The sequence below is a fragment of the Melozone crissalis genome, unplaced genomic scaffold (genome assembly GCF_028551555.1).
Source record: "Melozone crissalis strain CALT ecotype California unplaced genomic scaffold, PUWL_Pcris_2 ptg000139l_1, whole genome shotgun sequence".
Lineage (NCBI taxonomy): Eukaryota > Metazoa > Chordata > Aves > Passeriformes > Passerellidae > Melozone > Melozone crissalis.
The window spans coordinates 6,592,073-6,653,020 of record NW_026535912.1 but is presented as its reverse complement, the minus strand read 5'-3'; the positions used below and the strand labels follow the sequence as shown (position 1 = coordinate 6,653,020).

General features: G+C 50.1%; 1 protein-coding gene across 1 annotated transcript; it reads right to left on the bottom strand.

Moving 5' to 3' along the window:
• Nucleotides 1-21,721: 21,721 nt before the first annotated feature.
• On the bottom strand, nucleotides 21,722-27,617 carry LOC128948624 (cell division cycle protein 20 homolog). Its single transcript, XM_054293394.1, has 10 exons — nucleotides 27,425-27,617; nucleotides 26,733-26,878; nucleotides 26,025-26,121; nucleotides 24,969-25,097; nucleotides 24,417-24,613; nucleotides 23,693-23,787; nucleotides 23,120-23,351; nucleotides 22,885-23,010; nucleotides 22,596-22,713; nucleotides 21,722-21,900 (listed from the first exon to the last, which is right to left on the bottom strand). Exons 1-10 carry the CDS (start codon nucleotides 27,615-27,617, stop codon nucleotides 21,722-21,724), a joined length of 1,512 nt encoding a protein of 503 aa, XP_054149369.1.
• Nucleotides 27,618-60,948: the final 33,331 nt, after the last annotated feature.

Sequence of the window (60,948 nt, the reverse complement as noted above, 5' to 3'; positions counted from 1 at the left end):
TTTACAGAACAAGTTTCATTGTAACAATCCTTATAACAACAACAACAACAATGTACAGAACGTATTTACATGGGATCTGATGGACTAACAATCTTCAAACGTATTTACAGAAAACTTCTAATATACTGAACGTATTTACAAGCAACTTCCAAACTTTGAAACGTATTCACAAAGGCATCCCAACTGTGCCATCGTCTGCATGAGTCCTGGAAGAAAGGAAGCAGCAGAGCTGGACTCAGCTGGCAGCACTGGGCCCAGCAGGGCTGGGAGCTGGGCCCCAGGGGCTGGGCCGGGCCTGGCAGGGCTGGCATGGCCCCAGGCAAGCGCAGGGCAGGCCGGGACTGGTGCTTCTGCCACCACAATCCAGACCCCCTTTAGGCACCATGTCCCTGAGCGGGGCCATCCAGCCCAGCCCCAGCCTGGCATCAGGGGACCCAGTGTGTGTGTGGGCAGGGCGTGGGAAGCATCTGCCTGTCTTACCTGTGGGGCTCCATCTTCATCCAAGGACCATGGGCTCCTCCTCATCCTTCTCGTCCACTTCCATTACCTCGATGTCATCCTCCTCATCAACCTCCATCTCTTCTATGTTGTCCCCCTCCTCTACTTCCCTGTCCTCAACAGGATCTTTCTCGTCCACCTCCATCATCTCCTCCCTCTCCAGCTCCATATCCACTTCCATTTCCTCCACGGTGTCTCTGGCACTCTGCATGGGGCAGCACAATCCCCCATTGGGCTTCCTGTCCCACACCATCCATTCCCACATGGCTGCAGCCTGCCCAAGCCAGGTGCCCCCTGCCTGGCATGGCACTGTACCTCCACTGGCACAGCAGTGCACATCCTGCTGCGATTGGCACTCCAGAGTAGGCGGCAGGAAAAGCCCAGTCAGCAGCAACACCTCAGCAGTGAGGGGCAGAGCACACAGCGAGTGGCAATTGACCCTTGGCAGCCAGTGAAGTGTCTGCTCTGCTCGTTTCCAGGTCCTGGACATTCCACCTGGAACCCTCTGGGAGCTGTGATGTCACTGAAATTCCATGCCCACTGCGTAGTGGGAGATGGGGATGGCAGAATGATCAAATCCTTGAATGGTTTGGCTTGGAAGGGACCCTAAAGCTCATCTGGTTCCAAGCTGAGCAGCCTCCCAGCACACCAGGTTGCTGTGGCCCCTGTCCAACCTGGCCTTGGATGTTCCTGGGGATGGGGCATCCACAGCCTCTCTGCACTGGTCCCTGTGTCCGGGACAAGCACCCTGTGAGTAAAGAACTTCTTCCCATCATCAAATCTCTTCCACCTCTTGCAGTTTGATCCCATTCCCCCTTGTCCTGTCACTACACTTCCTGACAAAGAGTCCTCTCCCTCTTCCCTTTGGGTTAGTGTCATGGTTTGGGCCTGGCACAGAGCCAGTGCCCTCATGAGAATACCCTCTCCCTGGTGTCTGCTGTGAGATGTGACCAGGAATAAGCAAAGCAAGCTCCAGCTTAGAAAAAAAGAAAACTTTATTACCTAAACTACAAGAGAAGAAGGAAGAAAACTATAAGGGAAAAAATTGAAAACCTTACAAAAAGCACTTTCCTCCTCCCCACCACCAATATTTCCCAATCCGATACATTCCCCCAAATCACCAACTGCCCAGTCTGGCACCACCCTTTAGGATATTCAAACTTCAGTCCATGAAGAGGAGAGGAGTCCTTCTTACACCACAGGCTTCCCCTGGAAACACGCTGAAACCTCGTGTGCTTCCATGTCACTCAGCACTGCCCAGAAAGTCCTTTTGCCATTTGTGACATCTTCCTTCCATGCCCAGTGCTCTCACCACTGTGCATGGACCAGAGCTGCTTTTAGGGATGTCTTTTAAGGATGGCTTGTCTCACTCCAAAAAGGCACAGTCTCTGCTTTGGGACATCTGTCCCCCCCATTTTTATCCAACCCCCTGGGGCCGAGGGGTCCCCACAATGAACCCTCCTGGTTCTGAGGCACTGCCTCCCCCTAAATGCAGTCTCTGTGCCACAGGAATAAAACTGGTTCAGTCTATGGCTACACAAGAAGAGTCCAGCCAAAAGGCCACTCCAATCATCTCTCTCTCCACTCAGCAAGCCTTCTCCATGTCCTTCAGGCCAGATCCTTGTCTCATCTCATCTCTTATCTCCCGTCTTATTCAGCTCCGAGGAGGATCAGTATTTTTTTGCAATGCTCCAATCATGAAAGAAAAGGGTTAAAAATTTCAGTCTCTGTCTGTCCCAGAACTCCGGCACTCCCACACTTGCTGCTGCTCCGGCCGGGCACCTCCTCCCTCGCTGCATTCCCCCCCTTTTCCCCTCCTGGGCCGGCTGCTATCACATTCGTCATCGCCAGCTCTCCCTCTCTCTCTCCGGGGGGGAATGGCTGCCCGATGTCTCTTGGGGCTCCTCCACCCTTCCATCCTCCAGGGCCTCCTCACCCCCCATCTCTGTCCAGGCCCAGGCGTACCACATGGCTGCCCCTCCCCTGCCCAGCAGCAGCGGCTGGACGGGGGAAGGGAGATCCGACCTCCGTCCCTCAAAGTCCCAAGAGAGCCTCCCAGGGCCGAAGCTCTGCTTTTAACCCCTGTGTTTTCTCGGAGGTGTGTCCAGATCCCACTGGCCACATCAGGTGCCAATATCAAAATCCGAGCACCCATTGGTTTGACCACAGCATCCCAGAATTCCCGCTTCTTCCTGGTCAAACCACCACACATGCTAAACGGGCTGTGTGTTTGTTTTGATGGTGGAGAGGGTCAGAGATGCAGACACAGACACCAGCTGAAGGAACAGTGTAATTTACTGTAATGCACAAATGCAAAAAAGAGTCAGGAAAGGATAAGCTAAGCAATGCACCTCAGCATTATTACAAAAGGGTGCCTCTGGTGATTAAGGAAGATCCATCACCAGATAGCCCAATGGTTTCCCCTTCATCCAGAGCTGCACATCAGCTGGGGGAAGCTGTCCCAGCCCAGCCCTGCAGAGCCACGGCCGGGAACTGGGAAATCCTGCGGTGCCTCCACCTTTGGCAGCCACGAGGCTCCCGAGTGCGCTGTGAGAGTAGCCCGGCTCTGACAGTGCTGGGCGAGCAATGTGCCAGAGCTTCTGCTGGGGGCACAGCTGGTGTCATTCTCCTCTTGGTTTTCTCCCCAGGGCGTGCCAGGGCTCAAGGAGGAACCAAGGCCAGGTGTGGCCTTGTCCATTTTCCTCATGCAGAAAGGTGAAGACGTGTTTCACCAGTGGATGGATGCAACAATCCTTTTGATAATAACACTTGGTTAAGGAGCAGATACATAGAATATTGGGTTGGAAAGGTCACCTAGAGGGCAGCTTTGGCTCAGGTCCTGTTGTTGAGGCTTCAGTCAGGGTCTGTTGTTCAGTCCTTAGTCCTTCAGTATTTTGTGGTGCAAATCACACCTGTGCAGAGCTGCAAACAAACAAGTCTGTCTTTAGCACATTTGAGACAGGGAACAGCATTAGCCCTGCAAGGCCAGGCTGAGGCCAGGAGCAGAAGGCCAGCACCCTGCTTTTGCCCACAGGCAGCCCTGCAGAGCAAGCAGCCCCTCCTGCCCAGGGGCTGAGGTGCCCGAAGCTGCCTCCCCGCTGTGCAGCTCTGCAGAGCCCGCGGGGTGCAGGGTCCTGGGCAGCCAGGGCAGCCCGGCTGCCTTGGGGCACAAGGAGTGGCCCAGAGAGAAGCTGCTGCCCTTTGCTTTGGAACTGCTCCTCAGAGTCTTGTCATTAATCCACAGTGTCTGTCGTGTTTTCCTTTCCTCTCCCAAATTTAACACAGCTTTTTGAGAAAACTGACAGATGTAGCTGCTGCTGCTGGTGGTGCTTTTGTCTGCAGGTGAGGGCAGGTGATTTGGACCAAGGACAGAGTCCATTGTTAACACCCCAGCTTTGCCAAGTCAAGAAAACCATTCAGAATTGGGCTACCACTACTGAGCAGTATTCCTAGGTTTTGGAAAGCTACCACCTTAAGAAACCCAACAGATTTTCCTCCAGGAGGACACCAGCAGTAGCATGATGCCAATGTTTTCCACCCCTTTTCTGTGTCTTTTAAGAGTTCCGCAGTGCCCAGCAGGAATGAAGCGACATGTGATAATGGGATTTGAGAGCTCTCTGTTGTTCATTGCCACATGAGTGTTCATGACAAGCTGGAAACCCCACTCGTGGCTCTGTTGAGTTAAATTCATCCCAATTCTGTGCAAACAGCAGCCCTGAGGTGCTGAGAGGAGCAAGCACAGTGGGTGGGTGTGCATGCACGCACCCGGGGGCTGACCGCTGTGTGTGCAGATGGTTTTGCACTGTTGTAAATCTTCACTATCCCAAGCTGAAAGACTATTTCAAATATACATCTTAAATGAAAATATATATCAAAAAATAAAATTGTCCAAAAATACATGTGCATTAAATTTCATGCATATTATATATTATATATTTTCATTAATATAATAATAACATAACATGATATAATATAACATAATATAATATATACATGAGATCATTTTTGAAGCCATTGCTTGTGGGGGATATTAGATTATCTCCTAGTGTTTGTACATTTTTGCTTTCTGCTACTGCTGATCCTAGCAGCAACTCCCTGTCAGTTCTTCCAGGTCACTTCACACAAAGGGATTCCATCATTTCAGTGTCGGTGAGAGCTTGGCACTGAAATGCCAAGTTGATTCCCGGCTCTCCAGCCTCCCTCTGGATTTTGGGGCATCTCAGCACTTGTGTCCATGGCCTGCAGCAGTCACAGTCGCTGCTGCCTCCCCCTTGCTGCAGTTCATTTGCCAAAGTGCTGCCAAAGGCAGCAGAGCTGGCTCAGGATCCCTGCTGGCTTCTGGTCTCCGGGATGAGCTTCAGGGGCACACTTGGAGCACTTTCCTAAAGAGCTGCCCGTGGGATGAGGGATTTGTCCTCCCCGGGTGGCTCCTGCTTGGATTCTGTGCTCATGGAGCCCCGGAGTTTTCTCAGCAGCCTCTGCAGCGAGTTCTGAGCCAACGTGGGGCTCTGCTGCCAGCCCAAATCTGCACTTCCCCTGCCCAGCCTGAGTGCAGGTGGGGCATGTGCTGGGCATGGCCGGAGATTTGCATGGCCAAAATCCTTCAGCATTTACATCTGCCCATGGCTTTGGGTAGCACAAATCTACGCTTACTTCAGTTGAAACACTGCATTTATTGCAGATAGTTACACCCGCACTACTAATGTACAAATACACAAACATTAACTTATGTTTAAAAATGAAATTTATTATAAATTACAACACCTTTGTTACCAATATAGAAACACAGAAATATCAATTTATGATTAAAATCTAATTTATTCTGATAATTGTGCTATGTAAATATATACAAATATCAACTTCAGTGAAAAAAAAATTACTTTATTGCAACCCTCTGCAACAACTCACTGTACACAAATATTGAAGTTACTGAATTGAAGTTTAACAATTAAATTTATTACATATTACTACAACAATACAGCCCATATACAAATACAGAAACATCAATATCCCTTTCCAAAGAATCTCAGATCCAGAACTAAATAAATAGAATTTTAGAACTATACAACTCCATACATAATAAATAGAAGTAAATACATATATAGGCATAACAATACAGAGATGTAAACATGCATTACATATTTCATGACATATAACACAACAATATAATACAAATATAACAAACCTGTCTATAAATACACAAATATCAATGGACCAATAAAAAAATCCATACAACCCCAGCAATAGAAATGCACAGCTACAGAGCTGTACAAGTATGTAAACAGATGAATATACACGCATCAATATAACAATATACACACATACTATCCCTATACAAATATCAGCCCGTGTATGTAAATATCCCTATACTTGTAACTATCCGAATCTAACTACACATCCATAAACAGCGCTAGATCAGGAGGGATTGCAGCCGCCGATGTTCCCAGGCTCTCGCTCGGGCTCCTCCTCCCGAGCAGAGCAGCTCTCCTGGGCAGGGACAGCAGATGGGACATCTGGCAAGCAAAGGGAACACTGAGTGAGTGTGGGGACGTTTCCCTTGGCAGCGGCTGCGCTTCCATCAGGGAAGAGGAAATGTCAGAGCCTCCCCAGGGGGGTCAGAAGGAAAAGCAGCCGAGCGGGCCGGGCTGTGGTGAGCTGTTCACTTCTTTCTGGCATCCCAGTTGCTCTGAGGGAACTCCCTCATGTCACGTTATTGAACCACCTCTGCACTTATCAAGACTGTGGCCCCCAAATCAATCAGCATTTATGTCTCCAGCTGCTTGCACCAATGACAGGGAATGACCTCTAACAGTGCTGGGGCACAAAGTTACTTTGCACAGGTCATCTGACAGGGCCTTGTTCTTTCTGTGCTTCCTGTGTTTCTCCTTAACTTCCACCTGGAATTTTTACAGCATTTCTTTTTCTTTCCCCTTGATCAGTGCTGAAATGTGTGTTTCTCTTCCAAGTTTCAGTTTGTTCAGTGATTCTCTCAAGCCTTTTCTCAGAAGCTTTTATCAGGGAATTGAGTGTTAATTTCAGCAATTTTGGTGATTTTCTGTGAGATTTATGCAAGAGTCCTGTTCATTGGGCACCATTTAGGAAGGTACAAAAGAGAAAAAGGATGTTCTGTATGTCAGTTCACTAGTGGAATATTCATGCATAGAGAGAGTGATTAGCTGAATTTTACATCTACTCCTAACCTGAAAGTGCAACAGGTAATTTGGGGAGAAATTAAAGCCCGATTTCTCCTTCTACCAGCCTGTATTTAAATGTAAAGTAAATAGAGCAGGGTGAGAATGTCAGTGTTCAGTTCCTGAAGTGCCTTATTAAGGTGTTCTTAAAGTAATGGAGATAAAATCTGGGTGGGCATTTCTAATGTCCAGACACTCATTGTCAATTTCATTGACTCTGAAAACAGCAGAGATGTGCACATCATACCTGATCAATCCATTTGGGGATGGTTTAGGTTCAGATTCTCTGAGGCTTTAGATTTTTAGATCTCTAGACAATGCTTCCAGGAATCTAAATAGCTTTCAGAAATTAAACTTTTCTCCTTTTTTCCTCAGTCTTTGCACTCATGTGCACCAGAGACCTTCAGTGAATGGATTCCACTCTAATCCATCTCCAAGCTGAATCTCCCAGCTGTGTTCACACTGGTGGTTTGTGTGTCTCTTCTGCACAGTGCAATTTTAAAATCTTCGTTCCTTATTATCTCTGCCCTTCCTTTTCTGTTTTAGCTTGCAAATGCATGCAGATGTATCAGAAATGATACACCTAATTTCTGACGCATCAGTTCCTGTCTAGCAATTTCATTTTATCCTGTTCTGATGTTATGCTAGCCTTCTATGTTTTATTCTAAGTGGACCCCAGTTTTCTTGCATGTGGAAGTTTTACAATGCAATGCTCTCATTCACCTGCTTTCATTAAATCCTTCATTAACATTAGCACAAGTAACTGTGTGATTCCCTTCTGCTTTGTAGAAGATTTGGGAAACTCAAGTCCTGCTCAGCTACAGAAAAACATACATGGTGCTTGGTAATTCCCCTAAGAGCTTAAGTTAATGGTAAACAACTGCAGCTTATTAATTTTGCAGAAATTGGGAGAAAAGACATTTCAAATATTGAGGAATGTAGTGCAATATTGATGGGCATCCCTCAGTTATCCAGACAGACTGATGTCACTGGCAAAATTCCCTCTTTTCCAAAGGTTTTCATTTGCTTTGGCTGTGCTTCGTATGGCTGCAGGTCACATTTCCCTTGGTTTAAGGAAGTATCTTGGCACTTACTCTTGGGGATATATCTTGCTAATTCTGCACTTGGAGGAATTACTCAGTTCTGCAGTCCCTATTACATGCCCTGTTCTAAAAGACTTTTATACTGTTTTCCCTCTCTCTGTGTTTTCACACTTGTTCAACAAGGTTTTCTTTCTAAGAATATTAATCACAATATCCCAAAGGATTAAAAAATGCTTAGGTATTTTTCCCTAAGTATTTACTGAAGAAAAATAATCATAATAAAAAAAACCTGTATGCATGCTGGATGTAAAATACAAACAGAAATAAACTTGAGAGTTCTCCCAAAAAACTTAAGAAAAAACCCCATGTATTCTATAAAACCCAGAGTATTCATCTACAGTATACAAAAATGGCCATGTTCTAGAAGAGAAAATCTGTGCAACAGTTCTGCACAGAATTCTATGCTTTCAAGCTGTTTGCCCTTCAGGTGCAGCGCCATTCTCGGAACTGTAATGCTCTGAGCATGTTCTGCTCACCATGGCAGCTTTCTGCTCTCCCCTGGTACAGATCATCCTCCAGCAAAGGGGGAGTGCAGCCACCACAACTCGCAGCACCTTCCCACATAGCAAGAACCTGAAGGACAGAGACGGCTTTCACCAGCTGCTGCGGGTTCTAACAGTGCCACCTCTCAGCTGCTGAAAGCCTGAATTTCTGTGTTGCACTGTGTTAGTTTATTGAGTCAAATGTTCTGTTATATAGTGGTATGCTCAAGTGCTCCCCGAGTTATTACAGTTAGCTCCTCCCCTATGTTATGCCCTCCTACCCAAGTGTCCCTCGAGGAATCCCCTCCCTCCTCACCAGATTTTTCCCTGTCTGTCAAGACAACTCGGCCCCTTTGCCCCATCCATCAGCCCAAACCCTACCCTTTGTTCCAGAAAATTCCCTGTCCCTCACCCTTAGATCCAATCCCTATGCCAACGCTCTCTCCTCCCCTTGTTCTGATTTGTTGTAGCCCTCAAAACCACACCCCAAGAGTCGCTTATTGGTTACTATATGGTGTCCACCCCCTGTTTTGAAAGATTTTAAAAACCCGTGCACAGGGATGGTGGGGGTTTTTGCAACATCTGTTCCATTGGGAATTCTCAGCTGTGAACCTTCCCCTTATTTCTCCTGATGAAATTGCTGCCCTTTACACCGCCGAAGAGCCTCCTTTGCTTTCTTCACTCGGTCCTCCAGGGGTTTCTACTGCTCGGCATTTGGCCTAGAGGTTCTGGCTCAGGCAAAACCCCAACCTAGCCAGTTCCCCACTCTTGCCATTGTCCCTGGAGCATCACAGAGCAAGCCAGGGCTGCGGAGGGCAGTGACAGTAACCCATGGACTGGCATGTCACAGCCCCCAGAGCCACACCTGCCAGGCCACAAGCCCCAGCCCTGGTGCCCACTGCCGGCCTCAGGGGCTCCTGGGCATCCTCACCCTGAGTGCAAAGGCAGCCTCAGGAGCCCCCAGGGCGCTCTGGATCCAGGCTGCAGATACCCTAAAGCCAGCACTGAAAGGGACATGGATGGGGACTGCAGCTGGATCTTCCAGTGCTCTCCAGTTCTGACTACTCTCTAAGTGAACCCAAACCTCATTGGCAGTACCTTGAGCACATTGACCCTGCTCACCCCTCCTGGAACGTGGTGTTCCCACATCCTGCACCAGCCTTTTGCAGGGAGTGACCAGCTCCCAGCTGCTCTGCTACCCTGGCCTTACTTTCTGTTTGCCAGCAATGAACTTAACGGATACACTCCTGAGAAGCCTAGCACAACATTTGCTTCTCAGGAGTTCTTTGGCAAAAAGACTCCACTAGTCCCTTGTTTTGCACAGAGAAGGAGGTCCTGACAAAGCATGAGGCACAGGCAGGGCTCTGACATACGAATTCCTGAGCCGCAGGATTCCACCCATTGTTGTTCCTAGCTGCTTTGCTGATATTTTAGAGCCAGTTCTGGACAGGGGCTGCTGCTGACAGGGTAGGAAAATTTGGAGGAAAAAAGGTGCAGGAGACAACAAAAAAACCAAGGGGGGAAACCCTTAGAAATACAGAGCACAACAGAAGTCCTTGGAGATGGTTCAATAGAAAATGCCAGCAGCAGTGAGCAGAGCCGAGGTTGCTCACTGCCACCCCAGGGGCTCCTCATGTTGCCCGAGTGATAAATGACACAAAACTCGGATAAGTTTTGTGGGTGCTTTATTACGGGCCCGGGGTGCTGGGGGACTCACGTCCCAAAAACCCAAGCCCCCCATTTCACGTATGGGTGCTTCCCTCTTATACATGCGATTCACAACAAAGTCTCCAAGAAACAGTTCCCTTGTGATACATTCCTTAGTTCACAGGCAAGATCATAAATCTTCTGCTTATCTTATTCTAAGAGCATTGTATGCTGCCTTCAGACAGGTTAGCATTCTTACTCTCCTGCACTAGTTTAATTATTTACTAAATTCCTAAGACTACCTGCTAAGTTACACACAAACCAAACACACACACTATCAACGGCTGCAAAACTGCAAAACTGCTTTTAACAAACCAATTCACACACAACTCATAACTAAACTATAATTACACATTTTGCTAAATTTCATTTCTTTTCCAACATTTCCCCCCTTTTGAGCATCCTTCAGTCCTACTGCAAGGATGCTCAATCAACAGTATTGACAGTAACATCTTCATAACGAGGTGGGGAGTGTTCTTCATTCTGCCGCCCGCGGGTCATTGCCTTCAGCAACCGGAGAGATCGCTTCTTTTCCTTTTCGATCACTCCTAAGAGGCATCTATATACAATCCATATAGTCACTAAAAATACTAAAAACATTAGTGCATACTGTATAGCAGATGTAATCCAGCCAGACAGGTGAAGCCCCAAAGAATCAAATACTGCTCCTATCCAGTTATGCTGTGCTTCCTTTTCAATTTCTTTGGTTTTTGTTTCCACTTCTGCCAGTTGAGAAATATCTTTCTCAACTTCAAGTGTAACATTTGGAATGTGTACACAGCAATGATCTATTCTCCTACTCAGGTAACCACAAACTCCATGTTCTCTTAACAGTAGCAAATCCAATGCCATTCTATTTTGTAGGGTCATTCTTGATGTAGCTTGCAATTGCAAGTTTAGATCTTTAAATCCCTTCTTAGTAGCTGCTGCCAACCTTTCTGTCTGTCCTAACAAGTTGTTGAGCATTTCCCTATTTCGATATGTCGCTACCGGAGGGAATAATGATTCTAATATCCATCCAAAGTGTACTCCTGAGCCAGGTTCATGCCACTGCTCCTCTAGGGATTCTTCCCTCTTTCTGAGTCCTTTCCTTTGGATCAATCTATTCTGTTTCCAGTATGGACACAATGTGGGAACCCCTAGGGTGATTTGTGTTACTGATCCATCTAGAGGTAAATGTGTGGTCCACTGTCCATGTCCCAACACCCAGACTAGATTTCCAGGGCTATGCACAGTAGTATATCTGCAATCTATAGGTCCCTCCATGGACTCTTTGCTAACTGTATGATCATATCCCCTACACTCACATCCCCACTTTAATGCCATTTTCACCGGTACCAATCCAATTCGGTCTTCCGGTGTATCACATGTAAAAACCTCAGTACAATTCCAATCCTCTTTCTGCGGTCTGAACTCTCGGGAAGATGTAGATGTGATGAGGGCCCTATAATGTGACTGATTCTTTACTCCTGACCATTGGATGCACCATTGTACTTCCCCAAGGTAATTATAGTGTTCCAAAACACTAGGTCCCCATAATGTCTTCCAACTATTCCAGGTGTCAAAATTCTGTGTGACATTCTGACAACTCATCTCATTTCGGTGGGATTTCGTTCTTATTCGTACTGTATTGCATGGCTCATCTATTGGGGTTGCAATTAAACACCTCCTGGTATTTTGAATCCAACCATAATGATTGGGTTTCTTTTCACATTCCTCTCTAGTCATAGCCCGAATGGTCATACACAAATCCCTCCATACATCCACTGGTTTGGGAACTGACTGGCAGGACCATGAAACATTCTTAAATGTTTCAGGCATTTTGGTTACCGGTATTATTCCCCAGGGAATTGGTTCACCTGCAGCCTGTGGTAATGGTAGGCAAGCTGTTATTTTAGTCACGTTCTGCATGATCCCAAAATCTCTAATTAATCCTACCACTAAGTTTTCCTGCTCAGTATTCCGTTCTATTGTATCATTAGCCTCCCGTCTACCCCTTCTACCGTGTCTCTGTAAGGATAACATCATTCTGTCATGCCTCCACCATGCATTTCCTATTCTACGATTAGTGACATTCAACCACCCACAACCTTTGCCTTCCTTCTCCCACCAACTGGTCCTGTCCTCTATTCTGTCCCAGGTCAGTTCCCTATTTTGCCTCCACCTTTTGACCCATAGGTTCCTTTGATATCTTGATCTTACTAGGAAGGAACAATTTATTCTAAGGGGTGACCCATCCCACATGTCCGCTGCCATTGATACTGGATCAACCTTTATGTTTTCAGCACGATCCCCTGTCCATGGCAAAACCCTCATACTCACTCTTTTGTAATCAAAACTATCCCGTATCTTGACCAAACATGTATATTCTCCCGTATCGTTTGTGGTTACCTTAGTAAGATTCAGTACCGTGTTTCCTTGTTGTTTATCCTGATCCCAGCCGACTCCGATCTTGCCTCGGCTTCTTTCAGCCCCCCGTTGCCATATTGCAATAACTTCACCGGCCTCAACTCTCTGGCTGTCAAATATAACACAAGTTAATTGAACATCCATCCCTTCCATGACTGTAACCTTTGTTTCTTCAACCTGTACTAGAGTAGACCCTTGAACGGGTAATAGTCTCATGATCACTAGCAGTAATATAATTAAGAAGGCGGCTTTGCGCGGAAGATCATCCGGGTTGGAGACACTATCTGGGTTTCCCATTGGAACGGTGCCTTCTTTACCCTGGTGTAATGGATCCAAGCATCCATCCCCTGGACCTTCACCGCCGTGTAGGTCGTCATCATCACCTGGTGGGGTCCACTCCATGATTCCTGTAGCGGATCCGTGATCCACTTCTTGACGTACACCTGGTCCCCAGGCTGAATGTTGTGGACAGAATTCTCCAGCGTGAGCGGTCTATTCCACTGTAAAGTATTTCTTAAAGAATTCAAGATCTTATTAAGTGACATAACATACTCTGCAATTGCCTGGTCCCCACTCACATGTACCTCCCCTTTTAATACAGTTGCATGATATGGTTTGCCATATAGTATCTCATATGGACTTACGCCTACCTTTTCCCTTGGCTTAATTCGAATCCTGAGTAGGGCCAAAGGCAAAGCTTGAGGCCAGTGCAGTTTAGCTTCCTGGCAAATCTTTTTAATTTGTACTTTCAGGGTTTGATTCATCCTTTCCACCTGCCCACTAGACTGAGGTCTCCAGGGGGTATGCAAATTCCATGTTATATCTAACAGTCGTGCTAATTCCTGTACTACCCCGGCTATAAAATGCGGACCCCTATCTGATGACAATCCTAAAGGTACTCCAAATCTTGGTATTATTTCTTTTAACAAGGTTTTTACCACCTCCTTAGCCTGATTAGTTCTACATGGAAAAGCTTCTGGCCACCCTGAAAACGTACATACATACACTAACAAGTATCTGTATCCCTGTGCCCTAGGCAATTTGGAAAAATCAACTTGCCAGTAATCTCCCGGTTGTGGCCCGACTTGCAGCTTTCCCATTTGTATTTGTCTCCTAACTACTGGATTATTTTTCAAACATACCGGGCACATTGCATTAACTCTTTTTGCCATTGTTAACATCTGATTAGAGATTATCTCATTTTTCAAAAATTTTACCAATACTTCTGCCCCCCAATGACATTTGTTATGTTCTGATTCCAAAATAAATTTCATTATGCGAGTAGGTACCACTATTTGTCCCATTGGTGTAACATACCACCCAAGTTGATTCCTCTGTTCCCCTAGCAAGTTTATTAGTTTTCCATCTTCTATTGAATATTTGGGCTCCTGATTCAGGTAAGGGGTAGCCGGATTCGTTCTTACCGGTACCAGTGCCATTTGAGTCCATATTTCCCGTGCCACTTGCCGTGCTGTAACATCAGCAAATCGGTTTCCTCTGTAAACGTCTCCTTCCGCAGTCTGATGTCCTCTAACATGCATAACTGCAACTGCTTTGGGACTATGTACTGCATCCAGTAGCTGTAGCACTTCTTCCCGGTGCTTGATGTTGGTTCCCTGTGAATTCAATAGCCCCCTTTCCTTCCATAACGCCCCATGTACATGAACCACACCAAAGGCATATTTAGAATCTGTCCAGATATTAACCCTTTTGTCCTTGCTCAAATACAGGGCTCTGGTGAGTCCAATCACCTCTGCCTTCTGGGCCGAAGTTCCAGGTAACAAAGCCTTTGCCTCTATTACCTGATCCAATGTTACCACTGCATACCCGGCATAGCGAGTCCCATTCTCGACAAAACTGGATCCATCAGTGTATAGTTCCCATTCAGGGTCTTGCAATGGTTCATCCTTTAAGTCGGGTCTGCTGGCATATACTTGTTCAATTACCTCTACGCAATCGTGCACCAGTCCCCCAGCCTCCTGGTCACTGCGTAAAAACTCTGCTGGATTAACATGATTAGTAGTCTTTATTTCAATATCATCCTGTTCTCTCAGGGTAGCCTGGTATTGCAACATTCGACTGGATGATAACCAGTGACCCCCCTTTTGCTCCAAAACAGCCATGACCATATGGGGAACAAACACTTTCATTTTTGCCCCCAAAGTCAATTTCCGGGCCTCTTGAATAAGAATTATTGTTGCCGCCACAGCTCGTAAACATGAGGGCCACCCGGAACTTACCGAATCCAGTTGTTTAGAGAAGTATCCCACTGCCTCTTCCAGGATCCCACCTTCTGGATGAGGACCCCCAATGCCAGTTTTGCCTCTCATTCACGTACAACTGGAATTCCTTGGTCAGGTCAGGGAGTCCTAGGGCTGGGGCCTCCTTTAGTGCCTGCTTCAATTCCTGGAAGGCCTTCTTTTGCTATGTTGTCCACTCCAGCCGATGCTGCTTCAAGGCCTCATACAGTGGCTTGGCTAGGAGACCGAAATTCATGATCCACAGTCGACACCATCCCACCATTCCTAGAAAAAATCTCAATTCCTGATGGTTACGAGGCAAAGGAATAGCACATATTGCCTCTATTCGGTTTACTCCCAAACATCTCTGCCCTTGTGTGATCTCACAACCGAGATAAATAACGCTTTTGACCAGTTGAGCTTTTTCCTTAGAAACCCGATACCCTGCTTGGCCCAGCATGTTGAGTAATTTAATTGTTAATTCCACACACATTTCCCTTTCCTTAGTAGCCAGAAAGATGTCGTCCACGTACTGCAGGACTACATACAAGGATGGGGATATTGTTACCTGGGTTATCTTCCATTCCTCCAGCTCCTTGGCCAGTTGATTTCCAAAAATAGTGGGGGACCATTTAAATCCTTGTGGGATTCTGGTCCATGTAAGCTGCTTCTTTCTCCCAGAATCAGGACTCTCCCACTCGAAGGCAAAATATTTCCTACTCTTTACTGCCAGTGGGATGCAGAAGAAGGCATCTTTAAGATCAATCACTGAGAACCATTTAAACTCCTCCGATACAGATGTTAACAAGGTATAAGGATTAGCAACAACTGGATGTATGTCTTTCACTATTTCATTAATAGCCCTTAAGTCCTGTACCAAACGGTACTTACCATTAGGTTTCTTTACTGGAAAAATTGGAGTATTATACTCCGATTCACATTCCTGTAATATTCCTTGAGCCAAAAATTGTTTAATTAATGGGGCTACTCCCCTCCTTGCCTCAAGCTTCAAGGGGTATTGCTTTACCCTCACCGGTTGGGCCCCTTCCTTTAGTTCCACCTTTACTGGCTGTGCAGCTTTAGATTTTCCGGGAACCCCTGACTCCCATACCCAGGGTACTACAGCCTGCTCAATTTCTTCTGGAATAGGAGAGGCATCCACTTCCTTGATCACAAAAATGCCTGCTATTTGTTCCTCAGGTATTTCCAATTTCACCCTTCCCCCTTCAAATATTATTTTCACACTAAGTCGGGACAACAGGTCTCTGCCAATTAGGGGTGTGGGGCAGTTTGGCATATACAAGAATTGGTGATCTAATTCCTTCCCCCCAAACTTAAGATTTAAAGGTTGTAAAAATGGTTGTTCCTCTAGCTTCCCTGTTGCCCCCACCACCTGTACTGTTGTGTCACTCAAAGGTCCCAATCGTCTATTAAGTACAGAATAGGTTGCTCCAGTGTCTACCATAAATTCTTGATCCTTTCCATCTATCTCTAAAACTACCCTAAGATCCTTTTCTAGTCAGCTTTGATTCTGATAGTTTCCCAAAACTAGTGCTTGAGCGACTTCTGCTGGTCCTCCCGTGAATCCTCCCACAGGAGCATTCCCCATTGGACCTGTCCTTAATCCTATGTTTCCCATGCCCATACCTCCTCTAACCGGGCATTCATTTTTCCAGTGTCCTAACTGTCGGCAAAACGCACACTGGTTTGGATCCAACCTCCCCGTGTTAGGTGCAAACCCAAATCCTCCCCGACCTCTTGCCAGCCCCCTTTGTCCGTGATTAGCTCCTCCCCGACCTCGACCCCTAATGGGTCTTCCTCCTACCCCTGTCTGTTGCATTACAGCCAGAATACTAGCTTGTTGTCTTTTTGCAGTTTCTTTTTCCCTGTTGTTGTATACCTTCCACGCTACCTCCAACATTTTATCCAAACTTCGAGTGTCCTCTCCTTCCAACTTTTGTAACTTTTTCCTAATATCCTCTTGTGATTGCCCCATAAACAACAATGCCAATTGAAGTTTTCCTGATTGATCCTCTACATCTAAATTAGTAAACTTCCGAGCCATGTCTTTTAATCGTTCTAAAAAGGCAGACGGTGACTCATTCTTGTCCTGCTTGACCGAATACAGCTTAGACCAGTTCATAGTCTTAGGTATTCCTGTCCTAATTCCTTCCACCAACAATTCCTGATATCGTTTTACAGCCCTTATTCCCCCCGTAGAATTTGGGTCCCACCTTGGTTCCTCACTAGGTACCAATTCATCAACTGTTTCATTTAGTTGTCTCAACCGTATCTCCTCACGAGCCTTTTCTCTAGTGGCTTTGATAACCATTTCCTTTCTGTGGAATCCATTATAGTATCTAATAATACCTGTAAATCATTCCAGTCCGGATTCTGAGTCCTTATTACCATTTTAACCACCCTTGCCACCCTTTCAGGATCCTCCCGATAACTCCCCGCTGATTGCTTCCATATTACCAAATCCCCGGGGGAGAAAGGCACCTTTATAAGTATCCTTTCTCCCTGTGGTCCCACAGCTTCCCTTAACGGCGCAATTAACTGTGGCCCCTTCTGCCCCTTCCTCCCCTTGCGAGTCCGCCCTGCTAACGGAGTTCTTTTAACACTCTCATTCCTTTCACCATCACCACCATATCTATCACTCTCACTAGATCCTGTTTTTATAGCTATATCCGCAGGGGGAGCAGGGGGCACATTAGGAGCAACCGGAGCCCTCGGAAGTGCTATACAGTAAGACAAATCTTCCTCAACTGAAGGATACAAATTACGCTCCTTTCTTTCTTTACATCCCACACACTCCCTTTCATCATTCACTTCTAAAACCAAAATACCACACTCCTTTTGCCATTCATCTTTCCGGTACAAAACGAAAAACAAATCCAAATATGGTATTTCATCCCATTTCTCATTTCTCCTTAAAAATTGCATCAAAGATTCCATTATCTCCAATTCCAGTGTACCATTCACCGGCCATCCCGCTTGCCCAATCTCATATTCAGGCCAACAATGATTACAATAATCTATCATTTTACTTTTATCCAATTCTTGATAATACCCGTCACTTTTCCACTGTTTCAATATACAACCTAACGGCGTATTTCCAGGTATTTTACCATTGGCTTGCACTAAGGTTTTAAAAGTTTTAAAAGACATCATATTACAGCCTTTAATTCCACCTTTAGTTCCAGTAAATCAATACACCTTAAACCAATATACCTTCTCGCCGTCCTTCCCAAACAAAAACAGGAGGCGAGTTCCGGTCCTGCGTCCTTAGACGTCTTATGGCCGGAGCCTAGGCTTTTTACCAACCACCAAATCCAAATCCAATTATCACCTTTTTCCAATATAAAGCACCTTCGGGCTTACCCTGGCAGTTGTCCAACAGGCGCGGGGTCGGGCATGACCGATGTCTCCCCGAGAAGTGCTCGGTGCCGGCTTGGAGTGGATCAGGACGCGGAACCGCCCCAGCTGCCTTTGGAGTCCTGCCGCGGTCGCCAGAAAAACTGTTGCCCGAGTGATAAATGACACAAAACTCGGATAAGTTTTGTGGGTGCTTTATTACGGGCCCGGGGTGCTGAGGGACTCACGTCCCAAAAACCCAAGCCCCCGATTTCACATATGGGTGCTTCCCTCTTATACATGCGATTCACAACAAAGTCTCCAAGAAACAGTTCCCTTGTGATACATTCCTTAGTTCACAGGCAAGATCATAAATCTTCTGCTTATCTTATTCTAAGAGCATTGTATGCTGCCTTCAGACGGGTTAGCATTCTTACTCTCCTGCACTAGTTTAATTATTTACTAAATTCCTAAGACTACCTGCTAAGTTACACACAAACCAAACACACACACTATCAACAGCTGCAAAACTGCTTTTAACAAACCAATTCACACACAACTCATAACTAAACTATAATTACACATTTTGCTAAATTTCATTTCTTTTCCAACACTCAGTCCCCTGCTGGTTTGTGTCTGATGCAGCCCTGCCTGGAAAGGGCTCCAGGCTCTGGTGTTCCCAGCTTGCTCCAGGCTACATTCTTAGCAGCACTGAAAGAAGAGGTGAAACAAAGAGCCATTTTCTGTCCTGCCTGCAAACTCTTCTCCTTCAGTGCCACTGCCAGAGATCATCCCTCTGTCAGCTTGGCACTGTGCCTGCTGCATCCTCATCCCTGTCCCTTGCATCAGCTCCTGCACATCATCAGCACTCGCTGTCCCACATCATGAACAGAGAGAGCTGTGTCAGAAGAGCAAGGAGTGCATTTTCTTGGCTGTGAGATGCAAAGCTGTGTTTCGTGTCAGGCACAAACAGGCGATATGTGTATATGTGAATGCAAAATGTGTGGACCCCAACAATGGGAGAGCTGTGAATTCTAATAATAACTGAGGAAAATAAAGCATGGAAAAAGACTTTTGAACCTATCTTTTGTTTTCAAATTAATCCTAGTTGATTTAGGAGCATTTGAATTAAAGTGTTATAGATGTTGCTTTTTGCTTGCATTTAATCCATAAAGAGTTCTGCAATAATACCCTTTTGAAGTATAATTTTAGAATATTACTTGTATCCTTGAAACTGTAGCTTTGGAATATATATAAAGAAAATATGCCTATCTCACACCTTATTGAAGCAGAGAAAAACAGTTTGAGAAAAAAAGATGAACATCACCTCAAGGATTTATGGTTTCGACCAAAGGGAAGCTGGGCATCACTGTTATGAGATTTGGATTCTCTGCAATTAAAAGGTGGACACACATCTGGGGAGCTGGACCCCACCAGATGAGATTCATCTTTCTTCTTTTGGAAACTGGACCGTCACCATCTGGGGATACTCCTTTGAGATACATCCTGAGAAATTAAAATCACAGTAGTGTATAGAATTGTGATGTAATAATTTGGAACAAAAATTGCTGATGAGTAAAAGATTGAAAATAGAAACTGCTGAAAAAAACTGATGAGTACCCCTATAAATACCTGTAATCCTCAATTATCAGTGTGCAGTTGGAGGGAAAACTTCCCCCACTGTACCCAGCGCTGTATTGCTCATACTTTGCCATATTAAATAATAAATTGATTGCTGCTTGAATATTGGCCTAGTCAAGCTTCTGATTCATAACACTGTTAGCTGTGCTCTTCTATGGGCTGGCCATGGTACTTGGTAATTAATATGCTGTCATGCTGTGAACTGAATTCACACCTTACAGGGCTGTGTTTACTGGGCCTGCTGGATCAGTGCCCACTTCCTTCCTCTGCTCCTCCTCACTCCAGGACTGTAAGAGACCAGCATGGGGTCAAAGACCCTGCAGTATCATTATTCTCTAGTAATGCTCAGAGGTCTTCTAAGGGCTATGTAATGCACAGCATCTGGGTGTGGGGCATGTGCTAAGGAGAAAGAAAGAGTCTGTGAGAAAGCTGAGCTGCTCTTACATGGGACTGCAAAAATGACAGGAACTTTTTGGCATATAAAGCTTTCCTTCCAGGTCAGGGACCAGGGAAGGCCTAATCAGCTGTGGCCCCACAAAGCAAGTCTGTGCTAACTCCCAGCACCAAGTGCAGGGGTGTGGGGCAGGGCTCCTACAACAACAGCACAGCTCTGTGGAAGAGCCCAGCCTTGCATCTGGGTTCCTGCCTGCTTCCCCTTTAGAGACAGCTGTGGCCCTAGGATTTGTGTCTGAGGGAGAGCTCCATCCTTGGACCTCCTGATCTTTCCCAAGTGGCCAAATGGGGATGCACCAGCAGCACTGCTGGGAAGGTGCTGGCTCAGTGGCTGTTTTTGAGACTGTGCCCCCCATATCAGCTTTATGTGTGGGGGGGGGGTGCTCTGGTGGGTGTGGTTACACACTCACTGGCCTTGGCAGAGCACAAGTCGGAACCTTGGAAGGTTCCAGCTGCTGTAAGGCTCAGGAGGCAGAGCTGGTGCTAGGCACAGTGTGGCACTGTGCTGAGGGAAAGGTGAAAACAGTTAATAATCCACCCTCAGCTAATCAGTGAGGGCTGATGGGAGGCACAGGCTTGGTGGAGCTGCTTTGTACAGGCCAAGGTGCTTATCAGCTGTTCAGTGTCCCCAGCAGCCCCTGGCAATGCTGGTGCAGCTGAAGGACAGGCTTGATGGGTCTGGTGCAGCCCCACAACCTCAGACACTGTGGCTCCACCGTGCAAAGCAGCATGGCTGAGCTGGTTGTTGGTCAGGTAAGGGCTCAAATATATTTTCTGCAACTTGCTCCAGCACAGTTCAGCCTGGAAAAAAGGCATTTTTACAAGTGTAGGGGAGTCAAGCGCCAATAAATGTCAGCTGAGCCCTGGTGCTGGCTCCCCTGCATGAAGCCTCAGTGAGGCACCAGGGCCTCCTGTCAGCAGGAGGGGAAGGGAGATCAGAGTTGTTGGAAGAGTACGTGACTGAAGGCTGAGCACAGGGTTGGTGGTGCTTTGCGTGGCTTTTGCATGACATCCAGGCTGGCTGTGGCAGTGTAAGCTAACCTTTTGTTTTGCATCAGGCTTTATGCCAGAGCCAGCCCCTTTCCAGCCTTCGGGGTGATTACAGCTGTTGCTCTATATTTCCCTCCCTCCTTTTTTTTCCAACAGCTATTCTACTCCAGCACCATAGGCAGGCAGTGATGGCTGCCTGTAGCTAACAAGACAAACTGAGATCTGCCTGCAGAGCCATGATAAGGTGTCTCTGGGCTTGTGAGACAGGCCAGGACAACACAAACTGAGGCCACAGCCATGCTGTGCTTTCAGTTGAGCCTGTGGTGGAGCTGCTATGCTTGTAGTCAGCATCCAGATGGGGCAGGTGACATATCTGTCTTAGCTGGGACAGAAACAGAAGTACAGCCCTTGCACAGCATCCTTCTGCTAGGCTGTGCTAAGCTCAGGGGCCTGTAAACTGGCCCTTAAGACTTAGGCCTCCACTCTTTGCTCAGATCCCCAGCCTCAGGGAGGACTTGGGTTTAGGAGCCATGGCTTTTTCTTCCATCAGACTCCATTAAGAAAAAGTCAAGTTAAGCAGTTTATTAACATTTAAAATACTGTACAGTGTGTAAACCAAATATCCCCCTCCCCACAACAATCCCGTGCTCTCAGCGGATGCTCTGGTGAGGAATACCACTTTTGGCACAGTTTGCCTTCTCTTTCTCCTTTTTCTTTATGGGGTCCATCTCAAAACAGCTCCAGACTTGCACTGTTTCATCAGCAGCTGCTGAGGCCACTGTTGTACCATCAGGGCTCATGGTCAGGGTCAAGATTCTATCAGTATGACCTGAGGAGGAGAAGGAATGTGCAGTCAGGGCTGAGCTGATCAGCACATGCACATTTGCTCCTGTATGCTCCCATGAGCCCTGCCAGCTTGCATAGCTGTCTCCCCAGTGGCTGTGGCAGCGTGATTCCAGACCCCAAGCACACACTTGGATCAGTGGTATCTCTTCCACAGCCCCGTGGGCATGCTTTACTCCTAGCAGCATGGCCCCGGATACTGTCCTGTATCAGTGATGCTGCAGGCTCAAACCAAGGAGTGCAGCTGTCTTCAACCTCTAACACCCCCCCCACACCCAGGCCCTGTCCACCTATAGTAGGAGTCTTAGTATCTGTGAGTAAATGAAAAGGGGGAAATATAGTAGGAGTCTTAGTAAAATATTTGTATTGTATATTGAATATCTGTATATAGGCCTTGTCTTGATAAGCCCTGGTTGTTTTTGATGGGCTGCAGCTGCAATGTCCTTAATTGGGCTGCAGCTGTAGCTAGTGAAGATAACTGAGATAAAAGGGGCTGGGCTTGGCCAGTCAAGCTGAGCTGATAAGGAGCCCTGACGAAGAAGGAGCAACAAGCAGGAGAAGTCAGAGCTGTGAAGAACTGCCCCCAAGAAGTATCACTGAGAAGGTATGAGACTTTAGAGATATGATTGCAACAGTATGGGATTTTAGAAATGCAACAACAAGATAACAACATCCACCTACCTTGCAGCTCTGCAACCTTGGTCGTTATTGGATACTTCCATGTAACCAGCTGATTCTGTGCAAAGCCATGGCCTGAAATGATCTCCTTGTAGTTTGTGGACCATAGGATAGAAGTCACCTGCAAAGAGGCAGTAATACAGGTGAGACGAGGTGCTTGTGCTGATGCTCACCACTCGGAGGCGAGCATGGTCCCCCTCCTTCCCTGTGCCTTTGGGCCTGAGGAGCCAGCAGCTCTGTGTAGGTGTGCTGCCAGAAGGTGTTTGTCTCCAAGCTGATGTTCATATCTCACCTGGGAACGGGTATCAACAGCACTGAGGCAGGCGCCAGAACACACGTTCCAGATGCAGATATGTCTGTCTCTAGTGCCACCTCCAGTGGCTAGAACATTCATCTGCCATGGGCACCACGCCACAGCCTGAGCGAGGAGAGTTCATTTTAAAACATACAAGAGGCAACCTGCACCCAGCCAGTGCTGCATGCCTGCCTTGCACACACATATCCGCCTGTGGCAGCTCTGTGCTCACCTTGACAGCACCCTGGTGCTGAGTGAAGGTCTGTAGAGGAGCAAAGTCTCCACCCCCACCTTGGGTGCATGGCCAGACGTTCGCCAGACTGTCACTGCCACCACTGGCCAGGTAGCGGCCATCCAGAGACCATCTGAGTCCACACACCTCCTGTGTGTGGCCAGCAAGGGTGGCCACGTGACGCTCAGCCACTCGGACATCGTGGTGATGGATGTGCCCAGTCCGTGCACCACTGCAGAGAGAAGAGAAGGCTTACAGAGTCAGGCTGCACATTTTCACCCAAATCCATTTTCGTTGTTGCAAGGCTGCTATAGCTGCCACTGGGTTTCAACCAGTGTCACCAGCAACACAGGTCTGTTGGTGTGAGTGAAACACCCACACAAGCTCTTCACAACTTCAGCACAAATTGCAATACAGGAAAGAGGCCTTCTCCTCACAGCCCCAACAGATAAGGCTGAGTAAGAATCCCAAGCCAGGACCAACTTCTCTCTGCCATCCCTAACCCATGCCACACATAGATTGAGGGACAGGAGTTTGCAACAACTGGAAACTGCCCTTGACCCACTGCTTTACCTGGAGAGGATGCAGCTGTTCCAGCTGAGGGTTCCCACACGGCCACAATGGCTGGTCATGGTTCGGAGACGTTTCTGCTGCTCAATGTCCCATAGCTTATAGGGGCCTGAGTAAATATATGTATTGCAGTAAAAGATCTCTGTATTGTATAAGTGACCCTGCCCTGATTCTAGTTATTGTAAATGGGCTGCAGCTGCAATATCCTTGATTGGGCAGAAGCTGTAGCCCGTGGAGGTAGCTGGGATAAAAGGGGGTGGGGCATTCAAGGAGAGCTGGAAAGGAGCCCTGACTGAGAAGCAACAACAACACTGCTGTGAAGAGCTGCTGTGAGAAAACAACCTAGAAGGTATGAGACCTTAGAAATATGATATACAACAATATAAATGCAACAATAGCTGGAGAGGCAAAGCAAAAAGTTCTTCAGAAGAAACCCAATCCTGTTTCTATGCCCTAGGAACCTCACTGCAAAGAGCTCTGGCATTCAGCTTTCTCAGTAAGGGAACAGAGAAAATGTGTATCTCATTACTATAGCACAGAAGGTAACGCTGCTTGTCAGAAAACCCCCAGACCAAACCCTGCCTTGCATGCTGGGCAGTTCCACCCCACACCAGGGAAGACAAGTCAGGTGCATGGCATCCTTCCTCTGTCAGCAAAGGTTTTTTCCCCAGGCCCCACAGTTCTGTCAATCCCTAGAAAACACCTCTAGTTTTACTCCTGCATTCACCTGAACCTCAGCACTACTTGTGCCAACAGCAAGATAGTCTCCATCTTTAATCCATGACACAGAGGAAATGTAAGGATATGGATGCTCTGTCTGCAGTAGGGGGATAATCTCCCTAGTAGCGTAATTCCACAGATAAACAGCGTTGTCCAGAGCCACTGCCAGGAAGTTCTGGGAGCTCCAGTCTACGAGATTCAGATCTACAATTTGAAAGAGCAATGCAGGTCACACCATGCTTGGCTAGAGAGCCCTGCCCTTCACCCGTGCTGATGCAGCAGGTGTGGGTGCACGTGTGCACAGACACACGTACAGGTGAGGGGCAGCCTTCTGAGTGTCACTATGCCCAGCTGCTGGGGCCAGGTACCCTGCTCCAAGGCACCTACACAGTGCCCTAGACCACTGTCCCTGTAAGGCCACACAGGGACACTCCAGAAGTGGTCTGTGCTAGCCTGGGTACACAAAATAATACAGACAGCCCAGTTACACTGTCCTAGGAACAGCAATCCAGTGCAGAAAGTTCTGGATGCCCAGCACTAAACCCTGCAGCCTACTTACAGTAGTTGTTGAACATCTCTGGTGCATCCAAGACCCAGTCTGGCTTTGAGGGAATATATCTGCTCTTCTTCCTGCTGGATCCAGGTGCCATTTTCTGACTGTAGAGCACTTTCAGGTTATTCTGATAGCCTGTGTGCAGGGGAACAGGTTTGTTAACCTGAGTTAGTTTCCTCCCGGCTGAGTGCTGCTCACCCAACTAGGAATCCCTTGGAGTGAAAATAAAGTCCTAAGAGAAACACTCACAAGCCTGCCGTGCACAAAAATCACTGGCAGAATGAACTGCTGAACAGGGGTGAGCTACAATTTCCTCATTCATGGAAAAAAATTTAACAAACACTTGGGGTTTTGAATCCCATTATATTTAGTTGCAGTTTAAGCTAGAAAGTGTACAGCAGAGAGTTTCATGCTCTTACAGACTTCATGAAGGTTTGGAACCTGCAGTACAGGTGACTGTCACCGATATCTTTTCATAAAAATCCTTTCTTTAGGATTTTTCTCCCTTCTGAGAAGCTGTGGCTTCAGCAACAAAATGTAAACAACGGTTATCTGCTGCTGTGGAATGCAACAGGTGGATGCATGATTGGTCTTGGGTGAATGTTTGGATTTACTGACCACTCATGGCAGAGCTGGGTCTCACTCTCTGTTGAGACACAGAAATTTGTTTATTCATTCTTTTTCTATTCTTAGCTTAGCTAGCTTCTGAGAACTTTCCTTCTATTTCTTTTAGTATAGTTTTAATGTAATATATATAATAAAATAATAAATCAAGCCTTCTGAACATGAGGTCAAGATTCTCATCTCTCTCTTCACCCTGAAGACCCTTGCAAGCCCTGTAACAGGTGACCAACTGGCAGTCATAGCAACTCTCCTAAATAAATTCACTGTAACTGTTATGCCCTCCCTCGACCTCAGGAACCGTAAGAAAGGAGACTCCAGCCTGTACAGCTCTCAGAAACCAGTTGATTTCTCCTGTGACCACATACAGAGCCTCTGTGTTGCTGTTCCCCTGACCTGATCTCTGCTGCTGATTCAGCTCACAACGACTCTGTATCATACCTTCTGGAGCATTCTGTGGTTTTCCACTGAGGTGGAGGATCTTTGCCTCTTCTACATCAAAACCATTCAGATTCACTGTCCAGGCTTTCTGTTGCTCCTACAGAGACAAATCACCCTCAGTGCAATGCATTTAAAACAATTCCCACACTGCAATTTAAACAGACACCTAAGTCCCCTTCTCTTAGAATCTGAAGATGTTTGACTGTGCTGCAAGGGTCAGTCACACAGAGGCAGGTCAAAGCAGTTTTCCCTCAGACTTTCATACATCGTCCTGCTCACATTTTCACACAATGGCAAATTCAGTGTTATTGCCAGTGGGAAAAGCCACAGCCACAAAGCGACCAAATGCTTCATAAACAGATTTCAGAACACAGTGTAAAACATTCCAGAAGTGTTCCCTGTGGAGACATTGTCCTAGAATAGCTACCACCAGCAGTTTCACTTTGCATAGGCTCACAGCTCTGTGTTTTTGTTGCCTGCTACATTTTAAAACCTCATTAGTCAAAAGCTAAATTTTGCTACCAGAAGCAGCATAGGCTTAGAGTGCATGGCAGTCTCTACAGCTTCAATCTCATCCTAGGCTCCTGAAGCCCAGAGCTGCAAGTAGTGATGGCTGGGACTTGTCAGTCCCATGTGCCCACTTGATAGAGTAAAGGGGCAGGAAGGAGTAGCGGTTGTGAAGTAATTGTAACTTAGCAACATGCTCACCTTCTTGGTAGGGGAATCCTCATCAGGGTCATTCTCTTTGGTTAGAAGGAAATTTGCCATCTCCATCTGCATAGTGCTGCGGTTGGCAATGTAGCGATCCCCCCCAGCCTTTGTGGGGGTGCTTTGAATTCTGGATCCAGATTTACCTGCATTCACATATGAAAATATTGTCTTACAGCTATTTAACAGCCTATATTAGAGCTTTCATGGGAGCAAACCCAACACTCCTCCACATCACACCCACCAGACAAGTAGGACTCTGAGGTCTCATGCCACCCAGTCACAACTAACTTATATTTTCCTCCCTGCCACCAAGTTGGTTAGGGACAGTGTGGTGCAACTCCTTGGGTCTAGTGCAACAATTCCAGAGTCCAGAGATAAGGGGAAGATACTAAAACGCTCACAAGATGTAAAGCTGTCAGCTAACAGTCCTGCCCACACTCGTCCTAGCATACAACTGTGCCAGGAAGGCTCAGCTGGGCAAACAGCAGCTCGCCAGCCCCAGTGCTAAGAGCTCTGCCCCTAATGCTGGCAAGGAGGTGAGTGGCTGTCAGGAGCACAGCTCACCTCCTCCTGCCTGAGCAGCAGCCGGTAGGGCAGCGTGGCAGGGAGCCCAGAGCCCCATGGCTACAGACAAGCATCCTGGGCGAGGCTCCCGCACTCAACCTCTGTCGCTGGGGGCCGGCGCTCACCGGGTGTCTTGGACGGCGTCTTGCTGGAGCTGTGGGAGCGATTGGCCGGCTTCATGGGCGACACGCCGATGGGACTGGGCCCGGGGCCACTCTCCTTGGCCTTGCGCTGCCATCGCGTAGGCGGCGCATTCGGGATCAGCGTGTCCAGCTTCAGCAGCCCGCGCAGGTCCGCCTCGAACAGGAACTGCGCCATGGTCCTGTGGGCGGGCGGCGTTGGCCGTACCCACCGGCCAGGCTGAGCCTACTCTGACAGGCCCTGCCGGCCTCCCCATCACCGGACCGTGCAAGCGCTCCGGCTGCTCCTCCCCACCAACGGACACCCCTACACTCCCCAACCGCTCCTCGCGACACTCCATCAGCCTATACGCCCTCCCTCCACTCCTTGGGGGTCCTTGATCAGCCGGCACCCCTTCCACCCGCTCTTTGGGGCTTCCTCCGATAAGCGACATTCTCCCGTCCCCTGCCTTTACGGGGCAATCTCGTCCCTGCTCTTTATCCTCCCCACCATGCTTTGCCTCTGCCCTGTGCCCCTGGGGCTGCTCTTGGCCAGGCAGCCTCAGTGGGAGCCAGCACTGGCTGCAGCCCCAGCGGGCCCCCCAGGACAAGGCCCAGCAATTAGGAGGCCAATGAAAGCTCTGGGCAGCACCAGAACCCTCAGCAGAGTTCTTTGGACCGTCATGGACTGGCCACACCTACACTGCAGCCTCACTGGCAATGTTTCCTATGTACAGTAGACTTTCAAAAGAAGCTGTCTGAGGGAAAGGTGAACTAAACACTCACTGTCTTAACTTAAGTCCAAATTCGGACAGAGCATAAGATGAATATCAGCTCCAAAACAAGCAGGCCTGCCAGGAACCTCAGCCAGCAGCCTGTTCCCTGACAGAAACCCCTTCCAAGGCCCTTCTGGGCATCAGGAACATGTGCTGTGGTTTCAGCTGCGCCTGTGGGAGCAATGGGGAGCGTCAGCCCGTGCTGTGCTGCACTGCTGAGCTGGCAGCACGGTGGATGCGGGCAGGACATTCTCGGTTTCCCCCAGAGCTGGAGCCTGTAGGCACCTTGGTGCCCCTTGGCACAGGCTGTGCCACCCAACCAAGCCCAGCAGGCCGGGAGGAGAGTCCGGGGGCAGCAGGAAGCTGAGAGAAGGCCCTGCTCTAGAACTGAGGGAGTTCCACCAGAAGCAAACAAAGATGGTAACTTGAAGACATTCCCACTGTGCTCAGAGTTTGTCTGAGAAGACTAAGATGTTAGCTTGTCCAAAATCCCAGGAAATATCTGGGAAATGGTTTTATGTATGTTGGTTGTGACCAGATAAAAAGATCCTGTGGGAAAAGAGCCTCTGCAGCAGGCTGGCGGGCTGAAGGGGTCTTACTTCTTCCTAAAATAAAGATTACCACTGAAATGCAATTTTATTTTTTTATTGTATAAGGGGAAAATATTTTCCAGACCTCTAAAACCAGTTTCAAAAATACAGATGTCTTGTGGAAAAAGGAATGAAACATATGGGGATTTCTCTATACAAGAGATATTTCTAAATATTTTTAAAAATGAAAAGTGAAGACAAAATGAGGTCATTTTTTTGGATTCTAAAACTACTTAGAAAAATCTTTAACTACTATAGGAATTGGGAAGAAATATTTGGGGGTGTCTGTCTACAGAAAAAATATTTTGAAATATTTCTACAAATTTCTAATATCGAAAAGTGAAAAACTAAGCAAATGGGGTTACTTTTTCTCAGGAGCCCCATGCTGCTGCCTGCCCCCTGGGCTCCCCCAGCCCTCAGGACCCCGCCGCTGGTCACAGCAGCCCCTGCCTGGCTCCTGCCTGCCCACACCGTGGGCATCCACGGCTGCTCCTGGCCATGGAGCTCAGCCAGTGCTGCTGCCCACTGGGCTTTGCTGCTGCTGCCACCCAGACACTGGGGTGACGGCACCTTCCCTGTAGTGCAACTAAAGAAAGGGCCATCACCCAGACTGGCAGAGAGCGGGGATAACTTCAGTGTTGTTTAGAGGGCAGGACCAGGGGGTTGAGGGGCACAGGAAGGGACATGTTGGTCTCAGGAGGGGCTGGAGGGTGCTGGGCTGCTCCTGGGGTCTATAGAAGAAGTCGGGACGGGACAGAGGAGGATCAAAAAAGAGATGGAAGTAGCTTGGGGATATACATGGGACAAGGAGGTGGCAGTGGGATCTCCAGGAGAATAGGAGATTTCCTTGACAATGGCTGTTCTGGAGTCTTCTTCTCAGAACTCTTGACAGGGCTACCCAGGCTCTTCTAACTGCTGGAGGAGCTGCTCTTGCTCTTTGGGTGTGAGGTGAAGCCACCATCTTACAACTCCTGTCCAGAGGTGGAACTGTGGAAAGAGGAGGTGGCTGAGGCCCCAGCTGCCAGTGGCACACAGGGAGCCTCTTGCACAGCAGGGCCCAGAGCTGGCAAGGCTCCCCAGCACGGCTGGAGCTGCTGGCACAGCTTGGCCCAGCTGCATAGCTGTCCCTCAAGGCCCTGGCCAGCTGGGCACGGCTCTGGCCAGGCTCCCTGGCCAGGAGCGGGCCCCAGAGCGCCTCTGCCTTTCAAGGCCAATCTTGTCCCTGTTCTTGCTCCTCCCCACCGTGCTTTGCCTCTGCCCTGTGCCCCTGGGGCTGCTCTTGGCCAGGCAGCCTCAGTGGGAGCCAGCACTGGCTGCAGCCCCAGCGGGCCCCCCAGGACAAGGCCCAGCAATTAGGAGTCCAAGGAAAGCTCTGGGCAGCAGCAGAACCCTCAGCAGAGTTCTTTGGACAATCATGGACTGGCCACACCTACACTGCAGCCTCACTGGGAATGTTTCCTATGTACAGTAGACTTTCAAAAGAAGCTGTTTGAGGGAAAGGTGAACTAAACACTCACCCTTTTCTCTTCCAGCAAGTTCAAATTCGGACACAGCATAAGATGAATATCAGCTCCAAGACAAGCAGGCCTGCCAGTAACCCTAGCCAGAAGCCTGTTCCCTTACAGAAACCCTTTCCAAGGCCCTTCTGGGCATCAGGAACATGTGCTGTGGTTCCAGCTGCTGCACCTGTGGAAGCAATGGGGAGGGTCAGCCCGTGCTGTGCTGCACTGCTGAGCTGGCAGCACGGTGGATGCGGGCAGGACGTTCTCCGTTTCCCTCAGAGCTGGAGCCTGCAGGCACCTTGCTGCCCCTTGGCACAGGCTGTACCGCTCAACAAACCCCAGCAGGCCGGGAGGAGAGCCCGGGGGCTGTGCAGCTTCTTGGGCAGTCGCTGCTAGGAGGGACACGGGCCAAACCCATCGCTGAGCAGCCCCTGCCAGCCCTGGCCCTCCCTGCCCCGTGACAGCTCCCCCAGCCCCAGGGCACAGAGTCAGGCCCAGTCAGGACCCAGCGGAGCCCCTGCCCAGTCGGGAGCCAAGGCTGGCTCTGGCCCTGGGCTGGCGGCAGGGCTCCCGCTCGGGTCTGCTCCTGTGCCTTGGGCCTCTGGGCACTCAGGGCCAGCTCCAGAGCAGCTGCAGCAGGAGGGACGTTGGTGCACGAGTCCCCTTTCCCTGGGGCTGTGAACGAGTTCCAGAGGCCTCAAGGACTCCAGAGACGCCTCCAGCTTTGGCTGCTGCCGGGCCGTGCAAGGGCAGGCCCTGGGGGAAGAGCTGCAGCCACACAGCCCTGCCAACGGCTGAGCCCTGATGAGCCTGGCACAGCAATTACCTTCTGAGCCTCTGCCCGTGCCCATACCTGTGTTTGGCTTGGCCTTCCTTCCTGCAGCAGGGGCTGCCAATCGGCCTCTGCTTCGTTGGGGAAACACCTCCTTCTGTCCTGACTTTTGGCCCATCACTTGAGAAACAAAAAGTACACCTTAACAGATGGAGAAATTCTCCATTTCTTTAATGGCATGTTAAGGGCGTCATGCTTATGCAAAATCGGGTAAAATCAACAAATCATCTGGTCTTTTTCAGCTGGGCTAGGGCCCACCCTCCTCCAAACAGCTGCCAGTGCTGAGCAGAAGTTGTGAGTGGATCGTGCAGGGCGAGGGCACATACGGCCATGGCTCTGTCCTGGCACCTGCAGAGATGCCCCCCTGGCCGAGCTTTGGGCTCTGAGCTGGCAGCTCTCCCAGGGGAAAGGCCTTGACCTACCCTCACCATCTCCCAGAGGCTCAATCCTGAATGTGGGCTGGGAAGCCAGATCACCTTTAGCAACCGGCTCAGCTGCAAAGAAAGGCAGGACACAACAGCTCCAATGGCACTGCTGAAGATTCTCCTTCAGGCCCGAGTGGCAGTGAGGGCACCTGGGTGATTGGTGCCCTCCAAGGCACTCCCTTGGCTCTGCCTTCCACTCAGGAGCAGGGCCAGGGGCACCTCGTGCCTGCAGTGGCCCCACACTGGGATTGAAGGAGCCCCTTGCGGGGCAGTCGGGGGCAGAAAGGACTCCCTGGAGCTGCCAGCACCTCCAAACCCAGCCCCAGGCAGGGCCAGGGCTTGGCAGAGGCAGCAGAAGCAGCTCAGGCTCCCTGGGGGCAGCAAATGAGCTGAGAAAGGCTCAGCCCCGGGGCACAGCCCTGGGCCCAGCCCCTTCCCTCTCTGCTCTTCTCTGTGGCTGCACAGAGCACACAGAAGGACACAGTGGCATTGCACATGGGAGGAGGATGGACAGCTAAATGCCCCTTCTTCCCACTGACATCGATCCTGTGGGATCCCTCAGGGCTCCAGAAGGGAGCAGGGTAAGGTTTCCAGAACTGATCATCCTTCAGAGGAACTTAAGGGAACTGGCTCATGAGTGAGCTCTTGCCACACTGACACAGATTATTCTGTCAGGAAAGGTACATTCAGAACATGCTTCCAACATCTAGCAAGGTCTTCAAAGCACCATTCACCAGCATTTCCAAGTAATCCAAGTCATGATCCCAGTCGAGAAGGGAGCACAGATCCTACAGAAGCATTTCCATGGTGTGCTGGGATCCCCTTCTGCCCTGGGGAATTGGACACTGCAAGGGGGTGGGGTAAGGCTGTGGGAGCCTGTGCCTCCTGGTCACTCTTCACGCTCTTTGCAGGTCCTGTGCAACATGCCTGGAGGGGCAGCTGGAGCAGCCCAGGGCCCTGGGGCTCTCTCCCTCCCACACAGGAAACCCTCACTAAATGCTTGGGGAAATTTGCAGTGCCACTGATGTCTCTCTCAACCTCCGTACCTCCCTCCTGCTTGCCCACCTGCCCATGAAACAGCTCCCACAGCCCCCGGGTACATAGCCAGCCCCTCTCAGGACACACTGGAGCCTTGCCCTCCCCCTCGGCCCTTTCCCCACCATGGGCACCCCGTGCAGCAGCTCCCAGGTTTCGGGACGTGTCTCCCACAGAGGGAGCTCAGCAGGACAGCTCAGTACCCGAGGGCCATGAGCCTGCTGGGGACAATTCCTCTGGGCTGTGCCCGTCTTGTCCGGGCTGTGCCCGCAGTGCCAAGCAGCAGAGAGGGCAGCTCAAGCCTCAGCAGGGCTCAGGCCCAGAGGCACAGCAATTACCTCCTGTGACTGTGCCTGGCATCGCCTCCCTTCCTGCAGGAAATGTCACCTTCCATAGAGCCTCTCTGTCCATCCCTTGAGAAAGGAAGAGGCACAGCTGGATCAGATGGAATCATTGCATATCCAGGAGGTGGCCTCTTCAGGAGGCAATACTCTTCCAAGACATGGGTAATGATCAGGAAAATCCTGATCCCCCCAGGCCTTTGGGGCTGGCTATGGCCCTCCCTCCTCCAAGCAGCCACATCTCAGGATGTTACTGGGGACCGGGAAAATGCAGGGGATCCCTGGTGAGATTGGGCTGCGCGGCAGCTGATGCCCAATGCCTTCCTGCAGAGGCTGGGGAGAAGCTGCAGCCAGGCCAGGCTGGGAAAAGCCCTGCAGAGCATGGAAGCAGCAGCGGGGCAGCGAGGCTGCCATGGATCCCTTCCCGCTGTTCCGGGCACGGCGTGTCCGGATGTGCAGCCAGAGCCCTCAGCTGCTGAGCCCCAGAACAAGGCTGAGGGAAATGCTCTCACCATTCCCTTTCAGCAGTTCTGTCACTATTCGTTTCAAGATGTTGTTTGGCTCATGTGGTTTCTTGTGTCCAGGGGCTTTGTTCTTCCCTCTCAGAGGACCTTAACGGCAAGTAGTTCCATTTCCTAGGAATGGATGCCACAGAAGCAGGGCTCAGCCTGTGGGGTCAGCAGGGACAACACTACTCACCCCTGCGATGGGAGCCAGGCTTCTCTGTAGGAATCAGCAAAGGGGCAGGAAAAGTCCTCCCTGCAGACACATTTGTAACACAACAGCCACAGTAGTTTGTGTAACCTGGTTGCTGTGAAGTTGTCAACAATTATTACTGTGTAGGACAGTGAGAACATACCTGAAGGAGGCTCCAAAGGCTTCAACACTTTTCTCAACCAATCTAATGGGGAAGCCTTTCGAGCAACCTCATCTAGAACGGAGCACAGATGAGAACATTTTTCAGGGTGTGTTGGGATCCCCTTCTGCTTTGGGAATTGGGCACTGCAAGGAGGTCGGGTACGGCCGTGGGAGCCAGGTGTGAATGGGCAAGGTCAAACTGCACAGGGGCCTCGGGAGCTCTGGCCTGGCTCCTGGTCACTCTGCACCCTCTTTCCATGCCCTGTGCAACATCCATGGTGGGACGGCTGAAGCAACCCAGGGCCCTGGGAACTCTCACTTCCACAGCTGCAACTCTTGCTAAATCCCTGGGGAAAACTGTAGCAGGCAGTGGCACAGCTATCCCCCTGTCCCCCTCCTGCCCTTTCTCCCTCCCTTTCTACCTACCTCTATCTCTCCAACCGTCTTTCCCCTGGGACAAATCCCCCAGGACACGGGCACATAGCCAGGCCCTCTCAGGACACACTGGAGCCTTGATCTCCCCCTCTGCCCTTTCCCCACCATGGGCACCCCGTGCAGCCGCTCCCAGGTTTCAGGACATGTCTCCCACATAGGGAGCCCAGCAGGACAGCTCAGTACCCAAGTGCCATGAGCCTGCTGGGGACAGTTCCTCTGGGCTGTGCCCGTGTTGTCCGGGCTGTGCCCGCAGTGCCAAGCAGCAGAGAGGGCAGCTCAAGCCTCAGCGGGGCTCAGGCCCAGAGGCACAGCAATTACCTCCTGTGGCTGTGCCTGGCATCGCCTCCCTTTCTGCAGAAGAGGCTGTCCATGAGCCACTGGTTCTTCCAGGAAATGCTTCCTTCTGCACAGCCTCTCCATCTGCTTCTGGAGAAAAGAGAGAGCTGGATCACATTGGACTGTTCCCCATTGGAGAGGTGGCATCTTCAGGAGGCAATGCCTCTCAAAGACATGGTGAAGATTCAGGAAATCCCTTTCAACTTTTTGGGTAGGGCAGGGCTCTCCCTTCTCCATATAGGTGCCCCTTCTGTTTTTCCGGGAGATGGGAAATTGCAGGGCATCTCATGCCTGTGGTGCGGTTTGGTCTGCCTGTCAGCTGATGCCCAATGCCTTCCTGCAGAGGCTGGGGAGAAGCTGCAGCCAGGCCAGGCTGGGAAACTGCCCTGCAGGGCGTGGAAGCAGCAGCGGGGCAGTGAGGCTGCCATGGATCCCTTCCTGCTGTACCGGGCTCAGCGTGTCCAGATGTCCAGCCAGAACCCTCGGCTACTTAGCCCCAGGTGAAGGCTGAGGGAATGCACCCACCTTGTCCTGCCTGCTGCATTTCCTTCAGCATTTCCCTCATTTGTTCAGATGGCTCATGGGGTTTCTTCTGTCCTGTAGCTTTGTTCTTTCCCCTTGGAGGACCTTAGAGCAACACGGTTCCATTTCCCGTGAATGGATGCCGCAAAAGCAGGGCTCAGCCTGTGGGGTCAGCAGGGACACACTACTCACCCCTACGACGGGAGCCTGGCTTCTGTGTAGGAATGATCACAGGGACAGGAAAAGTCCTCCCTGCAGACACATCTGTAACACATCAGCCACAGAAGCTTCTGCCATCTCTGCTCAGCTGCACGGGCACCACTGAGCCACAGGAGTGGTGAGGGGATCGCGCAGGGCGAGGGCACACATGTGCATGGCTCTGTCCTGGCACCTGCAGCGATGCCCCCCTGGCCGAGCTTTGGGCTCTGAGCTTGCAGCTCTCCCAGGGGAAAGGCCTTGACCTACCCTCACCATCTCCCAGAGGCTCAGTCGTGGATGTGGTTTGGGAAGCCAGATCACCTTCACCAACAGGTTCAGCTGCAAAGAAAGGCAGGACAGAACATCACCTGTGGCACTGTAGGTGATCCTCAGGCTGCAGGCCAGGCTCAGCCCTGGGGCACAGCCTTGGGCCTTGCCCCTGCCCATTCTACTCTTCTCAGTGGCTGCACAAAGCACATGGAAGGACACAATGGCATTGCACACGGGAGGAGGATGGACAGCTAAATGCTCCTTTCTCCCACTGACAGCAATCCTGTGGGATCACTCAGTGCTCCAGAAAGGAGCGGGGCAAGGTTTACAGAATTCTTCAGCCCTGATTTAGCTATAACGAAAATGGCCGATGGGTGAGCTCTTGCCACATGGACACTGATTATTTTGCCAGTAAAAAGGAAAATTCAGAACTTGCCTCCGGCATTCGCCAAGACATTCAAAGTGTCATTCACCTGGACTTCCAAATCTTCCAAGGCGTGATCCAAATCTAGAATGGAGCAAAGACCTGAACCATTTCCTTTGTGTGCTGGGATCCCCTTCTGCTTTGGGAATTGGGCACTGCAAGGGAGTCGGGTACGGCCGTGGGAGCCAGGTGTGAATGGGCAAGGTCAAACTGCACAGGGGCCTCGGGAGCTCTGGGCAGGCTCCTGGTCACTCTGCACCCTCTTTCCATGCCCTGTGCAACATCCATGGTGGGACGGCTGAAGCAACCCAGGGCCCTGGGAACTCTCGCTTCCACAGCTGCAACTCTTGCTAAATCCCTGGGGAAAACTGCAGCAGGCAGTGGCACAGCTATCCCCCTGTCCCCTTCCTGCCCTTTCTCCTTCCCTTTCTACCTACTTCTATCTCTCCAAACATCTTTCCCCTGGGACAAATCCCCCAGGACACGGGCACATAGCCAGGCCCTCTCAGGACACACTGGGGCCTTGATCTCCCCCTCTGCCCTTTCCCCACCATGGGCACCCCGTGCAGCCGCTCCCAGGTTTCAGGACGTGTCTCCCAGGGAGGGAGCCCAGCAGGACAGCTCAGTACCCGAGTGCCATGAGCCTGCTGGGGACAATTCCTCTGGGCTGTGCCCGTGTTGTCCGGGCTGTGCCCGCAGTGCCAAGCAGCAGAGAGGGCAGCTCAAGCCTCAGCGGGGCTCAGGCCCAGAGGCACAGCAATTACCTCCTGTGGCTGTGCCTGGCATCGCCTCCCTTTCTGCAGAAGAGGCTGTCCATGAGCCACTGGTTCTTCCAGGAAATGCTTCCTTCTGCACAGACTCTCCATCTGCTTCTGGAGAAAAGAGAGAGCTGGATCATATTGGACTGTTCCCCATTGGAGAGGTGGCATCTTCAGGAGGCAATGCCTCTCAAAGACATGGTGAAGATTCAGGAAATCCCTTTCAACTTTTTGGGTAGGGCAGGGCTCTCCCTTCTCCATACAGGTTCCCCTTCTGATTTGCCTGGAGATGGGAAATTGCAGGGCATCTCATGCCTGTGGTGCAGTTTGGGCTGCCTGTCAGCTGATGCCCAATGCTTTCCTGCAGAGGCTGGGGAGAAGTTGCAGCCAGGCCAGGCTGGGAAACTGCCCTGCAGGGCGTGGAAGCAGCAGCGGGGCAGTGAGGCTGCCATGGATCCCTTCCTGCTCTGCCGGGCTCAGCGTGTCCAGATGTGCCGCCAAAGCCTCGGCTACGTAGCCCCAGGTGAAGGCTGAGGGAATGCACCCACCTTGTCCTGCCTGCTGCATTTCCTTCAGCATTTCCCTCATTTGTTCAGATGGCTCATGGGGTTTCTTCTGTCCTGTAGCTTTGTTCTTTCCCCTTGGAGGACCTTAGAGCAACACGGTTCCATTTCCCGTGAATGGATGCCGCAAAAGCAGGGCTCAGCCTGTGGGGTCAGCAGGGACACACTACTCACCCCTGCGACGGGAGCCTGGCTTCTGTGTAGGAATGATCACAGGGACAGGAAAAGTCCTCGCTGCAGACACATCTGTAACACATCAGCCACAGAAGCTTCTGCCATCTCTGCTCAGCTGCACAGGCACCACTGAGCCACAGGAGCAGTGAGGGGATCGCGCAGGGCAAGGGCACACATGTGCATGGCTCTCTGTCCTGGCACCTGCAGCGATGCCCTCCTGGCCGAGCTTTGGGCTCTGAGCTTGCAGCTCTCCCAGGGGAAAGGCCTTGACCTACCCTCACCATCTCCCAGAGGCTCAGTCGTGGATGTGGTTTGGGAAGCCAGATCACCTTCACCAACAGGTTCAGCTGCAAAGAAAGGCAGGACAGAACATCACCTGTGGCACTGTAGGACATCCTCAGGCTGCAGGCCAGGCTCAGCCCTGGGGCACAGCCTTGGGCCTTGCCCCTGCCCATTCTACTCTTCTCAGTGGCTGCACAGAGCACACTGAAGGATACAATGGCATTGCACACGGGAGGAGGATGGACAGCTAAATGCTCCTTTCTCCCACTGACAGCGATCCTGTGGGATCACTCAGTGCTCCAGAAAGGAGCGGGGCAAGGTTTACAGAATTCTTCAGCCCTGATTTAACTATAACGAAAATGGCCGATGGGTGAGCTCTTGCCACATGGACACTGATTATTTTGCCAGTAAAAATGGAAATTCAGAACTTGCCTCTGGCATTCGCCAAGACATTCAAAGTGTCATTCACCTGGACTTCCAAATCTTCCAAGGCATGATCCAAATCTAGAATGGAGCAAAGACCTGAACCATTTCCTTTGTGTGCTGGGATCTCCTTCTGCCTTTGGGAACAGGGCACTGCAAGGGGTTTGGCTAAGGCTACGGGAGTCAGGTGTGAATGGACAAGGTCAAACTGCACAGGGGCCTGGGGAGCTCTGGCCTGGCTCCTGGTCACTCTGCACCCTCTTTTAAGGCCCTCTGACACATCCCTGGAGAGGAAACTGGGGCTGCCCAGGGCCATGGGGGCTCTCTCCCTCCCCCAGAGGAAACCTTCCCTAAAGGCCTGGGAAAAACCATCCCCAGCGCTTCCCGGGGAGCAGGGAGCGCTGTCCCGGGAAAGGGGAGCCAGGCTGCCGGCTCACGTGCTCGCCACGCTTGCAGAGGAGCAGCCTGGGCAGCCCTGGCAGGCAGGGCCACGGCCAGGAGGAGCAGGAGGAAGAAGCGCAGAGCAAGGGCCATGGTGCCTTGCCCTCTGCCAGTCTCGCAGCTCTTGCTGCCACCGCTGTCCTGACAGTGCTGTCCCAATGTCAGCACCACTGCCGCCACCGCCGCTGCTGCCGCAACAGTTGTGCTCAAGGACTGAGTGCTCGCTCCTTGTGCTGCTGTGCAACCACCGGGTCTGGCACCTCTGTGACCTCAGAGCCAACTGTGACCTCAGCCTGCTGTGACCCCTGAGCCTGCTGTGACCTCATGGCCTCAGCTGTACCCCCAGAGTGCGCCCGCATCTGTACAAATGGACTGCCTTGATTGTTTTTGTGTATCCCAGGTCCATTGCTCAGCAAAACCTTATTTGTCTCCTGCTGACATTGTGGGTCAGACTGTGTCCATGGAGATGCTCTTGATGGCTTCCCTCTTTTCCTGGGCTTGCCACTGGAGGAGGTCCAGGCCCAGATGATGCCAGGGAAGGAAATGTGCCCTCAGCCCAGGGACGCTCAGCATGGGCTCCCCCAGCCCTGGGGACCCCGCTACTGGTCACAGCAGCCCCTGCCTGGCTCCTGCCTGCCCACACCGTGGGCATCCATGGCTGCTCCTGGGCACGGAGCTGAGCCAGTGCGGGCTTTGCTGCTGCTGCCACCCGGACATTGGGGTGACAGCTCCATCTCTTTATTGTAACAGAAATGCTGGGCCAAGCTCTGCCCACCTTCAGTAGGGGCCAGAGATCAGGGCCGGTGCCTTCAGGGGGAGAGGACCTTGTTTGGGTGGTGGCAGCACCTGCACAGCAACAAGCTGGTAAAGCAACTGCGACAGGGGCATTGAGCATGGGCATGGCGATGGGGAATGTCTGGTACAGGTGTCCCAGACTGAGGTGTTTGGCCGCTCCTGTGAAGCTGCAGATGGACGCCTGTTGAGACAGGAGGTTGCTGAGGTCCCAGTTGCAGCTGGCACACAGAGACCCTCCTGCCCAGCAGGAGATTCCCACTGTGCTCAAAGTTTGCCTCTGAAGTCTGAGAGGTGAGCTTCTCAGAAATCCCAGAAAATATCAGGGAAAAGGTTTTAGTTGGTTGTTGTCGCTCGGTAAGAATGTCCAGTGGGAAAAGAGCCTCTCCAGTATGCTGGGTGCCTTGTGATGACTTAATTCTTCTTAGAGTAAAGATCACCAATTAAATTCAGTTTTATTTTTTATTCTGCAAGTATTTAAGTGTTCTACCTTTTTCAGAATTCTACAACTACTTTGAAAAATCCTGAACTCCTGTGGGAAAAGGGAAGAAATATATGGGGATTTTTTTCTACAAAAACTGTTTCTGAATATTTTGAACAATTTCTGCTATGTAAAAATCCTGAACAATTTCTGCTATGTAAAATGAAGACAAAATGGGGTCGCTTTTTCTCAGGAGCCCCGTGCCCAGCAGCTGTCTGCCCAGCCCTGGCTGTGCCCAGACAAGCAGCTCTGCCAGCGCTGGTGGTAGCACACAGACACCTGAGCTGAAGGCCAAAGATGTTGGTGGACTCAGGCCCTTCCCTGGCAGGAGGGCTGAACCACCATGCCTGGCTGGACACCAGGGCCGGCACCTTTGGGGACAGAGGGTCCTGTTCTGGGTGGTGGAGGCAACAGCATGTCCCCAGCAATAAGCTGGTAATGCAGCTGTGGGGAAGGGACAATGGACACTGGCACGGAAATGCAAGATGACAAGTCCAGTTGATTCTAGAAGTGTAAAAATGTTCAAAGTTCTTCTGAATTCTAAAATTACTTTGAAAAATCCTTACCGACTATGGAAAAAGGGGGAAAACTTTTGACGATTTCTTTATTAGGAAAATAATAAACCCTACTTTTTTCTAAAAGTTTCTAATTAATAAAATGAAGAACTAAGCCAAAATCTGGTGTCTCGGGAGCTCCATGCTTGGCCACTGCCTGCCCACTCACGGCTGTGCCCAGACAAGCAGCTCCGCCTGTGCTGGTGGTAGCTCACGGACACATGAGCTGAAGCCCAAAGACATTGCTGTACTCGGGCCCTTCCCTGTCTGGAGGGCTGTACCTCCTGGCCTGGCTGTAGAGCAGAGCCAGGCCAACTGGTGATAGAGGGTCCTGTTCTGGGTGGTGGTGGCAACAGCATGACCCCAGCAACAAACTGGTATTGCAGCCATGGCAGGGACAACGGACACTGGCACAGGAATGAGAGATGACAGGTCCAGTTCTCCCAGGCTGAGTTATTTGGCCGGTCTTGTGAAGCTGCAGAGGCGCTCCTGTGAAAAGAGGAGGTGGCTGAGGCCCCAGCTGCCAGTGGCACACAGGGAGCCTCTTGCACAGCAGGGCCCAGAGCTGGCAAGGTTCCCCAGCATGGCTGGAGCTGCTGGCACAGCTTGGCCCAGCTGCACAGCTGTCCCTCAAGGCCCTGGCCAGCAGGGCACGACTCTGGGCAGGCTCCCTGGCCAGGAGCGGGCCCCAGAGCGCCTCTGCCTTTCAAGGGCAATCTCGTCCCTGCTCTTTATCCTCCCCACCGTGTTTTGCCTCTGCCCTGTGCCCCTGGGGCTGCTCTTGGCCAGGCAGCCTCAGTGGGAGCCAGCACTGGCTGCAGCCCCAGCGGGCCCCCCGGGACAAGGCCCAGCAATTAGGAGTCCAAGGAAAGCTCTGGGCAGCAGCAGAACCCTCAGCAGAATTCTTTGGACCATCATGGACTGGCCACACCTACACTGCAGCCTCACTGGCAATGTTTCCTATGTACAGTAGACTTTCAAAAGAAGCTGTTTGAGGGAAAGGTGAACTAAACACTCACCCTTTTCTCTTCCAGCAAGTCCAAATTCGGACAGAGCATAAGATGAAGATAAGCTCCAAGACAAGCAGGCCTGCCAGTAACCCTAGCCAGCAGCCCGTTCCCTGACAGAAACCCCCTCCAGGGCCCTTCTGGGCATCAGGAACATGTGCTGTGGTTTCAGCTGCACCTGTGGGAGCAATGGGGAGGGTCAGCCCGTGCTGTGCGGCACTGCTGAGGTGGCAGCACGGTGGATGTGGGCAGAACATTCTCCGTTTCCCCCAGAGCTGGGGCCTGCAGGCACCTTGCTGCCCCTTGGCACAGGCTGTGCCACCCAACCAAGCCCAGCAGGCTGGGAGGAGAGTCCGGGGGCAGCACAGCTTCTTGGGCAGTCACTGCTTGGAGGGACATGGGCCAAACCCATCCCTGAGCAGCCCCTGCCAGCCCTGGCCCTCCCTGCCCCGTGACAGCTCCCCCAGCCCCAGGGCACAGAGTCAGGCCCAGTCAGGACCCAGCGCAGCCCCTGCCCAGTCGGGAGCCAAGGCTGGCTCTGCCCCTGGGCTCACGGCAGGGCTCCCGCTCGGGGCTGCTCCTGTGCCTTGGGCCTCTGGGCACTCAGGGCCAGCTCCAGAGCAGCTGCAGCAGGAAGGACGTTGGTGCACGAGTCCCCTTTCCCTGGGGCTGTGAACGAGCTCCAGAGGCCTCAAGGACTCCAGAGGCGCCTCCAGCTTTGGCTGCTGCCGGGCCGTGCAAGGGCAGGCCCTGGGGGAAGAGCTGCAGCCACACAGCCCTGCCAACGGCTGAGCCCTGATGAGCCTGGCACAGCAATTACCTTCTGAGCCTCTGCCCGTGCCCATACCTGTGTTTGGCTTGGCCTTCCTTCCTGCAGCAGGGGCTGCCAATCGGCCTCTGCTTTGTTGGGGAAAACCCTTCCTTCTGTCATGACTTTTGGCCCATCACTTGAGAAACAAAAAGTACACCTTAAAAGACGGAACTATTCTCCATTTCTTTAATGGCATGTTCAGGACGTCTTGCTTATGCAAAATCGGATAAAATCAACAAATCATCTGGTCTTTTTCAGCTGGGCTAGGGCCCACCCTCCTCCAAACAGCTGCCAGTGCTGAGCAGAAGTTGTGAGTGGATCGTGCAGGGCGAGGGCACACACGTGCATGGCTCTGTCCTGGCGCCTGCAGAGATGCCCCCCTGGCTGAGCTTTGGGCTCCGATCTGGCAGCTCTCCCAGGGGAAAGGCCTTGACCTACCTTCACCATCTCCCAGAGGCTCAATCCTGAATGTGGGCTGGGAAGCCAGATCACCTTTGCCTACAGGCTCAGCTGCAAAGAAAGGCAGGACACAACAGCTCCAATGGCACTGCTGAAGATTCTCCTTCAGGCCCGAGTGGCAGTGAGGGCACCTGGGTGATTGGTGCCCTCCAAGGCACTCCCTTGGCTCTGCCTTCCACTCAGGAGCAGGGCCAGGGGCACCTCATGCCTGCAGTGGCCCCACACTGGGATTGAAGGAGCCCCTTGTGGGGCAGAAAGGACTCCCTGGAGCTGCCAGCACCTCCAAACCCAGCCCCAGGCAAGGCCAGGACTTGGCAGAGGCAGCAGAAGCAGCTCAGGCTCCCTGGGGCCAGCAAATGAGCTGAGAAAGTCTCAGCCCCGGGGCACAGCCCTGGGCCCAGCCCCTTCCCTCTCTGCTCTTCTCTGTGGCTGCACAGAGCACACAGAAGGACACAGTGGCATTGCACATGGGAGGAGGATGGACAGCTAAATGCCCCTTCTTCCCACTGACATCGATCCTGTGGGATCCCTCAGGGCTCCAGAAGGGAGCAGGGCAAGGTTTCCAGAACTGATCATCCTTCAGAGGAACTTAAGGGAACTGGCTCATAAGTGAGCTCTTGCCACACTGACACAGATTATTCTGTCAGGAAAGGTACATTCAGAACATGCCTCCAACATCTGGCAAGGTCTTCAAAGCACCATTCACCAGCATTTCCAAGTAATCCAAGTCATGTGCCAGTCGAGAAGGGAGCACAGATCCTACAGAAGCATTTCCATGGTGTGCTGGGATCCCCTTCTGCCCTGGGGAATTGGACACTGCAAGGGGGTGGGGTAAGGCTGTGGGAGCCTGTGCCTCCTGGTCACTCTTCACGCTCTTTGCAGGTCCTGTGCAACATGCCTGGAGGGGCAGCTGGAGCAGCCCAGGGCCCTGGGGCTCTCTCCCTCCCACACAGGAAACCCTCACTAAATGCTTGGGGAAATTTGCAGTGCCACTGATGTCTCTCTCAACCTCCGTACCTCCCTCCTGCTTGCCCACCTGCCCATGAAACAGCTCCCACAGCCCCCGGGTACATAGCCAGCCCCTCTCAGGACACACTGGAGCCTTGATCTCCCCCTCGGCCCTTTCCCCACCATGGGCACCCCGTGCAGCCGCTCCCAGGTTTCGGGACTTGTCTCCCACGGAGGGAGCTCAGCAGGACAGCTCAGTACCCGAGGGCCATGAGCCTGCTGGGGATAATTCCTCTGGGCTGTGCCCGTCTTGTCCGGGCTGTGCCCGCAGTGCCAAGCAGCAGAGAGGGCAGCTCAAGCCTCAGCAGGGCTCAGGCCCAGAGGCACAGCAATTACCTCCTGTGACTGTGCCTGGCATCGCCTCCCTTCCTGCAGGAAATGTCACCTTCCATAGAGCCTCTCTGTCCATCCCTTGAGAAAGGAAGAGGCACAGCTGGATCAGATGGAATCATTGCATATCCAGGAGGTGGCCTCTTCAGGAGGCAATACTCTTCCAAGACATGGGTAATGATCAGGAAAATCCTGATCCCCCCAGGCCTTTGGGGCTGGCTATGGCCCTCCCTCCTCCAAGCAGCCACATCTCAGGATGTTACTGGGGACCGGGAAAATGCAGGGGATCCCTGGTGAGATTGGGCTGCGCGGCAGCTGATGCCCAATGCCTTCCTGCAGAGGCTGGGGAGAAGCTGCAGCCAGGCCAGGCTGGGAAAAGCCCTGCAGAGCATGGAAGCAGCAGCGGGGCAGCGAGGCTGCCATGGATCCCTTCCCGCTGTTCCGGGCACGGCGTGTCCGGATGTGCAGCCAGAGCCCTCAGCTGCTGAGCCCCAGGACAAGGCTGAGGGAAATGCTTTCACCATTCACTTTGAGCAGTTCTCTCACGATGTGCTTCAGGATGTATTTTGGCCCATGGTGGGGAAAGGGCAGAGGGAGAGCGAGGCTGCCATGGATCCCTTCCCGCTGTTCCGGGTTCTGCTCTGACATGAGGGCCCCTGGCTCACTCTAGGATCTCTCCCAGGTCTCCTCCCACAGCTTCATCCCACAGCTCAGCCCCAAGGGCCAGACAGGTATTAGGAATTTCACAGCCTACCATTGGTGACTCATAGTCAGAATGCACAGGAAAACTCTAGCTGTGTTTCAAAATACCAGATGCTGTGTTGCTTCCTTCCCACTGCAGATTTTCCATTGCCCCAGCCTCAGCCCCTGGCAGCCTGCCTGGATGTTCCCCCCACGCCGCTTCTGCAATCCCACTTGTCCAGGTCCTGCTGGTTCTGTGGGCAGCTCTTCGGGCCACTGAGGCTCTGTTCCTCCTTTGTTTTCAGCATGTCCAAGTGAGAGATGATTCAGGGGCTCAGCACCAAGGCCTCCAGCAGCAGTGGTCAGTTCCTGAGTGCACTCGGGGGCCACAGGCAGCTGCCCATGGCTCTGGCAGGGATGTGAAGGGGAGGCCGTGCAGGGGAGCAGCCCCCACGCCCCAGGCCTGCCCATGGGGGCCTGCAGCCCGTGGGGATGGAGCAGCAGTTTCTGGGGTGACAGAGCCAGCAGCTGGGCAGTGCAGCACACACTGCACACATCTACTGCAGGGATATGTTAGCAATATTGTGTATACATACACTCCAGACTGAAAATATTCAGGCTAAGTGTAGCTTAATTTCAGAGGCATTAGGGAAGAATTATTACCGCTGCTTTCCTGGCTGAGTTTTGGAACATTATACTTTTTTTTTAATTCTTTATAAAAACAATCTCTGAGTCTGGAAAGGGAGTTTTTCAATCACAGGGGTTCTTGCTTCACTCCAGGAAAAGTGTAATTCAGAGTACCAGGGAGATTTTCTCTTAACATATTGCTGAGTTCTCATGCTGCCACTCATTAGTAGAGATAAAAAAATTTCCCACTGTTTATGTTTGATTTTTGTTTGGAAACAGTAGGGAAGAAATGTACCCACTGTGAAGATTTGGTTCATGTGGATCAGTTATTATTTCAGCTGCCTAAGTTGAGGGAGGAATTCACAGAGGTTATCCCAGGCAAAATCTGGTGCTGATGCTTGTGCCATTGGAGTCTGGAGTGGGCTCTTTCCTAGCACAACTCACCACACTGAGCTCCTGGGCATATCTCGTTTGTTTTCTGGTTTTTACTACTAAGAACAGCCAGCATCATTTACCAGTACCTAAAACAGATTTGTTGGTTCCTCTGAATCAACTCACACTGTGGGTTGGACTTTCCCCAGGTTTCAGCCTGGAGAAAAGGAGGCTCAGGGGGAGCCTCGTGGCTCTCCACAAGTCCCTGACAGGAGGGTAGAGCCAGGTGGGGCTCTGCTCCCATGGGAACAGGGACAGGACAAGAGGAAAAGGTCTCAACTTGCACCAGGAAAGGTTTAGATTGGAAATTAGGGAACATTTCTTCTTGGAAAAGGTTGTAAAGCATTGGAACAGGTTGCCCAGGGCACTGGTAGAATCACCATCCCTGGAAGAGCTCAGAAGACATGTTGATGCAGGACTTGGGATGTGGTTTAGTGGTGAACATAGTGATGGTGTGGTTGATGGTTGGAATTGATTATTGTGAAGGTCTTTCCCAACTTTAAGGATTCTCTGATTCCATGATTCTAAACAACCCAGTGATAACATAATCTAATCTCTCTTGGTGTACATGACTTGGTTCACTCTCTGATGTTTTCTCCACATCCATGTGCCAATGCATCTTCCAGCACATGGAAGGAACAAACCAGGTGTGAAGACTGGAGAAAGAAAATGAGCCCACATCACTTCCTTGGGAAGAGAAGAGAAGAGCCGGCAACTTCCAGAGGGGAGGAGAAACAGAAAAAAAGGTTTGAGAAGCTGAAGTAGTGGCAGAGGTACCAGGGAGAAGAAATAAGAGGTGAGAGAAATGGTGGCTATGAATTGCAGGGCAGGCAGAGGACACCAGTGACCCAAACAGTTTGGCACCTCCTGGCCATTAGGCAGCTGACCCCAAAAGTTCATCTCTGCTCAAAAGGCATGCACAGCCTCGCCCACCTAGTACAGGTGCAGGAACAGCATGAGGGAATGGGAGGGGAGTGTCATAAACAACCTAAATACTGTCATGCATTTCCAGCAGGTTTTGCAGCCTGTACTGAGCATCTCAGTCCTGGCTGCACTGTTCCCAGACACCAACACCATTAGATCAGAGGGAGCTGATTTAATCAGTTGTTAAAATAATCAAGTCATTTCAATTTGAAGTCAAGTCATTTGAATGATAAGGACCATTTAAATCTTGCTGCTCAGAAGGCAGAAGATTGGGCTGAAGCCAGAGCTTTGAGGAGCAGGCAGATAGTGACAGGTAGAGCCAGGGAGTGATAACATGGCACCCACCTCAGTTTGGGAAGAATCATTTGCCCAGCAGGAGCCCAGCTCCAAAGCAACATCCCTGGAAACTCTGCATCATAAATAGCAGGGAGTTCATTCATAGAGCAAAAGATTTCCTGGCCTTATTTACCCTTCCACATTTGCTGCAGCTCTTCATTTCAAAAGCCATGTGAGTACCCTGTGCTGGAAGGCTTGTCCTTCCCCTGCTCCTGGCTCTGCACCAAGATGTTCTCTGTTCTGCTGCTGACCAATGCATCTCCTGGCTCCCGACCACTGAAGGAAAAGAAATCTATTTACAAGACACAAAGAGCTTTGTGTAAATCACAGCCATGGGCTGCCAGTTGTGTGCTCTCCCAGCCCAGCAGTGCCTCCTTCCCCCAGCACAGAGTGCTGCACTAGCGCAGCTCCAGGCACGTGTTGCTATTAGGTCATGTCACCAGGGACTGGAAAGCACCAGACAACGCTCTGTGTCTTAAAAATCCAGATGTGGGATGATTATCTCATGATAGCCATCATAGATCCTGTGGTAATGCTATTTCTAATAATTTAGCCTTCAGGAGTTCTTAGGCTGGGATGAGCCCATGCTCCGAGCTGGAGCAAACTGTGTGCTCAGGTCTACTGTGTGAAACAATCACTGTGGTCCTAGTGCTGCCTCCTCTCTGAAAAGATGGAGCTGTTACATTCTCCTCAGTCCACATGGTGGAACCAGATAATTTCTAGTTTGGAGTGTGGTAAATAGGTATGATTCTGCTGATAAAAATTGAAACAGTAATCAATATTGATACGGTAACTAATATCTGGAAATAATAAAATAAGTTAAAAATAGTAATGCCAAAGAGGAGAGGGAAAGGAGGGGCTCCACCCCCTCTTTTCCCAGCAGATGTTCTCAAGGACCACAGGAAATAAGCTGAAGATACAGTTGCGAAAAATGACCAAGAACCTGGTTGGGTCCCAGAAAATGCTGATTATAAGGGACTTATTGCTTTGATGTGCAGATGCAGTGATATGTTAGTCTTGGCTTACATTGTGCTGGCTTGGTGCGCATGTGTAACCCAAAGGGGAATTAAAGGACAACGAAGAAGACTACAGGGCCTTCATCAGTGACGACCCCCAAAGACTTGAGCGACCACCAAACCGAGTCGCGGCGCATGCGTGATAAGGGTGGTAATAAAGGCGGAGACAGAAAAGTGACGAACCGAAAATAGGAGGAGATGGCATTGACACATGGCATATAAGGGGTGACTTTCACTTGGCAAGCTTGTACATGAAGTGGCAAGGGTCATTAAAACCTGCAATCCATACCCCGCGGTATCTCTTGCTTATGCACTATTATTGGAACCAAATTATCCCTTATTTTAATCGAATTATATTGTATCCAATTTTATATTTTTCATTTCAATTATTCAATCAAAATTGTTACTACTTTTAATATTGTTTGGGTTTTTTTAATGATGGGATAATTGGGCAAACATAACAGGAAGATGTACAGCAATGCTCAAACCACTAATATCACTAAATATAGTTGCATCAAATTAAAGAAGAATACCCTTACTTTCAATTACACTCCCCTTTTTTACCACCTGATTACATGATAATACATTGTTATAGTTCTTTCCCTATATTTCTTCTTTCTATATGTGGACCATCTCAGGGCTGCAGCAGGAGTGGAAGCACCCGGGCAAATGACTCATCTCCCTCAGGCCAGATGTGGATTTTGACCCAGCAAACCAGAGGAACACTGACATAAAGGTGGAGTCTTGTGTTATTCAGGGAAAAAACATCACAGCAAATGACTGCTTGGAGTTTGGTGTGTTTCCTAGAAGATTTGCAAAGTAAGTATGAAGGAAACGTCCTTACTGTTTATCACAAAAGGTCAAGTGTACGAACACCTGCAGCTGCAGACATCACAAGGATGCTGTGTTTACAGCAGGCACTGCCCCATTCTGCTTCTGGGAGTCTCTAGCCCCAAAGAGAGCTTGTTCAGGCTGGGGGAGATTTCAAGAGACAGCACTCTATGCTCCCCTTTTCTTTATGCTTCTTAAAAATCCCTCCCCTCTTCCCACTAACTGTGCAGGCACTGTTGGATGCAGCTTCCTGCAGCAGATTTCTTCTTCCTGTGATAGTGCCAAGCTCGCAGGGCCCTGCAGGAGGGACCTCTGTGAGCAGTGGGATTTACACTCTTTAACAGCAGCCATGTCCCAGTGAAGCGGTCAAGCTGGGCAAGGATTGTCCTTCTCGGACGGCCTGGCCAGCTATCCAGCACCGCTCGCAGCAGGGCAGCACTGTCCCGATCTCCATGGCTTGGGACAGGGCCTAAGGCAAACGCCCTGTGCTGTGACAGCAGCCACACCTTGCGGTGGGATGTGGCATGGCTTATGGCTGCAGCCAGCAGAAAGAAGAGAGCGCTCTCCAGCTGTGGGGAATCCAGGCTCACTGGGTCCCAGGGGAACCGACAGCCGGACAGGGAAGGGGGGAGACACTTGCAACAGCTTCTAAGGAGGGAGGGAGACAGGGGAGGAGTCGACCCTAGGGCGAATAGAGTTTCAGAGGGGAGCGGAATACAAAAGATTGACTTAGGGAGAACCCCAATGGGGATAACTTGAGGGTGGGGCCCTGGTCCCTGAACCAATCACTCAACGCTCTCACTGGAAGTTTCTAGAGAGAAGGATGCGAGCACTGAGTGATGGACAGGGCACTGCAGAGGGATTTGAGAAAGGATACATTAGTCTCCAAGGCAACTGGGAAGGAGTTGGGATAAATGGCAGCACAAGGGAAGGAGAAGATAACTAGCACAGAACCACTACATGATAGGGGGAACAGAAAAGTCCAACTTCTACAGAAACAACACAACATCCCAGGACAGTCCTGGCACTGCAAACATGTTTTCCCTCTGCAGTTTGCAGTAACAGTCAAGGAGCATCCAAACTCTTGCAAAGCAAAGCTTGTTTAAAGGATGGGTTTAGTGCCGATGAGCTTCCAAGGACTCCTCCTTTGAAGCAGCCTATGCAGGGGGACTCTGAAGTGTCCCTGTACCCTCTGAGTTTCAGACAGAGCTGGGAAAACATGTAACCCTCCGCTACCTGTCCCCAAGAGCAGACAAGATGCCATCCCCCTTTCCCGGAGCTGGGGGATGGAAAGGAGGCTGGAATGGCAGTGATGGGTGGGTTTGTGGCCGTCCCATTTCCAGCAGACTCTGCCTTCCCCCACTGGCCTGGCGGGTGCTCTGCAGCTTCTCCCTGTGAGAATACGCTCTGCCCCTGTGCAGAATTCAGGAGTAATGCACTTCTCTCCCCTTCCCAGAAATCAGGCTGTGTGAGTGTCTTTGCATATGTGGACATGCCAAGTTTTAGCCCAAAGAGAGTTTTAGAGCTGACTTACAACCCACTGAAATAATTTTATTATGGAAGCAGTGACATAACTTGATAGTAATGCACACGCACCACTCCAGTGCTGGGGGTTTATAGGGCGTTTACGAGGTGTGTGTGTAGGAGGTGACATCCCCAGCACACGCACAGCTGGCAGTACCTGGCTGGAACCCTTCCAGCGAGGGGCTGGTGGCCCCAGGGTGTCTGACAGCACTGTGGAGGTGGCTCCTCACACAGCAGACCTGGGAAAGGAGCATCCTTTCATGAGTTCAAATACCTCACGGCAATGGTTGGCAGGAGCTCCTGAGAAATTCTTCTCCTTAGTTCTGATGGGCAACAACAAAACAAATTTGGTGGGTGCATCTATTGATCATCTTCAGGTGAGCTCAAAGCAGAACTCTTCCTCCAACCCCTGCTGGAGATTATCTGCTCTGTAGTGCGGCCCACTGGCCTCAGAGCCTTGTAGCAGTGCGTTTCTGCTGCCACGGGCCATGAAATGAGATGTCCTGGCTGGTGCAGTTGTGTTTGAGGGAGCTGGGACACCTCTGAACAGCCAGGACACTTATGAGCATCACTGGGGACCAAGTATTAATTAGAATGTAAAATTTCATCTGCAGTCATCTTGCATTGCTGCTTGTTAAGAGGACAAATCTTCCATTGCCCTGTGATTTCTGAGTGTGCAGAGTCATGGCTAAAGCTGGGCTGGAGACAAGAAAGAGCAGTTTTGGCCAATTGGCCACTAATTCATGGGTGAGTGGTATTCAGCACCCAATTTGCTTTGCAGAACCAGTAAAGGTGAGAGGCTATTGTAAACCTGAAGAAACATGTTTGTGCTACAGCACTTGATTCCAAAATTGTCCTAGAAAAGAACAGATACACCTTTGTAAAAAACATTGTGTGGTTTCTATTGCCCATCCCTCTACTGTGTGAGAAGCTGCCTGGAGAGCAATACTTGTTCAGCTGATGTTCTGAAGAGATTGATTCAGAAGCTATGACAAAAATGCAGTATGAGCAAGCTGGAAAGGATCTCCAAGGCAAGTGAGTCCAGTCCTTGACCTGATATCTACACTTTGCTGATCAGAAGGGATCTCTGTGATGCCATTTTTAGTGAGTTCACCTATGGAGTTTATGGGGTGAGCACAAGAAACAGAGCCCAGATTTGACACATGAACAAAATATGTGGGATTTCAAACTCCCCACAGCCCTTGGGTCACCTGTGCAACTGCTCACCTCTTGCCTGGGACCAGCTGCTGTGAGCACCACAGAGACACAGGATTTTAGCCTCCAAAGTCCTCTGTGCTTTCACTCCCTCATCTGTGTGTCACAGGGCCCAGAAGATCAGCTCTCTGCTGCAGGGAGCTGGCAATTCCTCTATTTAGCACTTTCCTGGCAGTGCAAGAGGTAAGAATGGGAGAGGTGGACAGCAAAGTCCAGCTTCATCATTTCTGGTAAGATCAGATGAAAATACGGAGGAGTTATTTTAATGTGAGAATAGGGAATAGTTTTAATATTCAAGATGAGTAATTTACAACAAATTCTAAGTAGATTAACTATACATACACTATGTTTCTTTCCCCGGATGATCATTTATCCACATAACATTGCAAACCAACAATTAGAGCAGCATTCCCTGTGCTCTGATAATACTCTCTGGTGTTCCCCGGCTCAGGCTGCTCAAGTGAACGAGGCATGGGCTGTGCAGCAGCTGAGCGGGGCTGTAACAGCATCGTGGAGTCACGAAGCATCATGCAGGAAAGCCTGGGGCTCCTGTGCCAATGGAGTTTCAGGGCAAAACTTGTAGTAAGCTGGTGTTTTCTTCCTTCCAGTCTTTTCCTCCTGGCCAGAGGATGAGGTTGGTTGTGGCCTGGTTTATCTGCAGTTCCAAAGCAATGCATCACTCTGCAGTCCTGTGAGGGATGCCTTTGGTATCTTTCCAGTCTTTAGTTTTCCTCAATTATTCATCTGAGGGTTGCTTAATTGCTAAGTCTCCTACTTTTAGATAATATGGGGAGGTGTGAAGGAATGCTGTTCAGACACCAACTGGTCCCTTCTCAGCTTCAAAGTGCAAATAGAAATTCTCTCCCTGTTCTGTCTCTCGGGCTGCGGTGACACCGATGGCTCTTGCTGAGCTCTTGCCAAGGCTGTAGCCAGGGCACAGCCCTTTCCCATCTCCTCCTGGGCAGCAGGAGCCCTCTGGGACTGGTTTTGAGAGCTGTGTCCTGAGAGGAGTGCAGGCAATGCGTGCAGGAGGAACCTGTGGTGGATTCTGCGTGTCATATTTCAGCAGACATTCACTGCAGCCTGCTGCAGAGTTCCTGGTGTCTGTGTAACCAGGTACTTGGTCGGATGTTAAGAAGAAATTCCTCCCTGTGAGGGTGGGCAGGCCCTGGCACAGGGTGCCCAGAGCAGCTGTGGCTGCCCCTGGATCCCTGGCAGTGCCCAAGGCCAGGTTGGACACTGGGGCTTGGAGCAGCCTGGGACAGTGGGAGGTGTCCCTGCCATGGCAGGGGTGGCACTGGGCGGGCTTGGAGGTCCCTCCAGCCCAAACCAGTCTGGGATTCTGTGATTCTTCTGTCTTTATTTTCACTTGTGAATTGATTCCAAGTCTACAGTGGTTTCAATGCCTGAAACCCCTCACTGGGGCTGCTCCATCCCTGTGTGCACCTGGAGGAGGAGATGGTGAGCACGCAGCTTACAGTCCTGCTGCCCTTTCTCCTAAAACTATAAACACCAGGCTTTTCTCAAGTTTTCTATTTTCATTCCACTCTCACCCCTCAAAGTCTTGCCTATTTGTCAGTCCTTGAATAAGCCCCATTTCTCTCTGGCATGGTGGGAATGTGCAGGATTTCTGCTGGGTGCCTTGATGCCTATAGGTTTTGGGGTCAATGAGCTTCTGCAGAGCTGTGCTCATGCTGGAAGTTAAACCTTGTCTTTAAAGAGTCTGGAAGAGCAGTAAAGAGGATTTTAAGCTCCTCACAGTAGAAGCTGTGTCCACTTGGCACCTACAGCCATTCCAAGGCAGACTGTGAAGTCTCCAGAACAGTTTGATGATGCAGTGTTGAAACAACTTTCTGCCAGTGCTGGTGAACTGCCATGGCTTGGCTGAACTACCTATAGCTAAAGAACAACATATGAATTTGCATTTTCAGAGGGAATTTCCCGTGAAGTTTGAATGCGCTTTTTTAATGACAGCAGCCTATTCAACACTGCCTTGGCTCACCTGAAGCACTCTTGGCTTTCACTGAGGGTCCACGTTCACATGGTGGCTGTTGAATTATCAGAGAAGCTGTTCCTTGTTTTCCAAGAAACTGTTCTGAATTCTCTACTAAATGCTAAGCAGATCTCTGTTGTGCTGCCATTTTTGGTGAGGTTCCAAATGGTTTATTTTTCTGCTATGATGAATTTTAATAATTGCTATAAGTATGCTATTAGTCAAAATGTGGGAGAAAGAAACCCAATTATTAAACTAGACTTCTGTGACTGGAATCTACAGCTGATATATTAAAGCCCAACTATCATGCTTAATAAATAACTCAACCCGCTGACAATACTGGAAGAGAAAATAAACATTTTTAATGAGATAACTGATCATTATTTCTTTTCCCTCCCACCATTAGAGCAATATGTTGCAGTGTATCAATAAACAGTAATTTTATATCATATACACTGCGTGCTTTCAGCAGTGCTTTGCTATCTCCTGCTTTCCCAACACCACTTTTATGGAATTAATGCTTTTTTCCAAGTCTTCCTTTGCTGCCGTGGGCTGTGTAAGGCCTGAGGGAGCCAGTACTGGCTGCAAATGTTACTCAAAATGCCCTGTTTGCAGCTGAACCCAAGAGGAATGATCCACATCCCCAGGGACAGGGACCTATTTGTGAGGACTTTCTGTGCACTCTGAAGCTTCTGATTCAGCTTCTCACTCAGCACAGCTCCTCCTCCTGCTGCAGCCGAAACCTTGGCATTGTGGAAGAGTAAATGCCCCTCAGGCCCAGTGGGTTGGGAGACAGTTCTCTGCGCAGTAAGGCACCTGCCCACCCTGAAAGGTGTGCTGATATCACCTGGAAAGGCCCACCTTTGGTGGAGAAGCTTCATGACCAAGATTCTCCCCAAATTATTTCAGAAACCTGGTGTCTTTCAGTGATAAATGTTTTTGCAGAGGATGGATAGGTTCTGCTTAAGCAGTGTCCTCAGTCACATGTGGGAGCAATGTCACAGGCTGTGCCACCCAACCAAGCCCAGCAGGCTGGGAGGAGAGCCCGGGGGCAGCAGGAAGCTGAGAGAAGGCTCTGCTCTAGAACTGAGGGAGTTCCACCAGAAGCAAACAAAGATGGTAACTTGAAGAGATGCCCACTGTGCTCAAAGTTTGTCTGAGACAACTAAGACAGGAGCTTGTCAAAACTCCCAGGAAATACCTGGGAAAAGGTTTTATGTATGTTGGTTGTGACTAGGTACAAAGCTCCTGCGGGAAAAGAGCCTCTGAAGCAGGCTGGCTGGCTGAAAGGGTCTTACTTCTTCCTAGAATAAAGATTACCACTGAAGTGCAATTTTAGTTTTTATTGTATAATGGGAAAATATTTTCCAGAACTCAAAACCAGTTTCAAAAATACAGATGTGTTGTGGAAACAGGAATGAGACATTTGGGGATTTCTCTCTACAAAAGATATTTCTAAATGTTTCTAAAGATGAAAAGTGAAGACAAAATGAGGTCACTTTTCCTGGATTCTAAAACTTCTTAGAAAATTTTTAACGAATATAGGAATTGAGAAGGAATATTTGGGGATGTCTCTCTACAGAAAAAATATTTTGAAATATTTCTACAAATTTCTAATTTCGAAACCTGAAAAACTAAGCAAATGGGGTTGCTTTTTCTCGGGAGCCCCATGCTGCTGCCTGCCCCCTGCGCTCCCCCAGCCCTCGGGACCCCGCCGCTGGTCACAGCAGCCCCTGCCTGGCTCCTGCCTGCCCACACCGTGGGCATCCACGGCTGCTCCTGGCCATGGAGCTCAGCCAGTGGTGCTGCTGGCTGGGCTTTGTTGCCGCTGCCACCCGGACACTGGGGTGACAGCTCCATCTCTTTATTGCAAGAGAAGAAGGGGCCATCAGATACTCCTGCAGAGGTGGGTCAATGTCTGTGTTGTTTAGAGGCCAGGACCAGGGGGCTCGGGGGCAGAGGAAAGGACATGTTGGACTCAGGAGGGGCTTGGAGGGTGCTGGGCTGCTCCTGGGGTCTCTAAAAGAACTCGGGAATGGGTTGGGATGGGACAGAGGAGGATCAAAAAAGAGATAAAGGCAGCTCAGGGATACGCATGGGCAGAGGAGGTGGCAGTTGTGAGGAATGAAATCGTGGGGATGAGAGCTCTTTTTCAGAGTAGTTATTGGTAGTTAATGTTAATGAAGTTGATAAGGTCTTAATTTGAAGTGTTGGTCTGTTGTTAAACATTGAATGTTAGAGTTCTAGGACTTGCCTTCAGTTGCCGTTGCTAACTGTTACTATTTCACCCTGTATTTGTATCTCTCCTCGTCATACTCTGTATTTGTACCCCTTGTTAGTCTTTTGTTAAACTTTGAATGTTAGTATTCTAAGACTTGCCTTTAGTTGCTGCTGTTCGATGTTGCTATTTTACCTTGTATTTGTATCTTTCCCTGTCATACTCTGTATTTGTTCCCCTTTCTGTCTCACCCGGGATTTGTATCCATTCCCCTCGGGAACCACTTCCCCTACTCCCCTGCTCCCAGGAGGACTTGCACCTGGACTGAATTCAAATGAGAGGCTGTGGGAACTCTATGAACCCTCTCAAAACAACGAACTAGCACACAGACTTTGACTTTAGCCCATCAGAACCACACTAAGTCACCCACTCTTGGCCAGAGCCAGATTCTGTCCTGTCACCATAATTTTGATAGTACCCAGCTTGGAAGATACCCCTCAGCTGCGAGCCAATATTTGCCTTCCTAAGGACCTTCATGAGGACAGAAGCCCCAGCTCTGCCGAGGGACAAAGCTGTGCTCCTCCTCCTCCTCAGTGTCGTCCAGTGGGAGCAGTGGCGGTGTGAGCGTCCCCTCGGGTTCCCCAGCCAGAGCTGTCTTTAATAAAGGCGTTTTTAAAGGAGCTGCTCTCCTGGCCCTATTTATCACAGCTTGGGGACTCCTCCAGGATAGCCACATCCGAAGAGGACCGAGGACGGGACGGCCGCCCACCCTATTGGGCCTCCAGGGAACAGCTGGCTACGCCGGACCTGGGAAGACAGCCTGGGACTGGCGACACAGAGGAGCGCCAGGACCTGGGAAGAACCGGTGGCGGGAGTTGGAGGCGAGCGAGTGGCGAGTGAGTGAGACGGGGGCCGGCAGCTCGGACCCCTGACGTCAGTGAGGGCCCCTAGGGCCGCATTTCTGGACTCCCCTGAGGGAGCCAGCTGGGCATGGGGGGAAGTGAGTGGAATCAGTGGTTGAGGCGCCTCCAAAAGGGGCAGGACGCCCCCTCCTGGTTAGAAGGGGTACAAGGGAGGGGCCAGAGGGACCCTCATTGGGACATAACCCCTAGCCTAGGGGTGCAAGGGAGGGGCCAGAGGGAGCCCCATTGGGACCTAACCCTAGACCCAGCCTAGGGGTACAAGGCAGGGGCCAGAGGGAGCCCATTGGGACCTAACCCCTGGGAAGTGAAAGGTCAAGCCCATGAGTGTGGGTGAGGTTCCCCTCCTTTTCCCAAGTATGTGAGTAAATTCCCCATACTTACCAGTGTGAAAGACAATGAGTGCTTGAGCAGTAAAAGAATATTAAGTGTTGTTTTGCCCGTCTGTAGTTTTTGTTCGGGTAAGGGCACCTTAAGATTTCAGTTAAGAACCAAATTAGAGTCAGTATGGGAAAGTGTTTGAGTAAAAGAAGAAGATTTGGAAGAGAAGATGAGAAAAAAGATAATATTCCCGCTGATAGTCCTCTTGGACAGATGCTAGATCAATGGGACACTCAGGAGGCCACAAAAGGCTTAGACAAAATAAAAATTATTCACTATTGTATGGAAGTCTGGCCTAAGTTAAACCTGCAGGGGGAGTGGCCGTGGTATGGGACAAGAGATCCATGGATGGGTTCCCAATAAATCAACACCTGAAAACCCAAGAATGTCCCAATCTTGAGCACTTAACATATGCTGCATGTTGGCAGAGGGATACCACTGGCAGTGAGGTTACAAAAATCTGTAAACTACAAAAACAGGAGGAAAAGAATGAGGGAAGAGAAGAGGTTAGTGTTAAGTGGGACCCAATTGATTACATTTCTCCTCCTCCATTCCCTCCTATTTACCCGGCAATGTCCCAGGCTGCTTGTTGCCAAATGAGGACTTTGTTGGGGATGAGCCATTTGTCATGGGTGAGGGGAGACTCGGACACTCAATATGAGTGATAAGCAAGTTCCGTTTATTGAAGAGAGCATCAGACACTTATACACCAAATAATAAGCTTATGAATATTCTGTAAGCCAAGCAATCTATTGGTTAAACTATACCATCAACTCTTCCTCATTCCTTTGGGCCTACATTCCCTATTTCCCACGTCTCTCTGTCTACTTGTTATCATACCCAGCTAGGCCCAAGGACACGCTATCTTGCAGGTGCAAAAACTCAAACTAGCTGTGTTCGGTACTTTCCCAGCTCCTGGTCGGCTAACAAGCGAATGTCTACGTGACCTCTGTCATGTAGCCATTTCTCCACAATTCCCCTGTTTTCTTGTTGCACAAGCAAGGTTTGATGGGCTAACTGTGTCACACTCTTTGCAACACAAGAATAGGCAATTCTAACAACTATTACATTACAAGCAGTCTTCTCAGCTAGCAAGGTTTCTCTCTTACAAGGGATCTAAGCCAGGGAGACAAACCGAAAAGGCTATCACTATTTATAGGATATGCTATATGACAGATACAAAAAGGATTTTATGTGCTACAAGGCTCAAATAAAACTCAGGTGTGCTAATACAACCTACAAAAATAAGCTAAAGGAGCAACATGTGCGCGGGTTTCATCTGCGTCGATTGTCTGGTAAGTTTGCTTTCCATCTTCAAACAGCAGATATACTTCAAATAGGAATGGCTCTACTCACAAATGCTTCTGATTGTCTCTTTTAACTAAACTTTCTCTGATGTTCACGACAACACCTTGCACACAAGTCATAAAATAAACGCCTATCATAAAAGCATAAATCTATCTAACATCACTTAAACTTAATAGGACTTAGACTTAAAATACTTAAACTTAAAATATTTAAACTTAACAGAACTTAGCATCACTTAAACTTATCTTTACTTAAACTTAAAAATTAATCTCAACAAACTTTAACTTAGCAGAACTTAAATTTAACAGACCTTAACCTTAACAGAAAAACTTAACAGATTTTCAAATCAACAGAACTTACATATAAAATCACTTAAATTTAGCAGAACTTAACTTTAACAGAACTTAACTGACTTTATATTCTACATAACTTAAACCTAATATAATTTAAATGTAACAGAATCTAACTTCATTTAAACTTAATAACACTTTAACTTAACAGAAATGAAACTGAAAAAAATTTAACGTTAACAGTATTAAACATTTAATGACACTTAATAGACAATTAAACTACTTAGCAATGGATAGAACTTACTATAGAAATATAATATAGCATTTACTATAACTTACTTACAGGCCTGACTCTAAAATACTAAGCTAAAACAACTTTCTTCATGTGTTTGCTACAGCATTTTTACACTTGAATGCACCTAAACATAAGGAGTTTGTTCAAGGTATACCTGTGGAAAAATTCTTTTGAATTCAGTGCTTGCTTTTACATGTACCACATCCAATCAAAGCTCAAAGAATTCAAAAAGCACACTTATTACATCTTACTTATACAATCGCTTTAACACATCTTTAACATTTTTAAATTTTTCAAAATACAATCTCAGAGTTTGATGTTCCATGAACTGAGTTATCTGGGCTTCTGATGTTTAAAGTCTATTAATGTTAATACAGGTGATTTTAAGACAGCATAATGGATGCTAAGCTAAATTGGCTGAAATCTGGCTCAAAGCATTCACCACGCTGATTTCTCTTTCACAGTCTCTGCCAGGAAGAACAAAAAATCTTTTTAACTTAGGTGAGGAGCGTCTTGAAAGTAATGCTCTTCGGTGTAGCTTATTTATTATCACTGGTTTCTTAATTGCAGTAGGGATCTTTTCTTTTGTTGACAAGAGTCACATTTATTACGGCTATTAGGTCTAAAACTGAAGCTTCTGCCGGCCGCGGGGTGGAGGTGGGAAAGTAGTCACGCTTGGAAGGCCCTGGGATCGGGCTGCTGCTGCTCGTGTTTCTGTGGTGCAGTGGGTTAACGGAGCTGCTGCTGGACGCAGCGCAGCATTTCGGCGGCGCAAGTCATGGCCCCACGGCGGGGGCCCCCCCCCAGCACTGCGCCCTCTTTGCGTCGTCGCCGCTTCAGGCTGCCAGCAGGGCACGGCGGGCCCCCCATGGGCTGCCCGCCTGCCGCTGAGTTCCGCGCACCCAGCCTGGCCGGTGCGCACCGCACCGCACCGCAGGCACGGCACCACCCGCCTCGCTCGGGCTCCATGGCTGTTCTTATTGTTGCTCGCCGAGCGCCGGCTGGCCGCACCGAGTTTTGCGCGCCGGAGACACTGTCCATGGCAGCGCCGGCTGAGCCGCGCAGCTATACTTGGAGTTTGTTAAGGTACAGTTTGTTTAAGTTGCCAAGTCGAAACTAAAGCCCCCACCGGCTGCGGGGCGGAGGGAGAAGCGCTCGCGCTGGAAAAGCGCTCTGGTCTTGCGCCGCTTGTGTCGGAGCGGGCGAACCCCCCGCGCTGGGCTTCTTGTTTCGCGAGACTCGCCGGCAGGCTGACTCACTGCATGCGCCGCACCCAGCACTGCACCTCAGGTGGCCCAGGTCGCTCCCCCCGCGGTGGCTCCGCTCCCCCCGCGGCAGCAGCCGCTACCGCCGCTGCAGCGCAGCATCTCAGGCGAGCCGCCCGCCGCGGCTGCTCCCCACGGCACAGTGCCCATGCCGAGTTCGGAGTGGCACAGCCCTGCAGGCGCCCCGAGCCGCAGTTGCTGCCGCCATCGCAGCTGGGTCGCTGGCCCACTGTGCGTATACTTGCAGCGCCAGCACCACAACGCACGTTTTTTCAAGTCTATATGCAGCAATCTCTGGAATTCTCTTCCCAAGTCGACAGCCTAAAGTCCCCACTTTTCTAAAAAGCAAATCTATACCCTGTAATCCTCGTTTCTCTAAAAAGCATCTAAAAAGGTGATTAGCCGCTTGCCTTTCCATTACCTTCTAACCTGATAGTCAGCGCTGCTGCAGCCCTTTGCAAAACGTTGACGGCATTCAATCAGCTGGGCTCTCCTGTGAGGTCGCCAGGCATTCAGTCAGCTGGACTCTCCTGTGAGGTCGCCAGGGCACTGAAGCGCGCCCTTTCGCCTTTTTACTCCTCTGTAGGGTCACCTAAGGCAGGGCCCACTTTTTGTGCCTCCCGGGCTGCGTTGGGACTGACACCCAA

What these genes read in the sequence shown, in the direction of transcription:
- LOC128948624 (XM_054293394.1), bottom strand. Translation starts at nt 27,617, where the DNA reads ATGGCGCAGTTCCTGTTCGAGGCGGACCTGCGCGGGCTGCTGAAGCTG. An exon ending in AGGATTCCCCTACCAAGAAG is followed by an intron (nt 26,122 to 26,732) that starts GTGAGCATGTTG and finishes TTGTCTCTGTAG; the next exon opens with GAGCAACAGAAAGCCTGGAC. An exon ending in AGCACCAGGGTGCTGTCAAG is followed by an intron (nt 23,011 to 23,119) that starts GTGAGCACAGAG and finishes CTCCTCGCTCAG; the next exon opens with GCTGTGGCGTGGTGCCCATG.